The sequence below is a fragment of the Diadema setosum genome, chromosome 12 (assembly GCF_964275005.1).
Source record: "Diadema setosum chromosome 12, eeDiaSeto1, whole genome shotgun sequence".
Taxonomy (NCBI): Eukaryota; Metazoa; Echinodermata; class Echinoidea; order Diadematoida; family Diadematidae; genus Diadema; species Diadema setosum.
Window position 1 is genome coordinate 19,008,960 of NC_092696.1, and position 72,089 is coordinate 19,081,048.

The 72,089-nt window shown below is 37.2% G+C and overlaps 2 protein-coding genes across 2 annotated transcripts in view; both read left to right on the plus strand.

The window, feature by feature from the left end:
* Window positions 1–3,185, plus strand: part of LOC140236169 (arylsulfatase I-like) — a 16,096-nt gene extending 12,911 nt beyond the window's left edge. Inside the window, exons 9-10 of the mRNA XM_072316136.1 lie at window positions 941–1,114; window positions 2,976–3,185. Of these exons, the coding sequence (XP_072172237.1) occupies window positions 941–1,114; window positions 2,976–3,136 (335 nt within the window). The 3' untranslated portion in view covers window positions 3,137–3,185. The remainder of the gene's footprint in view (window positions 1–940; window positions 1,115–2,975) is intronic.
* Window positions 3,186–16,104: 12,919 nt separating this feature from the next.
* Window positions 16,105–56,806, plus strand: LOC140235779 (arylsulfatase B-like). Its single transcript, XM_072315786.1, has 12 exons — window positions 16,105–16,109; window positions 17,008–17,044; window positions 23,313–23,489; window positions 24,493–24,652; window positions 29,928–30,040; window positions 37,809–37,919; window positions 38,642–38,767; window positions 40,309–40,438; window positions 44,449–44,803; window positions 51,736–51,887; window positions 52,975–53,136; window positions 56,516–56,806. Exons 1-12 carry the CDS (start codon window positions 16,105–16,107, stop codon window positions 56,662–56,664), a joined length of 1,677 nt encoding a protein of 558 aa, XP_072171887.1. The 3' UTR covers window positions 56,665–56,806.
* Window positions 56,807–72,089: the final 15,283 nt, after the last annotated feature.

Here is a 72,089-nt window from a genome sequence, read left to right on the forward strand (position 1 = left end):
AAGCCCTATAATCTAGTGTACAAAGATGTCTAGGAGTGGATCTACAGGAGTGCATCAGTAGAAAATCCAAACGGGAGAAATATATGGATATATGTACACACATAAACACAAACAAACAAATACATGTATGCATGTGTGTATGTGGAAAAAGGGCTGTGACCTTGCATCACAAACACAACAAGAAGTCACCAGACAAGGATTTATACCCAAGGGCAGATTCAAAAAGAGCATATTCTAAGCTGGAAAGAAAGTACACACTCTGGAAAAGCATGAACTGAGAAAAAAGGCTCTGGAGTTCAGTCTATTCATGTGCTTAATCTCACCTAGCTGTGCTCTGTGCAATGAATGGAACAAAAAAAAAACAGGATGTAAAACTCTATGGCAACCACAATGAAGGAATTATTGGATTAAGCTGAAATTGTGCATACTCTATTTGATAGCACATTCTGTTAATGACTGGTACCAAAGTTCAAAGCAGCAGCACCATCCTTTCAAAGTTCATAGTGTTGATAATGAAGACTGAGTACAGGGTTTTTAAGAAATGAAAAGAGGCGTTTAGGACAACTTAAAACTGTAATCACACTATTTAAAAAAAAAAAATGTTCTTCAAAAGCTGCAAAAACCACAACTGTCCATTCTTTAGATGATCTCAAACTTAGGACTAGTGTAGAAGAATGATTGTTCTTTCAGAAAATATAAAAAAAACCCTGAAAAATGACAAGGTGGACCCATTTCTCCTATTTGAGTCCTCACATAAAATCAGGGTGTGGGACTTCTGTTGGTGTTGTGTTCCATTGTCAGATATAAAGTAACTCTGACAAGAGGAAGGAACAAACTGGGAATATGAAGGGTACATTAGGAAAATGTGTAAAGTAAATAAAGACAGACTCAAGAGCTCTTTCTTCCTTAATGATTTCGCATTTCCCTGTGTTTTATGCAGGTGAGGAATCTTCGGAGACAGAGAGCAAGCGGGTTCCCAACTCCTTTGTGGTGACGTGTCCCCCGCGGCCGGAAAATGCCTCCACGAATTGTAACTACACCGCTCACCAACCGTGCCTATACAATATCAGGGAGGACCCGTGTGAATTTTACAACATAGCTGAATGGAATCAAGGTGATTGAGGCAGCTCATATGCTTTTAAAGATAATAAAAAGTTTTGGTACCTCAAAAGTGTCCTTGAATTTCCTTGTCTTAGTTTGTGTGTCAGGTTAAAGTACCTTTCATATAACTAACACTGTGAGACTTACTCGCCCCAAAGTGCTCTCATGTCTTAGTAATCATGCAATTAACTGCGATCAGCAGCCCCATACGCATAGCGACCACCAGTCCCATACGCATAGCGTAATCGGGCTTCGCATTGTAGCATTCAGGATCATGACAGATTTAGTATCGCAGGGTAAATGTCAACTTCAAATCCCATAAATTCTTCAATTTGAAGACTTACCAATTAACTTGAAGTATTGGAAACAGGCTTCGGGCAACGTTTGGTTCTGCTTATAGTCCCTTTCTGTTCGAATTGATGACTGAATGTGACTCGGTCGACAGGACCTTAGGAGAGCTACATACAGTACACTGAATACTACAGCCAGTGCATGCGAACACATCACACGCACACAAATTTCAAATCCATGAACGGATAAGATGTTTGTTTGCACATGCGCTGGCCATGGTATCCAGTGTATGTAGCTCTCCCAAGGTCCTCTCGACCGAGTCACATTCAGTCATCAATTCGAACAGAAAGGGACTATTGGCAGAACCAAACGTTGTTCGAAGCCTGTTTTCAAGACTTCAACTTAATTGGTAAGTCTTCAAATCGAAGAAATTTTTGGATTTTAAGTTGACATTTACCCGCGATACTAATTCTGTCATGATCCTGAATGCTACAATGCGAAGCCCCATTACGCTATGCGTATGGGGCTGCTGGTCGCAGTTAGCTATGCGTACAATGGGCTGCACGCTGCTGGTCGCAGTCAGTGGTTTCGTACAATATTTATCGACGCTGGACAGCGTCGGCTCTGGTACCAAACCATTATTGCATGATTACTAAGACATGAGAGCACTTTGGGGCGAGTAATTCTCACAGACAACGTACTTTAACCTGAAACACAAACCAAGACAAGGAAATTCAGGGAAGCTTTTGAGGTACCAAAACTTTTTATTATCTTTAAGTTTGATGGTACAATGAACTGCTGTATTTTTTTTTTATACCACAGTCACAAATTTGTACTGTATGCTGTGTCAAATACATTTAAAAAGTAATGGACAAGAAAATCCAATTCATGGAAATGGCACAATGCAGGCTTGAAGTTAACATTTTTCATGAGGTTTATTAAAAAATAAGAATCTCCTTTCAGATGAGCCACATGCTGTTTGTGGCAGGGCATTCATAGCAGAGTTTGATCTACTTGCTATGCAGTATATGACATCTGCTTCAAAGTACATGTAGTTTATTTTAGGCAATTAAAAAAAAAAAAAAAAAAAAAAAACAAGTTCCCTTAACCTTATGGTGCAATTCCTTTTGCAAACATCACAATTTTGCATGGTTGGAAGATAATGTCTCCCAATATCATGTATAAACTCTTACGGTAATACACCTCAGAGTTTAAGAAGAAAAAAAAAAAATTAATTAATAAATTAATTAAAACTATAAACCTCATGTCTTTTGAGAATATACTTTCCTTTTTTTACCAAGAATAGCAATTGGAATTTTCTTGGGGCCTTAACAAATGCACTTATTATGTATTTTATTGTTCTTAGGAAAGGTCAGAATTACCTACCTCTGCAATATATCAGCTTGTGAAATGGATCTGATTTTCAGGGTTGCATAAGTGACATACAAGCTTAAATGGAAACCCAGTGTAGGTAGAATATCAACACCTCTCATAACATACATACTGTGTGTGTCTGAAAGGGCAAGTCCCTTGTGTCTCAATGCAGTGAAGAAACTCACACGCTGTCTTCATCTCCCTAACAGAACTCGTCGAGCTGATGACCGTGCGGCTGGAACAGTACCGAAGAACAGCAGTGCCGCCCAGGAACAAAGATGTTGATCCCAAGAGTAATCCCAAATATCATGACCACGCCTGGGTTCCCTGGGTGAAGCTCGATGACAATTTGATCGGCCCTGACTTATGATTTTAAGACGTCTTTGTTAAAGTCTAAAGAACATTGTGAGTCATTGAGTGGGAAGGCTGACCTGGTTTGGATATTTTGAGAATATCCGTAACAAATTGTGTACAGCTTCATCACTGTCTGTATGTATATTAAGTACACACGCAGTGAAACAGTCTCAACTAGAAGCGACCATTACCGATGAGTGCACACTTTGAAGCACATGCGGCTGCATTATGATGGGCATTATATGTGGTTACGAATTTACCCCGATGTACAGCAAAGGAAGACTAATTCAATCAGACCACCCATGCTACCAGGTCTTTCATATTAATTTCATTTCATTTATTTCATTTCCAACAAGAAAACGCATATTGCAGTGTTACGACACACAAAACCGTTCTCATTCTCTAGTGGCAGCAAATGGTCATAGCCCACTCATTTCATCCAGTGGTAAGAATGTACAGTATCTAGTAGATTTTCAGTAGGCCTACGCATGTTCACGATGTGACCATCGTGACTCAATGCCTCCCTCCTCCCACCATCCTGTACACCTGATGACTCATCCATCCGTGAATCAAGGAGGCTGTGAAATCTTTCATGCAAATGTTCTCAATTTTGGCACTAAACATGCCAGAGTACCTGGGGCATGCGAAATTTCTTCAAATGAGGTCCCCATTTTGCAGTCCATGTTCTGGACATGCAGTTGAAAAGCCCGTATTTATCTGTAAGCCTATATACATTGTATGTTCTATCAATAATTTGTTAACTCCCCTCTTGTTGATTATCTTCATTCGACAGTAACTCTTACATTTTCCCTACAGCATGTGTAACCCTACACAGTGTATACATATCTTCAGAGTATTTTCGTGTTTCCAAACTTTCTTTAATCACCCTACACATATGTCTCTATCCCTCTGTCTGTCTACATCTGTTTTTATGTTTTTTCTGTTATTCTGTGTGAACCTGTGTGCTTCCCACTCAGTTTTCCTATACTAGGTGCCTGTGAGTAATGGCACCTCCATATCATTGGCTGTGTGAGCCACAACTGACCATATGCATAGATTTTGTGTATTTTCTAAAACAGCTGCGAGCCTACTCTGTCAGTAATTTTACTATCTCATTTTAGCAAGAGGCTGAGATATAAGGCTCATGGAGCCCAGCTGAACAGTGTCGTGTGCTTGTATGCAATGCAAAGTCTATGAGGCAAAGACCTTTAGAAACTTTTGAAATGTGTAGAAAATGATTCATCTTTCAGAAAATATAGATTATGTAAAACTAAAGATTGACTAAGTGCACCTATTTCTAACTATGTCTGTGTTTTCAGACCTGGCATGAAATCAGGATGTGCAACTTTTTGTTTTGTGATGCACAGTCGCAATGATATGCATTGCCAATTCTCTGTGAGTTGAACGAATGTTCTACTTTAACCCGTTCCTTCCGCAATTCTCTGAGTGTCTTTAATGCCCCCAAACGAGACTCTTTTCGCCCGTCGACAGAGAACAAACAGGTAACCCATTGGTAATCTACCTGTGCGAAAGCAGTCAAGCGGCGCATGTACATGTGTCCCCTTTCCAGGGTCAACTACATGAATGTGCCTTCAAACAATGAAAATATTGATCGGTTGCGAAGTATGAATAGAGCGTGCTCTGATGGGCTCGCAGACTCTTTTGTTCTCCACAAAACCAAGCACCTGAATGGGATGAGTGGGGTCAGCAAACTCAGAAATCTACTGAGCTCAGCTTTGATGGCTATATACACGTTCATACGAGTTTTGTAGCACAACAAGCACAAACTAACTCAGAAAAAAGGTAAAATATTACTGTGATATATGCATTTTCCATCAATCCTAGTTTTCTTGGCATTATAATACAAAGAAACATAAATTTAGGCCACGAAAACAGGCACTCTTGCCTTCATCTTTGGAACCTGGTACATTGTATACCAGGTTCCCATATATCAGTTGCTCCCACGGGAACCTGGTATACCAGGTTCCCGTAAGGAACGGGTTAACAGTGAATAAAAAACTTGCTAATGGTTGACATTGATGTGCAGGCATATATACGCATGAAACTTCCCAGTGTGTTTCATGTATAACTACCTGTATTTATGTTGATTATATTTTGATGTATTGAATCATAATCATGTACATTGTATATAGACAGGTGTGCTGCATCTGTCATGACATTACAGCCACTTCTAACAGTATTGTGAAGTTTTGATATTACAGTAAGTATGACAACTTGAATGTAAAAATAAAACTTAATCAGGAGAAAGCTGCCCAAAAAAAGCCATTAGACATCAAGCCACATTGTTGGTTGACAAAAGCTTTGCTTTGCTACAAAGTGGCAAAGCCATAATGCTACATGCCAGTAGAAGTACTATATTAGAGGCTATCCATAGTATATATGTATATATATATATATATATATATATATGTTTTTTTTTTTTTTTTTTTTTTTTTTTTTATGGCAACATCTTGTCTCCGAAATACTGTTTGTTCTTTTTGCTTTAACTTGTTCTGAATGTTTTTCTATTTTGTTATTGTAAACCCCACTGAAATCATGATTGTGGGTCAAACTGTTCAATATTTGCTCAAGCTGCAGAAAAAAAAAGAAGGAAAAAAAACTGGGCTTGCAAGGAGATGAAAGAGAGTTGAGCGTGGTCATTTAAATGTCAGTGTGTTAGTTAAGGACGCGCTTGTTATATGCTTTGTGGGGGTTGAAGTCGTGCTATTTCTTTCCTCAGAGGTTTTGTGCTCTTTAACTGCATCCTTTTGCTCAACTTTCGAGTGAATTCCAGTCATGATTTTGTGGCTGGTTGTGCTTATTATCACAATATGTCATCCTTTGTTTTGTAGGCAATAATTGCACTGCGACTGCTCATTGATATATTTACACTATATACGATATACGAGCAATGAATTTAAAGAATATTGAAGAAGAGACATCAGAAAATGATGAAGAGATTACAGTGTCATATATTGGAATACTTTGTGTTTGTCATCAAATGGCATGTTTTGTATAAAAAAAAAATAAAATTCCATTTTGTGCTGTGTGTCAGCAGCATAAGGTGTACAATTTGTATGTTACATGGCATGTGTGTATGTACAGCGTGTGTGTGTCTGCAGGTCCTATGTGTGTACATGTTATGGTGCATATCATTGTGTGCATGCATGCTTGTGTGTATGAATGTGTATGTGTGTATCTACATGTAGGGCATGGCAACTTAAAGTATCAAGATGTGTAAAATATTGTATTTATAACACATTGTACAATGTATTTGTGTGGAATTGGAAGAGGAGAGTTTTGAGCAGACTGAAATGACAAGAGGAATATTAAACTTATTTTAAATGAATGGTCTAGTATTGGTTGAGGTGAGGGTTAAGCTTTTAACACTAACGTTTTGGGAGATACATTTAGAAACCATGAAATGTTAAGAGCATAGAATGATACAAGTCTAAGGGAATTGAAAGTTAATTTGCAGTTTTGAAGTGGCTGAGTTATCCAAAAACATGATAAAAGAAAGCAAGCTTAATAAGAGGTGAGTCCCACCTTTATCAAGATTGCTTTCTTTTAGATATCTCAGCCATTTCTAAACACAATTTTCATCAAATAAACTTTGAATTCCTCTGTGCTCTTTAACATTATCTCATTATCTCAAATTATCATCCTTATGCTTAAACCTTATGCTCCCTCTCAACCGAAACTGTTCCATCCTTTTAAAGCCATATGTTATACTTAAACTCTGCATGCGTTTTATATATATATATATATATATATATATATATATATAATGATGATAATCATAATAATAATAATAATGATAATAATACATGAATAGATAAATAAAAATCAAGATGTTGGCCACTCACAATATCATGAATAGTGCCCCGTCAAAACAAACAAACTTCATGATTGTAATCACACGATGTACTATGTTTTTGTTTCAGTCAAAGTTGAAAGTTATTTGACAAGGCGGCCTGAAACCCACTTGATTCAAAATAAATCATACGCGCTTAAACACTCGAGAGAAGGAAGCTTTTTTTGTCGTTTTTGTGCAAAGATTCCCTACCATATGATTTAAGTTTACACTTCATACTGTATTTACGGACAGAGTCGTAATTATGAAGATAATCTTCTGCATTACTGGCAATACGTTGTACCTTGACACTGTAGCTACATGCATTCTCTATTTATTTTTGGGGTTTCGAAATTTTTGTTTAAGTGTGATATTTCGTTCATCTAAAGTAAACACACACAAACACCAAGAACAATCTGTTTTTAGCTCTAAAAGTACCGTTAAATATTTGTCAAAAACAAACAAAAACAAAAACAAAGAAACACACAAACAAAAAAATATAACTTCTCTATATACTCTCTTTCTTTCTTTCTTCCTTTCTTTCTTGCTTTTTTTTTTCTTTTTTTCTTTTGGATAATGCGGTGATTGTCGATGCCAGATGAATATATCGTCAGAGGTAATGATTTAACGAGAAGTGAAAATGAAAGTGAAGTGAAAGTGAAGATGATAATGAGAAGGGAAAGTGTCAGAAGTTTTAGGGCTAAGAATATCATAGCTGAAAAATCAAACAGTGAAGTGATTCCACAAAGGCTATCCTCTTACAATATCCCTCTCTGAAATTTTGCGTGGGGCATTTTTATACCGAGCTATTAGCATGGTGGTAGACAGATTGCATTTTGAGGGATGATTGCGGGTCCTTTTATGGATAACAATATGCCGAGTTCATTATACATGTACATACCAGTCGATAAGACATGTGCTCAACGATATTTTCTTTATACACGTGTATCTATTCCATTATCTAAAGCAGAAATCAATTTAAACGCAGCGCTCCCGACAGCCGTATATGCACAAGGGGTATAGGGACTTGCCCGAATACAGCTCCCATCGCACTCGCAGTTTAAATCCATGTTCATGCTGGCTTCCATAACCAGCATAAGATAAAACAAAAAGATAGATTAATCTTAGTTTTGTTTAAAAATGAATAGACGCAAATATAAAGTACAATAACAAGAGAGGATGTTTCGCATCCATACATGCAACAGTGATTACCAATGACATGAATTGTCGGCCTATAAATTATGATGATGTACTCAGTACATTGCATCACTTTCGTGAAAGATGTGAGACGAATGACTTAAAAGGATTTTATCATACATCAACATGGAGGCTATACGTTATTCTGGCTCATGACGGCTACTTGACGTTCAACTGTTTTGATAGTTATAATTATTGTCAATACTGTATGATTATACTCAACAGTACATGTATAATACGGTGTATGCGCAATGAGCTTGATGTAGCTCTTCCTCAATAGCTGGCGCCCTACTTTTTTTCACAGTCATGTTTAGAGATTTTACAGGCAAGCAGCAGCGAGAACTGAGCAACTGAGGAGTGTGACAGAGAAAAAAAAAAAGTGAGTGGACTGTTTATAATTTTTTTTTCTTTAATAGAGTACATTTTAAAGCGTATAACTCTGTATAGATAAAAGACTTAATTCATTTTCAGATATAAGTGACGATCCTGAAGTTAGCTGTACTTCAATGGAGAGTTTGTTGTAATGAGTATGAAAGGATAGGGAGCAGCTATACGTTCTGTTCAATGACATTTTTTCCACTCGTATCTTGGCTGGGGAATTTATGTGCTATTTGAGAGTAAATTGTGTTTATAACAGGCAAAAAAAAAAAAAAGAAAAGAAAAGAAAAAGAAGAAGATTATGAAGCAATTTAGAGGGTCAATTATTATTACAGATCATAGGTACCTGCACAGTCATGAAGGATTTTAAAGGTCCAGTTTACCTTTGGGAACAATGATTTACAAAATTTTCAAGATACGACATTACATATAGGTCTGTTGTGCCACAAAACATCCTATCATAACATTTTCGCGATAAAGCCTAAAATGTAAAGAGATAACATTTTTCTCAATAAACCATAACTGTAGACGATTTAGTCTGGAAACATTTTTATTATAACTATTGTTCACGTTTTGTATGTTTAACAATATTTAACATCAATTTTACCGAGTCAAACTTTTACAGTGGTTGTTGTTTCTATCCCTGACCAACATTTTAGAACTATTTTAAACCACTAATTCTGGGTTTTTGTTTCATCTGCAAATGGTAAATTATGCATTTAAAAGTCAATGCTGTGTATAACTTCCTTCCTTATTGTATACAAATTGCCAATGCTGTAAGCATATAGTGGGAAGTAAGGTGGATTCCCAGCAAACACCTTAAAGCAGTCTTCTCTTGAGATTGAAGGAATCATGAGCAGTACACGAGAATAAATATTTGATGTCCTTCTCAGTTTTTCCTATAGATTAATAACATTGCAGATGGGTGCATTGTTAGCATTGGCGTATATTCTATCAGTGCCAGTGCCCCGTATTCATAGTTGGCTTAAAAATACCCCTGATAGGTCCCTTTGCCAAATTGTTGTGGTGAAATTCCTCCGGCATCACCCATCAGGGCGTTGGAAAAGGGTTCCTTTCAAATAGCTGTGAGATTATCCTTTTGAGTCATTGTATCTTTTTTGTTTGGCTCTTTACTGCTCTGGTATAGGAAGCTAATCTTAACTGAAGCGCTGAATAGCCACAAAGTCCAGACAGTCATTTTTAAAATTGCAGGTCCCTTCGACTAGGCCCCTATATTCCTTTAGAATCAGTCATTGAAAGAGAGTCAGGGAAGCAACTATAGGCAGACATCAGGACCTGTCAACCTTAATCTTTCAACAAGGACGGTCGCGGGGTTCGACTTCACATTATTTTCCAAAAGGCTTTGACCTGCTCATTGATTGATCGTTCCCCAAAAGTCGGGCAATCGTCATAGACTGTCATAATAAATCAGCAGTAAGTCAATCCGGGGCGTACATGGCGGCGAAAGCTTAAGACATACCAGTTGAGAGCTCGTAAACTTTCAGAGAGTTTACAATGCAATGCCAAGTGTAACATTTTAATCATAAAAGATATGAATTACCGGCGCAAGTTAAATCTGGATAGGTCCTGCATATATATTTCTGTATCTATATGTGTAAGAAATAACTCGAATTGCGAACTACACCAAAATCACGGGAAATAATGGTTTAGGCCTCCTTGATGATGTGTTTGCACATTAATCCCTCGCGTGACTTTTGATGGGAATGGTCAGATATCATGCAGAAGCGTTAAAAGTCGAATTTCATACGGATGTCAGGCGACTGCATGATCTTGAGCGAGAGCAGGTGATGTAATTGCGAAATAGTCCATCATGGAATCAAAACCACAATTCCAGCATTTAAATTCATTTCGGAGCAATCACACTAATTCCTTCGAGCAATCAATTACCACAATAGCTTTAAAGCCTATAATTTTGATTTCATACAATAATCATTGTGATCATGAATGTGTTTCCATTATTGTTTCAAGTAGGCCTACATGTATATATTGTTCTGTATTAATTCCTGTGTATATTCACGTATAGGTGCAATAGACATTATAAGGTCGTCATTAAAGATAATTCCCTAGCGGATTATTTTTTTTTTCCTTTGAGTAATTATTAACTCAAAATAAATAGCAAATTTGTATTTGATTCTGAATAGGCTGTTGGATATTGATCGTTGTCGTTTTTTTTTTTTTTTTTTTTTTTTTTTTTTGGGGGGGGGGATGAGCTCTTCGTTGGGATACTCCAATGATTCTTGCAATGAGTGCCGTTTTAAGTAGGCCTACTCATTATATTTTTTTCTGTATTCTTCCTGCGTATATGCACGAAGGTGCAATAGACATTATGAGGTCGTCATTAAATATAATTCCTTAGCGGATTATTTGTTTTCCTTTGAGTAATTCACCTATTGAAACAAAATAAATGCCAATTTTGTATTTGATTCTGAATAGGCTGTATTTAATTATGATGATGATGATGATTATTATTATTGTTATTATTATTATTATTATTATTATCATCATTATTATCATTATTATTATTATTATCATCATCATTATTATTGTTGTTATTATCATCACTATTTTTTTTATTATTTTGGTTGTTGTTTCTTTTTTTTGGGGGGGGGGGGGGGTTTGAGCTCTTGGTTGGGATACTCGATCTCCAACGATTCTTGCAAGGAGTATACCGTCTCTCTGAACCACCTCCCAAAAGGCATCTCATCCTACACTGTAAGAACATCGGTATTAGATTTAACACCATGGGTGTTAAATCTAACACCGATCAAACTTCAATAGAGGACCACACCCACAAGTGTAGAAAATGTATTGTTACGGTGTTAAAAAGTGTTCGCCTGGCACTTCGTGGTGTTAATTTGACACTGTGGCTGGTGATATTTTTTGACACTGCGCTAGAGTTCATTCAATAATGACACCGCATGGTGTTGATTTGATATTGGTGGTGTTAATTTCAATGGTATAACACCCGTCCAGCTTCAAGGGGACCACACCAACTGGTGTTACTGTGGAGTAAATGTATTTACAGATTTTTTTTTTTCAAAAATCATGTATTTTATCGGAAAATTCTTTATCGTCTTGTTGAAGTTCAAAATTAACAAGAAGTGCAGTAACTAAGAAACTATTCAAAAAAACAATTTTAAATTTTGAAATGACACCCGGAGGTGTTAATCTAACACCATGAATGAGCACCGGAAATTTAACACCAGCCCGGCGTTTCATACTTAACACCGGACTTTTTGCAGTGTAGGGAGACTGCACACTAGGCCCTACACCCTCTCCCTACATTGCCACCATGTCTTTCTAATATTATGCTGCAGTCATTCAATCCATTTTTTTTTTGGGGGGGGGGAGGGGGCTTCGATCTCTTTGACAAAGTATTTTGATTTTGTCATTATAACGATTTCATTCGTTCGATTAAATGGACAAAATTGAACAAACTGAACTTTGAAACTGAAACCACGAAGGTCAGTATTATGTATGTGTCATGGTCAACTCCTTTTTTATTTATTTTTTTTTTCAATGTGCGTGGACCCGCGTGCCAGTAATAACCCACACTGACCTCTACTATAGTATAGACAGGGAGGTGAGCGATGATGTAATTCATCGCCGGCGCCTCGTTTTCCAAAGTGGGGGGGGGGGGGGGCACTTCCGAGTTTCATGAGCTCATACTTCCGGGTTTCTTCAGCTGACTAGAATAAAAAAAAAGAAAGAAAGAAAACAGGTCTTCAGCTCAAAAACAAAGCCTTACCGCGCTCACACTTCAAGGTTTCTGTCTATTTCTTTCTTTCTGGTATCAATTACCAACTTACCCCCCCCCCCCCCCCCACCCCCGTTCCGCCGGCCATGTATTACTAGTAAAATAGTAACCTGCATTGGTGGGGGTACTAAAAAAGAATACAGTAATCAGATTGGACAGTACTGAGTGATACCTACCCATTTCCCATGGAGTGGCGTCGCTGCTCGAGGAGAGCAAATACTATGGAACGCCGAAAAGACACTCTTGAGTCGATTGCCTAAACGTTGTGATCTCGTGATGGCTGCTTTAAAATCATCGCATGTTGTTTGACTACCTATACTGTTAACCAACTACACAGGCAGGTCATATTTTTGATTTGATAACCATAACTTTTCACTTGATGGCTCTCTATCTTTTATCAAATATTTTCCCACGATTATTTATTTGACGACGATGCAAAGACAACCACCCGTCCCCGTTAGGTGTAACAGGGCCACACGTGCGATCCCGGCAATCCGATGATCATGAGGAGGTTGTGGACATTTCGAATTTGTGTGTGTTATAGGATGACTAATGTGATAGTAAGCTGACGAATTGACAGACTAAGCGAACCACCAAAATCAGAAATGATTATAAAGCAAGATTACCTGAAAAACGATTTCGTGACCAATTATCAAGTGACAAAAATGTGACGATAACACATAAGTGACAATCACGTTGACGATCAAACAGATTGTGGTACAACATGTGACGATCAAAGTATTATCCTGACTTGAATGTGACAATCATAGAAATTGAAAGTGACAGGCTTATCAAATTAATTAGTGACCGTTATCAGTAAAAGTGTCATCATGTAAACCAGATATTCTGAAAAATGGCTCTCATCAAATCAAAAGTGAACATAATCAAATAAAAATGTATCACCATCGTGAATAAAAAATTACCTGATAAGCGAACTTAATCAATACCTGGCAGCCCGTGTTCGCTTTTTTAGTGAACCTTGGAGCAGCATTATCAGTAGCAAATGCCATCTTTTTTCACATTGATGGACCAATTTTTAACATATTTCCCCCCAAGAATCGAGTGCTTTTTTGTAAACTGTTTCGTCGAAAGTCTTAAATTTTATTTTGAACTGGGTTGACCGTTATCAGTAAAAGTGTCATCATGAAATCCAGATATTCTGACAAATTGCTCTCATCATATCATAAGTGAACATAATCAAATAAAAAATGTTTCGCCATCGTGAATAACAAATTGCCCTCATCTTATCCAAAGTGAACATGATCATTAAGAACAAAAATACTGTAGGCCTACCATCATCATTACATTATCGAAATTCTTATATCATAATAATAATAAAAAAAAAACTAAAAGAGGCCGCAAAGAACGAGTGCAATGGAAGAGTTTGTTTGCAAAAACCGATAAGTCCATATTTGTCAAATGGAGATATTTGCGATTCGGGTCAAGAAAAATAAAGAGAATAATAAGAAAATTTTTGCTTCTTTTGACAATAACTTCAAAAATATTCCTTTATATGTAGTGACCAATATATCATTTAAAAGGTATCATTTTGTACTTTATGACAGAGACCGTACTTCAAAATCTTCAAAAATGGACTTATCGGTTTTTGCAAACAAACTCTTCAATGGTTGTCATCAGAATTGGCAAGCGAGAACTGAGTTGATTGTTGCATGAAAACTCATTTTTGAATGGTCTGTGATATTATAATAGCACAGACACAAATAAAAAGTGGCGGTGGACACTATTTTCTTTAGATCAGATACATTGTATATTATAGTCGGGATAAAACTAGCCTTTTGTCAAGGCCCTCTCGCTGTATGGTGAAGAGAGCCCAGCTGAGTGTGGTTGCTCGCGCTGGCGCGCTCGGCTGGGCTCGCTTCGCTCGCCCATTATAGCGAGAGGGCCTTGACAAAAGGCTAGGACAAAACCGAATATTAAAGCAATCTACTTATGGTTGAAAGGAATATTTTAAAGAAAAGCACAGGTTGCAGAAGTTGAACTCTGTGGATGCAAAGTTAGAACTTAGGAAGTTAGCAAAAACTTACAAACGTTTTATTAGGACAAAATCAAGGGCGTATAATAAAGAGTTTCATAAATCACTGCGAAATTTGAAAAATTCCAATCCCAAGAAATATTGGAAACTGTTAGATGATGCTTGTAAATCGCCAGAGAAAGGTAGTAACATTCCTTTAAATGCATTTATGACGCATTTTAAGAATTTGAGTACGAAACTAGAAGACTTGAATTCAGATGAAATTGATTTTGATCCTTCTGTTGTAGATCATTCCATAAATGAGGCTATCAATAAAGACTTTACTTATGAAGAGGTCATTCTTGTTATTAGAAAATTAAGGAATAATAAGGCTAGTGGGATTGATAATGTTATCAATGAACAACTGAAAAATTGTCCTGGTTCTTTCGTGAATTTGTTGGTTAGAGTTTTTAATATTGTGCTTTATTCAGGAGTTGTACCCTCTGTTTGGTGTCTAGGTATGATTAAGCCCCTATATAAAAAGAAAGGTTCTGCTGATGATCCGGACAATTATAGAGGAATCACCCTTTTGAGCTGTGTTGGTAAATTGTTTACAGCATGCATTAATGCTCGGCTTTCACTTTACCTAGAGTGTGCAGGTATTTTAGGAAGCGAACAGGCTGGTTTTAGAGAAGGACATAGTACACTTGATCATATCTTTATTTTGCATGGTCTAATTGAGTTGTATTTAAACCGTAGAAAAAGAATTTACTGTGCTTTTGTTGACTATAAGAAGGCCTTTGACCTTGTAGATAGGTCTAGTTTATGGTCATAATTGATATCATCAGGGATCAATGGGAAAATCATTAATGTTGTTTATAATATGTATAAGAATGCAAAATCCTGTGTAAAACTCGGTAATAACTTGTCTGAATTTTTTGTTTGTAACATCGGTGTACGCCAAGGAGAAAATTTATCTCCCCTTTTGTTTGCACTTTATCTTAATGATTTTGAATATTTTGTTAGTAGACATTATAAAGGGCTAGATATGTGCTCCTCTGCAATAAGGGAACATTTAAGTGATGAGGATGTTGAGGTCTTTTTGCGTCTGTATGTATTATTATACGCTGATGACACTGTAATATTTGCTGAGTCTGCTGAAGAGCTCCAGTGTGCTTTATCAGCTGTTCACCAATATTGTGATTTATGGAAACTCACTGTAAACACAAGTAAAACCAAAGTGGTTATTTTTTCCAGAGGTCGTGTTCGTAAGTTTCCTCAGTTTATGTTTGGGGAAAGTTCTCTTGACGTTGTATATGATTACACTTACCTTGGGGTTATCTTTGATTATAATGGCTCTTTCAATAAAGCAATGAAAAAACAGATTAATCAAGCACGTAGAGCTATGTTCCATTTGAAAAGCAAAGCCAGGAAACTATCTTTGCCAGTCGATGTGCAATGTGAGCTGTTTCATGTCCTTGTTGCTCCAATTTTACTGTATGGAAGTGAGGTTTGGGGTCATGAAAATTTAGAATGTATTGAAATGTTTTATAAGAAATTTCTTAAGAGTCTTTTAGGTTTGAAGCGTGGAACAGCTAACTGTATGGCGTTTGGTGAGCTCGGGAGGGTAAGCCTGACTTACAACATTGAGAAGCGCATGGTGAACTTTTGGCTTAGATTAAATGGAAATGTAAATGGGAGATCAAAACTGTCTTGTATTATTTATAACCTTTTACGTCAATTGCACGATAAAGAAATTTTTAGGTCTAAGAAGTGGATAGTAAAGGTGAAAGATATTCTCGACAAATGCGGTATGTCTAATATTTGGTCTGATCGAGCCATTATCCTCAATTTAAAATGGGTTGAATCAGCCGTCAGTCTTCGTTTAAATGATATTGGTCAGCAGAACTGGTGTGCGGAAGTTAATAGAAACCGCCTTTGCACTAACTATAGGATTTTTAAAGAAAGCTACATTTTTGAGAAATATTTGATTAAACTTGATTATTTGGAACGGTTAGCATTATGTAGATTTAGATGTGGAAATCACAGATTACCTGTTAGTGAAGGACGTTATCTCCCTAATCAACAAGTTAAATCCTGCACCCTGTGTAAAATGAATGATCCAGGTGACGAGTTTCATTTTTTGTTTAAATGTCCATTCTTTGAAACGGATCGCAAAGTTTTAATTAAGACCTATTATGCTCGCCGACCGAATGTCTTGAAAATGAAGCAGCTTTTTAATTCTAAGAACGTAAGAGTTTTAAAGAAATTGTCACGTTTCTGTCAGATCATAATGGCCAGATTTTGATGTCTCGTCATTACTTTTCTTTTACATTGTACATGTATATATTGTAAGATACTACTGCCACTGTTTGCCATTAAGTACCGATTGTCTTACTTATTCGATCGTTTTTTTTGTTAACCGTCGTTGTTTGCTTTTTGAAGTTCATTATATGTATATAGTATATATATGCTTTCTGTATTACATCTTTATTTATGGCTTTGTTTAGCCATAAAACATTTACTTGTTTGTTATTCTTCCATGCCCCCTGGCGGGGCCGTTCAAGAATAAAATTCATTGTCATTGTCATTGTCATTGTCATTGCCCTTTTGGCTTTCCATACAAGTTAATAACCACACCAACTTCAACTCACTGCATGCTAGATCGTAAGAGTTCTGTGATGCTAGATGCTGCACCCATTACCAAAGCCTCACATCACATGACGAAGTGGAGCGCTGGATTGAGGTAAAGTACGCTGCACTTTCGTTGTTGATATCCTTGTATGTAATGTGATCATAATCATTCGGGATTAGATTCCAGGCTTGTATGAGTTAGACAGTTTAACTAGTTGTTAAATTTGCCATCCAGAACCTCAAAGACTATTTACTACACTTCTACAGGTTCCAATTTTACTCCGTGCCCGCGGTATTGACCCCAATCGGCAATGATCGGGGACACCTGTACAGTGCTGCAGCTGCGTCGGGCCGGGTAGGTTTGGAGTTAAAACTGAGCGTTTTAGTATGGATAGAAGTACCAATAACAGTGGTTATCGTTTGATTGAACTTTGTAAGAATTTTGATGTTAAAATTGTTAATGGTAGGTTTGGGAGTGACAGTGGTGTTGGAGATTTTACCTGCCAGAATGCCAAGGGTAAAAGTGTGGTTGATTATGTGCTTGTGTCATCTAGTCTAATGCCTAAAATTTCTGATTTTCGTGTAAATGCCTTGGATAAATGTTTGTCTGATGCTCATGGGGCTGTTTCAGTTCAATTTTGTTTTAATACTAATGGAAGAAAAGTTGATATTGGAAGTCGGTCTCTTCATGATGACTTAGTCAGTATCCCATCTTGTGATATGCCAATGTATGTCCCTCTCAAGACCAAGTGGGATGATGACCTTAAAGCTGTTTATAAGAATGCATTTAATTTAGCCGATATTGAGAGTCTACATTTCAAACTTGACAGCTTGAACGTTGATCATATAACCCAGGCTGAATTAGATGGCATTGTTCAAGATGTGAATCAAATTTTTATTGCCCCTGCCAAGTCCCTTGCAATGTGTAAAGATGTTGTGTTTAAATCAAATAATTTAGCCAAAAGTGTTCGTGCTCGGAATAAGCCTTGGTTTGATAAGTCATGTGAAGTGCAGAGGAAACTGTATTTTAAAGAGAAACGTAGATTGAAAAGGGAGAATACCGATGTGGCTAGAGCTGAATTACAAAGTAAAGCTAAGTCATATAGGAGATTTATTCGGAAGGCTTTTAGAAGTTATAATAAAGATTTGTGTAATCGTATGCGAAATTTTAAAACTTGCAAACCAAAAGAGTACTGGAACATTTTAAATCAAGCAAGCAATTGTGGTGATCAGCTAGGTAAAATAACATTGGATATGTTTAAAGGGCACTTTGAAAAGTTAAGCACTAAGCCTTGTAGTCCAACTTCTGAGGCTGGTACAGATTTTGATCCCTCACTAATTACACACTCTAGTATTAATGAATATATTAATAGAGAATTTATAGAAGAGGAAGTTTTGAAAGTCATTACTAGTCTGCGGAATAATAAGGCTTGTGGAATTGATAACATTTTGAATGAATATTTGAAGAATTGTCCAAGTGCATTGGTTTCATTTATAGTTAAGTTGTTTAATATCATTTTGATGTCAGGTGTAGTTCCGTCAGTATGGTGTTTAGGGATGATTAAACCTTTGTACAAGAAGAAAGGTTCGCTAGACGACCCTGACAATTATAGGGGAATCACCCTTCTTAGTTGTTTAGGGAAGTTGTTTACTGCTTGTATTAATGTGAGGCTTACAGAATATTTAGATTGTGCTGGAGTGATAGGTGATGAGCAAGCTGGATTTAGGGGGAGCTACAGTACCTTGGATCATATACATGTATTTACATTACATGGGCTGATTGATCTGTATTTACAACGGGGAAAGAGGATTTACTGTGCCTTTATTGATTACAGGAAAGCTTTTGATTTAATTGACCGGTCTTGTTTGTGGTCAAAATTGATTTCAAGTGGTTTAAATGGAAATGTTATTCGTGTTGTTTTTAACATGTATGAAAATGCCAAATCTTGCGTTAAGCTTGGGCACAGCATTTCAAACTTTTTTCCATGTAATATTGGGGTGAGGCAAGGCGAAAATTTATCTCCTTTATTATTTGCAGTGTATTTAAATGATTTTGAATATTTTGTTAGCAGACATTATAAGGGTCTTGATATGTGTGCATCTGAGATAAGGAAACATCTCAGTGATGATGATGTGGAAATTTTTCTTCGCCTTTACGTGTTATTATATGCTGATGACACAATAGTCATGGCCGAGTCAGCTGATGAATTGCAATCTGCTTTGTCTGCTGTTCAGCAATATTGTGACCTTTGGAAACTATCAGTTAATACAAGTAAGACTAAAGTGGTTATTTTTTCAAGAGGTAAAGTTCGTAAATACCCTGTTTTTTCTTTTGGTGAAAGTCAGCTTGATGTTGTGGATGATTATGTTTATCTTGGAACAGTGTTCAACTATAATGGATCATTTAATAAGGCTATTAAAAGACAAGTGAATCAAGCTAGGCGGGCCATGTTTAATTTGATCTGTAAGGCTAAGAAGTTATGCTTACCCGTAGATATACAATGTGCTCTTTTTGACCAGCTTGTTGTTCCAATTTTATTGTATGGTTGTGAGATTTGGGGTTTTTGTAAGCTGGATTACATTGAAATGTTTCATAAGAAATTTTTAAAAAGTATCCTTAGGCTTCAGCGTGGTACTGCAAATTGTATGGTGTATGGGGAATTGGGCAGGTTCTCTTTAACAAGTACGGTAGAGAAGCGTTTGGTTAATTTTTGGGCGAGGATTAGTCAAGGAAAAAAGTCTAAGCTTTCATACATTATTTATAAATTGTTACGCCAGCTACATGATTGTGGTGAGATTGAATCAGAGTGGATCAAGAACGTTAGAGGTGTTTTAGACAAGTGTGGTATGTCAAATTTATGGTTAGAGGATGTCCCACTGAATCTAAAATGGGTGAAATCATCTTTGAATCTTAGGTTGGATGATATGGACAAGCAAAATTGGATTGCTGAAGTGAACAGAAACCGTTTATGTTTTAATTATAGAATTTTTAAACAGGAGGTTGGCTTAGAAAAGTACTTATTAAAGCTGGATGTTGTGGAAAGAATAACTCTATGTAAATTTCGTTGTGGGAACCACAAGCTGCCTATTGCTACTTGTCGATATTTACCTGATCAAGTATCCCAATTATGTACTCTATGTAACTTGCAAGTTCAAGGGGATGAATTTCATTACTTGATGGTTTGTCCTTTCTTCAGTGAAACACGTAAGAGATATTTCTCACGCCGTCCTAACGTTATTAAATTTCATCAATTATTTAGTAGTAAGAGTATTAAATCGTTGAAGAATTTGTCTAGATTTTGTAAGATAATTATGTTGAAGTTTGTCTAGAATCATTTTTAGTAGTGCCAAAACTGTGAGGTGTGCAAGTTGGCACAGTGTGCTCTATTTGTTGTTAAATCTTGCCGATATTATATTACATGTATTTATGTGTTGTGACTGCCAAAGATTTAATTTTTTTTTTATTGTGTGTTTTATACTCATTGTATTTCTTCCATGCCCCGGGAGGGGCCGTTTTAAGAAATAAAATTCATTGTCATTGTCATTGTCATTGTCATTGTCATTGTCATTGTCATTGTCATTGTCATTGTCATTGTCATTGCCCAGGCTACAGCGCGGCGCAGAGAGAGGCTCTCGCGCTGTGCGCAACCGGTAGTCGGGGGTTTATGTTCCGCGGAGACTTCCCACATCTGGCTTCACGTAAATCCCCTCTAAGAGTCTAACATTTACGGAGGAGAGCAGTAAAAATAAGGAAAAAAGATAAAAAAAAAAAATCCTCCGGAAAGACGGATTTTCTTTTTCTTGTTTATCTATTAATTCTGCCTCCTTCAACCCTGTCTATGCGCTACGTAGCCTGGCGCCTGCCTGGCCAAACAATCGGAGCATTGCCATTGATTGCCAAGACGACTAACGTTAGCATGGTTAGGCCATAGTATAGGGTCTAAGTAGGCCTACTCTAAGATACATTAGATCTAACGTTAGATCTAGCTGCTACTAGTAGGCACTAACCGTACGTTTAGTGCTACTGCCAGCCTGAGCACTCTGCTCTGCTGGCTGGCAGGAGGATGGGGTGGCGTGGATGGGGTGATTATGCCATGCATGGCAAGGCAAGTAGACGTTTGCCGATAGGCCTAGATGTAAATTTATTACGATAAAGGTTCTCATCATCATCAGTTCACCACTCATGCCACGGATACAGGAACAGAACGAATGTTCCAATTCCATGACGCTGTGGTCGGGTGCAGATGCGACTTATCATAATGTTTAATCATATGTGGCCTTGGATTTATCTGTAAGGATGGCATTGATACATTATATGTAATGCCAATGGCAAAGGGAAGATTACTGTATACGCAATAATTTTCGAGTACATAAATTTTCGCGAATTGCCGATGTCACATATTTTCGCGAGTGGTTAAATTCGCGATTGGGGGACCAGAGAAAATATGAAGTGGCAAAGAAAGTGTGAATTTTCAACTTACTAGCAACGAATGCTACCACAGCGACCGCGACTGGGCTGTATATACTAGAACTAGTAGTTAAACGTGGACATGATATATGTACGTAAACAAGCTTAGCGTTAGCCAGTATGGTCTGTTCGGTAAGCCGTAAAATGTTTGTATCGTCAAGCTAGGCAAGGGATTCATTTTGGAAGGTAATATTTTCGCGTGTTGTTAATTTCGCGAATAGCTCCCGACTCGCGAAATTCGCGAAAATAAAACCCACGCGAAATATATAGCGTATACAGTATTCCAGTCCCTGTCAATGGTTCTGGGCAGATAGAGTACAAATCATCTAATGTCTGTCGGTGCTGATGGACTCGTATACTGTTGTGGGCATACTGTTGTAAAATGCTGACTTGAGCTGTTGAGTGATTAGAATTTTTTTTTCTTTTTTTTTTTGGTGATTTTTTTTTTTGGTGATTTTTTTTTTTTGGTGATTTTTTTTTTTTTTTTTTTTTTTTTTAGATTATGAGAAACCTGTTACATGAAATATTAAAGAGCATATAATATTAAAAGTAAAGTTGATGAAAATTGGTTTTGAAATGGCTGAAATAGCCCAAACAAAGCGATCCTCATAATCATAGGTGGGACCCACCTATTATTTGGATAAATTTGCCTTTGTTTACTTTTTCTTGCTTTCATGAACTAAAGTTTGAATTCCTAATAGAATTGTACTATGCTTTTTAACATTTCATTAAGTTAAGTGGTTTCTTACTACTGTAGGGCCTAGCCTATCTTGCAAAAAGTTAAAAGCCGAATCCTCACCTCACCCAATACAAAACCATCTCTTTAACATACTTGTTAGCCCTTTTTTTGCTAAGGCAAATAAAAAGCAAAACAGGACGAAAAACAAAAACTGGGCAAAACACCCATCTCTAGTGTCTAACGTCAATGTCACCACTTGTATGTATTTCCTATGCACTCCCAGGTTGGTGAACTAACAATAGACACTGAATTAGTTCGCCGCCCATAGCGTGCCATGTATTATTAGCGCATGTGTTGTACACACACTTCAATGAAGGATGCATTGTGCATCATCGCGTTTGAAAAATCTGCCACCTGAAGTCCATTCGAAATCAAAAACATTTTCGCATTAAAAATGTTTTGTCAACTGTTACTTATATGGTAAAATACATTTTGAGTACAATTTGTGTTTTTATGGAGGAAAAAAGTGAATTAGGAATGTCTTTTAGAACGATGAAAATCCGTCGTCCAGCTGATCTCCGATCGCGGCGCGCGTTACATGCGATGTGAATGTCTGGCGACTTTAGGTAGTGGCGACTTGATGGTGATCGACATTAGACATGCGTGTAGCTGTTGGTAATCATGTAGAAATGCACACCATGCATACGTAGCTGTGAACACTGCCTATCCAATATTATATCAGTATTAAACGTTAAATTTTGCTGGTACTGTGTTTCGTAATACAGTGTCATCCAGTAGTTTGTGTTGTTCATTATTCAAGCCCCTTACCCATTAAAAATTTCAAATAAGTAGGTTGTAATGATTGCAAAACTTCTGGAATATACCACATAAACTAGTTAAAGTAGTTTATAGCATTGATTTTATTTATATTACCTCTTGTTTTAAAAAAAAAAAATATCTGGCATTTATGAGTGAAGTGAAGTAGTGTCTACACGTAATCCTTATGACATATATGCTTAAAAAAAAAAAAAAAAATTAAAGTGAATGCTGTGGAACCACGCTAGATACGCTATGAAATTCTGGAGCCTTTCAGTTGCATATGGATTGTCCTCTGACACAATACACTCTAGCGCGCCTCACTAACTTCATTTTAACCAGGACTCATAACCTTTTCTTTGTAACCCTCCGCCTTTAAATAGGGGTGTAAGAATGTGTGTTTTTCATTTTTCACAGGTGCTGATTCTTAACTTGTCTTCCATTGCCAAGGGTCTGGCACCCACAGCCATGGGGAACCACTATGCAGGGTTCAGGGCAGCACTCCCATCTCTTTTGTGTCTTCTTCTGGTCCCCATGCAAGACGTTCAGGCGGCCCAGCCCCCAAATATTATCTTCATTCTTGCCGACGACCTGGTAAATATTGTTGTTGTCATGACTGCTGTGACAGCATTGTTTGTACGGTTGCCCTTTTCTTTAGTTCTTTCTTTCTTTCTTTCTTTTTTTGGGGGGGAGGGAGGTTGCCTCATCTATATCTTATGATAAACAGATGTGACTCTCTGTAAGCATAAAGTTGGTTTCTGGTGTGCAAATTTGAGCAACTTTTGCTTTCTGCTGAACTGATGCGAAATTTTCAAACTCGCAAATATTTGTTTTAGAACTAATTATGTTTAGAACGTGTACAGAACTTATAAATCCTGTATGAACTTGGTCAACAAGTGGAGGTCATGAAATTTGCCAAGTGTGAAAATTCAGTTTACACTTTTACATATGTGCAGTGTTGTGTGTCGCTGCTATTGTTCGCCTGCAATATAACCAACTTACGGCGAGACATATTTTCTCATGATTTTATCCCTGGTGAACACTGCATCTTGTAAATTATACAATAGGAATATTATACAAATGTACCACCACAGAATTGGAAAAGAGTGCATTTTATTATTTAAAAAAATGTCCCATAATGCATTATTGATAAATGTTTGATATTTTGTAAAGATTAACTTACCTGGTATACTTCTTTTGCTCTTACATGTATGTAGTGTAATTCCATATTGTGTATCATTGCATTAAATGCACCTTTCATTTTGTGCTTACTGATACAAACAGGTACATGATGTATCTAGCAAGATCTGCTCTAATAGATAAATGCTTGATTTCTGACCGCATTAAATATAGAATTTCTCACTCTACTGCTTCCATTACTCATACTACTACTTTCCACTGTCACTAACTGCTGCTGCTGCTACTACTACTACTGGTACAGATAATTTTTATGTACCAGATAGTGCTACATCTACTGCTACAAGTACTTCCATTGGTAGAAGAGAGTGAGAAAAGTTTGATTAAGTAATGGGACCTTTTACCTTTGATTCCCTCCCTCCCACCCCCTCCCTTCCCCTCCCCCTTCCCCTACCTGCAGGGATGGAATGACGTGAGTTTCCATGGCTCCTCCCAGATCCCCACCCCAAACATAGACACCCTGGCCCAGGAAGGGGTGATGCTGACAAACTACTACGTCTCCCCAATCTGTACCCCGACGAGGAGTGCCATCATGACCGGACGACACCCCATCCACACAGGTATTGCGATAAGGAAGTGATGACGTAGAGGTCATATACCGTATGTCCCTCCAAAAAAAATCACAGTGGGACCCTCTGCAATTGAACTTTAATAGATAGTGAATCAATCCAAATACAATTTCAGGGTATACAAAATTACCCACAGCTTACGGAAAACCCCATCCGATTTGCTGCAGTGGTCAAAGAGAAATTAGGAATTTTGTAGAGTATGTCAGAAATCCCTTCCCTTCAAGTTCTGTCCATTGTGTTCACACATTATGCAGTTCCAAGAGCGTCAGAATTGTGCTAAACTTTAGAGTCAGACTCGCGATATGCTCTATACAACCATCCACATTTCTCTGTGACCACTGAACCAAATTGGATATGGTTTTCTGCAAAATATAACTAGGATGTTATATTCTAAGACTCTGAAGTAGCATTTAGACAATCATCAATCAATGCGAAAATCCGATAGTATGTGAGGTTTTTTTTTCGGAGGGGGGGGGGGGAGGGAGACATACCATACATCTAGTACGCATTGGCGAGGAAGCATAGCTAGATGCGTCTGCAGGAAGATAAAATGATATGGGCATACAACTGTAGATGAGCAGCTTGCTGGATTTATACTTACGATAGCATGAAATATGACTGCACTATAAAACTGAGCATGTACGTGTCCTGAGATTTGGCAGATAATGTGACTAGATTTTAAATGAGCAAAATGCACCTTTAATCAATGTTGAGCAATGCATTGCCGTGATTATCATTCTTTTTTTAATGAAAAAAAAAATATAAAAAAAGATACCTTTCTACTGCCGTGGAAGACAAGGTATTCTATGGAATTTGAAGCACTGGCAAGAAATACATGAATCTTTGTGTTTTCAGAAAATAATAACACAAAATACAATGGAGGTTTGGATTAAGAACTTGCCTCAGGAAGATAATGTTTTGCTTTATCTTTTTTTTCCCTCATGAACAGAAATAGATGTGACAGGGCCAAATTTGCAGCTAGTGTTGTGTCTTTGTTTTTGTTTTTGTCTAAATATCCATGAAAACCTACCAATCCGTCAAGCCCACTGCTTAGCTGTAAATTTTCATATGATGAAATATGCTTTAGTTTGCCTTGAAGTGGTGTGAATGCCATTAAATTGCTACAGTTTACCTATTGTGTGCATGATTTGTACTGTCCAATACACACTTGATGATGATTGTTGTTTTGTTGTTGTTATTGTCAGTATCACTACACTGCATACTAACTAAGCAAACATTTCTTGATTCAGAAGTCATAATTGCATGCATGCCTGCTATTTGTTTCCACAAGTTGCTGGATTTATTGAAGTTAATGATTGAATGAATGCAGATAATTACAGTGTACTAAACAAATTGATGGTTTCAAACTTTTGCTAATATGCACAAGTTTAAACTAAAATAAACTTTATGTATTAGAAGTATTTGTTGTCCTATTGTGGCAGGGAATCGCATGTGCACCTTCCAACCATCTGTGTGTTCCTTATGGGCTGTACACTTGCTAAACTCATTGCTGACACCTTCACTGACATTAGAAAAATTGTTGAAGTCACAATACATTTTATGAGAGAGACATCTCCTATGTTTTGTTATCTCTTCACTACTGATGGCCTTGCTAATCCACAGAGAACACAAAATAAAATAATGTATCCTACCTCAGGGCTTGTCATTTAACCCATTGAGGACAGACTAATTTTGCTATAACACGCATTTCCCATAGACCCCATACTTGCCAACTAGTAAGATTTTATCAGATTCAGTAAGATTTTTTACGTTAAAAATAGCAAAATCAGATTTTCTGTCAGAGAAATCAGATTTTTAAAAAATATTTAGATATACCTTTCATGTGTATTTTCTGAAGATTTGACCGAAAGTAAGATTTTTAACTTCAGTTTGCATAGAAAATAAGATTTTTTGCAATCCATGAGTAAGATATATTTCATCTTGAAATGTTGGCAGGTATGAGACCCCTGCCCGAGTATACTCTTGACTCGGCCTCAGTGGGTTAATAGCGGTGGCCCAGTGGCCCAGGGCCGCCAGAAATAGATTTTGGGCCACCACTTTTAACTCTTTGTGTGCCGCGGTGTAAACTGCCTGTGTGCCATATTACTCTGAGAATGCAACACATGAACACTTTGGGGAAACATTCTTTTTAGAAAAGCCATACATAGAGACGTTTCTGGTAGACATGCATTGAGCAAAGTTAGGGGAAAATTCCAAGCTTTGCTGCAATCTGAATTTTATGACCAAGCTATATGAATCCATTCCTCTCGCAAATAACCAGTACAGCAGTAGCTGTGCTATAATGTATGTTCTCTTCCAGGGGCCCATTTCAGATGTGACAAGCTACTGAAATCCTTGCATCTGATTGGCTGAGAGCAAATTTGTCATAGAAATGTGGCGGTTGTCACTGATGACAAGTTTTATGAAACGGGCCCCAGGTCTGGTATAGTCATGACTTTTGTAGGCACATCCGCGACAGGAAATTAGAATTTACTTGAAAAGTTCCCATGGAACACCACTACCTGATTCAAACGCCCTGCAACACAAGCCACATTTTTGAGGAATAGAAGATATTTCATGGGTGAAGCTTTCATTGTAATTTTAAGTTGATTGGCATTTGGAGATTTATTGATCGGCTTTGGCGGGATTGTGTGTTTTGAGCAAAATATATGCGAACTTTGGTGTTATTTGAGTCAGGCCTGCGCATGCGAACGTGGCACAAAAAGAGTTTAAATATAAAGAAAAGATACACATACATTTTGGTGACCCGATTGGGCCACCAAATTTCATTGTTGGGCCACTAAAAGAAAAAGCTAGTGTTGAGCCTTGTATGCTGTAAAAATGCATCTCTCTCCCTGTCTGTCTACATTGTATTTTTTTTTCTTTTACCTATATTTTTGCCTAACTACAGTGCATCTACATGTACCTGCCTAGATGTGTACAATGTCCACCTAACTTTCCATTTGTAAAGTCTTCTATTCTACTTTACCCATTGAGGACGGACTGATTTTGCTGCAACATGCATTTCCCATAGACACTTGCCCCAGTATACTCGGGACTTGTCCTCAGCGGGTTAATACAGGACTGGTGTACCTTGCTGTCTCTCTATCTACACACTATCCACCTATTCTTGTATCTGTCTACAATGTTATACCCACCCATGCTTCTCAATCAATTTTCAACCTGGGATCTACTTTAGTTCTTACAAACTTTTTGTAGGCCCATAAATAGATCGAGTATGAATCTTTTGTATTTCATTTTTTGGCCTACATCATAGCCCACCTGGGAGACCTTCGTTGCCCATGGGTTTAGAAACATGGTATTATGCATTGTAGCTAAGATACTGGCAGTATTCCTCGTACCGATATTCCTGTATTCCAAACTTCCTGTGCGCCTGTCTATCTGAATATCTATTTAGCTATCTTGATAGATATATTTGATATCTGACTTTCATAATGTAAATAGAATGATATCAGACAAATAAGAATGATAAGTCTCATTAAATCCGGACATAAAGTAACATTCTAACTTCTCACGCCATATATTTTGCTGAGTTGTTGTTATGTGAATTTTGCAAGTCAGGTGCTGTTCTGGATTTTAACAACACACTAATATAAAACATGGACTCTGATACCAACCTAAATGCATTGTGCAAACCTGGTATAACATGTACCTACATGCACATGCACTGGTATGCAGTTCACAGCATGTGAACAAGGTGCGTGGTATTAGATAGTAGGCCCTCTCTAAGTCTCAGAGCGCATAGTGTGTGAATGGATTCATGAATTTGACTGACTGCTCATAAAATTGTTGGGAAGTTTTGATTCAGAAAAAAAAAAAAATAAATATATACATGTATGTACATTGTATACTCGCACTCGCTATTAAATATGATGTATACAGTGCAAGCGAAATGAGATCCAATCAGACATATATAAATTAGAAGAGGTGTAATGTCATGACCGCACAGCCTGCCAATTTGTTTCTAATGTATACATGTTTGTTATTTTTTTGCAGTTTTTTTTTTTTTGACCGGGGCGTATTAACAATTGCAGCCCTTTATCCCCCTCCCCCCGATAGTCATAGTTGCTCGCTTATTGCAAGACTGCATTGAGACACTAGACAATGGAACCTTGTTATAACAAGGTCAGATGTGAATAGCGAGATACCTGGTATAACAACATACAATGTAAATTTGCCCATCCCATACCTTTCATATTCTTTACTTGTCATCCCTGATAGAAATAGACATACCTGAAACGAGAAAATTTGCAGTTGTCCCAAGCAGACCATTGTAGCAAGGTTTCTCTGGATTGGTTTACCTCAGATTCACAAAATACAAGCAAATATCTTCCGTTTGGTACCATATTCCATGAGGCCTGGGACACGCCCCCCCCCCCTCTTTTTTTTTTTTTTTTTACATCATTAACATCTAAAAGGACAAGTCCTCTTTTACAGACATTTGGATTGAGTGTATGCAACAATATTTATTAATAATAGAACACATTAGTTAGAGTTTGATGAAAATCGGACAATCCAATCAAAAGTTATGAATTTTTGAAGTTTCTGCTTGCAGTCACTGCTGGGTGAGAAGACTGCTACAGCTTGTGATGTCACATGTGTAGAACGATGTGAAGAACTTACACTGTATAAAGAAAATTCAACATATTTTTACTTTTCTCGCATAATAAAAGAAGACTTGACTTGCCTCTTTCAGAAGGCAGGGGGAATGATATTACCTTTAACCCGTTGAGGACGAGTTCCGAGTATACTCGGGCTGGGCTCTATGAGAAATGCGTGTTGTAGCAAAATCAGCCCGTCCACAACGGGTTAACACACATACAATGTATGTACGTCAAGTGACTTGTCGAGGAAATGTGCACTTTTTTCAAAAAATAAATATTTGTGAAATTCTCTGTATATTTTCCTTATATCGTTCTATGCATGTGACATCATACACTGTAGTGTAGTAATCTTCTCTTCCAGCAGTGACAGTGCAGATAATTTATAAATTCAACACTTTTGATGGGTTGTCTGATTTTCCCCAAACTTTCACTGATGTGTTCTACTAATATTGCTGCATTCACTCAATCCACACAGCCTATGAAGATTGACTTGTCCTTTAAACATATCATGGCTGTGCTCTTTAACTCCTTACAAGCACACTTGCACAAAATTTCCACTAACAAGTTTGTGCATATTTCATGTGATCGTTCCCATAAAGTGACAAGTACTTTTCTCGCTTGGATCGCTTTGCTACCGACAGGTCTTCTGCATGGAGTTATAGACTCTTCCAGACCATACGGGTTAGGGTTGGAAGAACAGATAATGCCTCAGTTTATGAAGGAGCAAGGGTACAGCACACACATGGTTGGAAAGGTACTTTTTTTTTTTTTTCAAATTGTCATATTTTGTTGTTCATGTTGCATTTCTTAAAGGGTGTGTACAGTTCTGGTCGAGGTGAAGATTTAGCTTTTAACGATTTGTGAGATATTCAGAAACCACCCTACGAGATGTCAAAAGCATGCGGTTCTAAGGGGTATCAAAAGTTTATTTGATAAAAATCGGTTTTGAAATGGCTGAGATATCCAAAAACAAGGTGAAACAAAGAGATACTAATAAAGTTGGGCCATGTCGCCTTTTATTATTAGCACTTTTTGGGATATCTCAGTCATTTGAAAACCAATTTTCATCAAATAAATGTTGAATCCTTCTTAAAATTACATGCTCTTTCATATTTCATAAGAGGCTTTTCATTATCTCACTTAGGAATGTTCAAAACATGAATCCCTACCTCAACTAGTACTGTACAGTCCCTTTAATATTCAACCCATTTTGGCTGTTTGTGTTTGTATTTATTTGATTTAAATATTTGTTTATTTCTGCTGTTCTTCCTTAGAACTCAAGTCAAAGGTTAAGATTGGTAATGGTTAGCCCACTTGAAATGCAAGAATCTCAACCATCATGATTTGATTTTTCAAATTATTGTCAAGGTGGGTAACCAGTGCCATTCTTTGCCTTTGATAGAGAAGTGTGGAGCAGTATAATGCAGGACTTACCTGTGCCATTATGTTATTATGCATGTTATGTCTAGGACTTCAAAGCAGTACTATTATAGCTGATGAACCTTATGGTCTCGGGCCCGATGAGACCACCATGCCACAATATCTTTGGCATCTCGGCTACCGGAGCCACATGGTGGGAAAAGTAAGTACAAACCTCATGCAACACCATGCAAAGTAAAATACTTGGTGTCCAATAGAGTACTGAAGTGTGATATCATACCCAGTCCTCACCAGGGTGCTGGTTCTTAACAAGCTTGTGTCTGTGAATACAGTGGTTGCTATTTTTAACCATGCTCTTTACAATTGTACCTGGTTCCATCCCACATGTGGCTGTGAATACAGTGGTTGCTACAGTATTTTAAGTATGTGCCATGGTGTAAAACTCCTGTGTGCCATATTATTCTGAGACAGCTCAACTTAGTCATGCTTTGGGAAAACATTCTGCTTTTCAAATCGATGTAGCTTTTGTAGATTTTTGTTACCCCGACCTCTAATGAACAAATATGAAGAGAGGATGCCCAGCTTTGCTTTGATATTACTAAACTGAATGACAAATCTATGATTATTTTTCTTTCAAATGACCAGTAGCTACATTATTGTTGAGGCATTACTTTTGCATGTAACAGTGACAAAAAGTTAAATTAACTCGCAAATCCAGTAAGGAACACCGCTTGATATTCATTCACAACATTAATGCCAGCTACGTGTGACAGGAATGGAACTGCAAGAAACGCTTTCATTGTACTGTGGCATTTGGCGATTTATCGATCGGTTTTGGGCGGGTTTGTGGATTTGAGCAGAATATATGCGAACTTGGCATGCCGTCGACCGAGTCAGACGTGTGAACGCGGCACATAAAGAGTTAAACCATGTTCATGAAACTACTTGGTTTCAACCAACTGCCCAGAGTCTTGTGCAAGAGTATTTTGTGTGGAACCTGCACTAAGTTATGAGAAAAGACTGACATCATCATTTTGACAATTGCCAAATTGGTGAATGAGGAGCTGTCATGGCTCAATGGAGAGCTTGCAGACCTCAAACCTAAGGTTCCTGGTTCTAGTCCCCCTGGCTCCAGGGGCCGTGCCCCAGGCAATTTAGGCACTTCATGCGAATTAACTACCAGTATTCAGTAGAGGTAGTTTTGATACCGGGTACATTAAAAGCGATCATGACTGCATCACAAAACTGCCAAAAATAATTTCATTTAAATAGGTGAAGATTTTAAAAAGTTTTACAATTACATTCAATTCAAATGCAAATGGACTTTCCTTAAAAGTAGGGGATACCTTTTACAGACCTCCCAAAATGCAGCAAAACATTAAATATGAACCTCAGGGGACTTGTTTAGGCCACTGCTGAGAAATTTGAAAGTCAACAGTTATCTACAAGTTGAATAATGCACAAAACTCAACTACTCAGTAGTTCTGTGTGTCAGCCACACTTAAGCCTTTTTGTTGCAGTCTTCTGTATTTTTTTTATCTATAAACACAAATCTAAAAGTATAAGAGCTGATGTAATAACATATAGAGTGTGTGGCAAGAATGTATATAGAAATGTTTGTAAGTTTTGATGAACTTTCTTCACAAAATATACATGATGGACACACATGCAGTGCATGGGTCTGCAAAGGTAGCCTAGTAAGGTACTGGAGTTTATGGAGAGCCCCGAAAAAAATTCAATTCACAATCTAACGGTCAATAAAAATGTACTAAATGTTACCTTCCACTTCCAATACTTTATGGGAGTTTCTAAAATGATACTCTCTTCAACATACCACTGTATTTGTACAACTCTTCATTTAAGGCATGCAAATGGGATTCCCTACCTTTAATCCACATAAAGAATGACAAAAATGTACACCCTATGGAAAAGTGTACCGAAAAGTGTGAGTTAATTTTCATGTATTCAAGTGTTCAATCGCACCCAGAGGTGCTCTGTGAAATCAATGGGACATAGCACTAAGATATAGAACTCGGCAGCAACCACTTCGAAGGGATTACAAGACTAGGCTACTTACTAAGACCAACTTTCAATACAATAGCATCATCCGCTCAGAAGTTATTAGAGTTGGAAGTGAAGAGTATGTATAAGAGAGTTCTTAACAAAGGGAAGAGGGCCTCTGAGACAAACTTAATCACACTATCTCATAAAAAGAACCAAAATAAAAAAAAAAACAAGCTCCTGTTCGTGTTGTTTGTGTAGTCATGCACCATCTTAATGGTTTTGTGATGCATGATCACAATCCCCAGTTGCTTACACACCAATTCAGTTCAATTCAATTTATTTCACATCTCTTAATGATGATAATAATAATAATGATAATAATAATGATAATGATGAGAATAATAATACTGATAATAATTGACATTTCTAGAGCGCCTTTTCCACTGGAAACAAAGTGCTATGAGATGTCATCCCTGGTCGCCATTGGAGATAAATTACCAGGCAGTGACAGTACAAGTCCAGTGCACATGGGATATCAAAATAATTAGGTCTTCAAGTTTTGTTTGAAGTGATCCAGTGGTGGTGATGATTTCAGAGGAGGAGGGAGCTTTTTTGAAATAAATACATTGCACAATTACCCCATACAATATTACAATAATATTATGAGAAATATGTTAAAATCATACTAGATTTTCAATGGCAATATATTTTATCAAATTATTCAGTACTCCCTTATTTTTTTGTATTTTAAAAGAATTATGATTGTTATGATCTTTCCAACTTAAACATTCATTGATAACACCCCAAAATGTAATTTACTATTAGCTCTTTTAATCTCAACATCAATAATTCTAATATTGATAAAATTTGCAACATTTACATTCCGAGACTTCAAAATCATATAATATATCTTTGTATAAATTTGGTAGTTTGTTGGCTAGAAACCATGGTTGCACTTTTTTCATTTTAGTACAGTATTGTCAAGCTGACTAATCATTGCAACATGTTTTCTAGGTAAAAACAGGCTGATGTCATCAGCAAATAAAATTACAGATAAAGTATCACTGGCTTACACATTACAAGTCATTTATAAACATTAAAGATAATAGTGGTCCAAGGTTTGATCCTTGGGGGCACACCAACTGAAATATATCCCTAAATTGTGAATTAACATGATCTATATGAACATATTGCTTTCTATCACTTGAATAATGCTGAAACCATTTCATTGCTGTATCCCATATACCATAAAAACTAAGCTTATCAAATAAAATAGAATGATCACTACAATCAAAAGCTTTCAATAATTCAAAAAACAACAACAACAAACAAACAAAACAAAACTACAATGTACTAGTAATTTATCTTCAAAAGCTTTGTCAAGTTTATTTACTAAATCAATTATTGTATATCTCGTATTGCATCCTTTTCTAAAATCAAATTGGCGTCAATATAGAATGTCATTTTTTTTTAATAGAACATTTTTTTTGTGTGTGATTTTTTTTTTCTAAATAAATATTTTACTAAAAATTGATAAAATAGAGACAGGTCTATAATTATTTACAGATGTTTTATTGCCTTTCTTAAAAATTGGTAACACTTTGGCGATCTTTAATGCATTTTGAAAATGCCCTATTCAATAGAAGCATTGAGATATTGCACAAAGAAAACACAATTGCAGCAATAGAATTTATTAACTACTTTTGTGGAAAATCCATCATACCTTGCTGATTTATTAACATCAAATTTTAAAACTACATTTAAAACATCTGAAAGTGTTGAGATAGGACTAAAACAAATAAAGAATTGCAGTAACTTTTCCATGCAAATATTTTTAAAAAGAATCATCTTCAGATCTGCTTAAAAGTGCGTTAAATCATGAATCTCTTTTCCAAGTTTATCAAAAAAAAAAATTAATTAAACACATCACTTATTTTTTTATTTTTTTTTTTATTTGTGATAGACCTTCCCTCAAACCTAATTTCATTTATTATTTCTCTTTTTTTTTCATATTTGATATTTCATTTATAACTCTCCAAGTGGTTTTTGCATCATTCATATCGTTGTTTTATTAAAATTTGATATCATAATTTTGTTTTGCTGTTCTTATATATCATATTGTTAATTTTACTTCTATGCTGTTCATATATTTTCTTTCTACTACAATGTATCTGTTTATGTTGTATCGGTTTCTTAAATATTTGTTAAACGAAGCATTTTTGTTTACACATTTTTTTTTTCAAATTTCTGAAGGTAACCAGGGCTTTTTATGTTTATTTTTCCTTTTTCTAACCTTTATTTCAGGAAAAAACTCCTTATATAATGTACAATTCAGAATAAATATCTATAAACCCTGTTTATATTTTTATTTGCATCATTTATATCCTTCAAAAATCTTGTATCCAATCGTATCAAAATCTTATCGTATACCTCAACAAAAATGCTTTCGTCGGCATCATTGCAAATATCTAAGGCTGTTCTTCTTTTGAATTTGATATCATTTTGAATAAAAATTCCAGCTCTTCCTCCTCCCTTTCCCTGTCGAGCATTACCAACAAATGTATACTGTGGGAGAGAAATGAGCCCTTCACCATCTTTCAACTGTGTTTCAGTCACCCCTATAATTGATATTGACATACATGTATATGTAACATTTCTACACATTGACAAAAATTATCGAAATTGCATTTTAAACTACAGCAGTTAAAATGAAACAAAGATGATATACAGTTGAACCTCTCTTATCCGGCCTCCCTTTATCCGGATATTATACGGACGCAATCTCGCCGTGATTTTTTTTTTTTTTAAATAATTACGGGAGGAAAGGGGGATTCCCAACTCCTTGAGAACTCGTACACTAACACACATGAATTACATATTACTTCCAACATTAACATACACCTCTATTTTGGGGTCTGTTACTGAGTGTAACAATGAAAAGGCTGCAGTATACACATTACTACATGTTGTACTACAATGGGCTACATCAGTACATGTGTATGTATATGTACATGTTTAAAGCATTGAGTCTCCCGTATCCGGCCAAATCCCTTATCCGGATGAGCCCCGGTCCCGACTTGTCCGGATACGAATGGTTCAACTGTATGTGGATTCTCAATTGATTTTAATCACAGAATTCACTGGGAGTATTTATGCATTATGAGTATTAACTTCACTATCAAATTCAGATGTATGTATGCATCATATTGTTGAATGTTTCCATTACAAAGAAAACAATTATTTGCAATTTATGTTAGAATTCTGCCTGTTACATAAAACACAAACACAAGAAATCAACATTTGATACTTAAACCAGGATATACATATACCTCCCCCCCCCCCCAAAAAAAAGAAGATAATCTTTAATTCAATACAAAAAAGGTAAGTTGTACACCAGGTGACTCTCAGTTATACTTTGTATAGGACACAGAACTTGGAAGTATGGCTCGAGGTAGGTTAGTTGCCAATGAACTAACATCAAAATGTGCCTTTGGAACTCTGAAAAGTTCTGTGACGTGTTGACGCAAAGCAGTGTTTCTGAAATAGTCACTCAAAATCCATCAATTATGAAATGTCCTGGTGCAACATACCTTCACAGGTGTTCTAATCCATTAAAAGAGCCTAGATACTTTTCAATGACATGTCAAGGCATATCTTTTTGCTCAATCATACACAATTGTGTGTGCTTTTTCTTCTTCTGTTAGGCGTTGTCATTGTATTGTATTACTTTGTATTGTATTGCACTGTATTGTAATGTACTATTTATTTGTACCTTTTCTATTTTCTTAAGAGAGAGCAGAAAGCGCTTTGAGTAGTTTGTAACTGGACATAGCGCTTTATAAGAAATTACTTATACATATGATATATATATATTATCACCTGGGTATCCCTGCTCAGATGATACATATTTACAATTTCAGAAAGTAGAGTTTGACAGCTCCTTACAACTCACACCTCACATGAGGTATGTTGCTTGCTTGTCTCAAAACAACCATAGCTTTCATTGCCTTCTTCTCTACATGGTAGATGACATTCTTTACTTCAGGTATAGATAACAGGAAATTTCTGCTTTTATTGCTTTTTGACAGTGATTGCTATGGACTTCAAACTATAACATTATACAAATAGTGAACGGTCACGAGTGCGATGGTACAAGATTTCGCATGAGGTGAAAGTTAGAGCCGCTCTATTTTCGCCTCGTTGAGTAGTTCGCCTCGTTGAGTAGTGCGCCTCATCTTTCACCGAGTACGGAATCTTGTTCCATTGCATGAGTAAAGACAATAAAAACATTGTTGATTTTATACAACACCTCGAACGTCAACAGATGTGGTTGTCACAGAATTCTTGAATTTAGCACAGAAATGACAACATTTTTCTGTGAAAGATGCATGAGTAGCTGCACAGTCACAGTCTCCGTGTGTACGTACACTCGCAAAACCGATCAGTTGAAGTTGTTTGCAAAAACGAGTGACAAAAGTATGCGCCTTAGCGCGCTTGTAATTGTTGAGTGCGTGCGAGAAATGTTTGTTTATTGTGACATCGGAGCCATGCGATGGAACAAAAACTCTGATTCAATCGTGAGTTTAACATTGGAGTCAATGGAAATGGTTGACGTCAGCCATGCGCTATCCATTTTGGCTAAAACAAAATTGCAACGTGCGATGGAACTTCAACTGAATGTCACGTGATGGGTAATCGACCAATCAGATAGCTACATTCTTTTTAGGTGTTGTTATAGTAAAGATCGGTTTCTAAAGGGCACTTGCAATAATTCAATAATACCCTTACCTTCATCAGACCACAACATTCAAAGAGTTCCTTTACAATTGGACAAAATCAAAATGATAAAATAACATATTTGTTTCCCCTCTGCCCTCCATCTCTTTATTTATTTTTTTCTGCCAAATTTTCTAGTGGCATCTTGGGTTCTTCATGGAGGATTACATCCCGAGCCGACGTGGCTTTAAGATTGGTTTCTAAAGGGCACTTGCAATAATTCAATAATACCCTTACCTTCATCAGACCACAACATTCAAAGAGTTCCTTTACAATTGGACAAAATCAAAATGATAAAATAACATATTTGTTTCCCTTCTGCCCTCCATCTTTTTATTTATTTTTTCTGCCAAATTTTCTAGTGGCATCTTGGGTTCTTCATGGAGGATTACATCCCGAGCCGACGTGGCTTTGATTCATTCTATGGTTACTATGGGGGAATGCAGGATTACTTCACTCATGAATCAACTGAGGTGAGAGGAAAGCACCTCTGTCTTGATACAAACAGAGATGCCAAGTGTGATCCTTTTTATTTTAATATTTTGTACAGGATTTTATTCTGGGATATTATATATATATATATATATATATATATATATATATATATATATATATGTATATATATATATTTTTTTTTTGTATAATATCATTCATGCATATACTTTCATATTGCGTTCGACAAACTTGTTTTTTTAATCAAATGAATGAAAAGTCAAATTGACAACTGGTACTTGAATTGAATTGAACTGAATTGAATTGAATTGAATTAAATATAGCTCCCAGACAATTTTCGAGTGGATGAGAAACCAGACAGAGCAATGGGTCACCGTATCAAATTAAATGTTGCTGACAGACCAGTTTACTGAAATTATAGTAAAAATGTATGAATGTTTTCCTGGGGAATCTAGCAATGACTGTCATTATGCATTTCAAATGTTTGTAATAGATGCATGAATTCAAATGCTTGGTATCTACTTTGCACATTAGATGTTGCATTGTTGGGCAGAATTTTTGCAACATTTTTGGATGTCAGAAACAACCAGAAACGTACAATGTATGCATGAAATATGGGAATGTTTGATGAACTCGCCAGTCTGTTTGTTCTTTAAATGTTAAAGGGATTCTCAAGAATGAAAAAGGTCATAGGTCACCCCTGTGCTACATGTTTGTATCATATCCACATTTCCCATTCTAGCATGATATGCTGGGATTTGATTTCCATGTCAATGGGTCCGTCTACAAGCAGGTGTTTGGCCAGTATTCCACCGAGCTCTACACTGCAAGGACCCAAGAGATCATTCGGAAACACAACCCAGAAGAGGTTAGTGGCATTAGCTGCAGATGATAATGAAGAAAGTGGAGATTAGTTATTATCATCACACTGTAATACCCATCTAGTTCCTATACCTCATTTCTGTGATAATAACCAGTTGTATTTTCGTATGTAAATTATGTACTGCTTTGATATTATTATACCAGTGTATACAATGTACGTAGATACAATCTTTACTCTGGAGCATGAATGATACCTTCTTGTTTTCTTTAATAGCAGAGTCCCCTCAGAAATGTGTGATTGAGTGTCACAAATGTCACGCCATTTTGTGTTTTCAACTACTTTTGCACAATCCGTGAGGTCTGCTATTGTACTACAGCTGTTCACTTTACTTTGAATGCTGCAATGCAGGCTGTCTGTGGCTGTAAATGAGTGCCCAGGCTCTATGTCTTTAGTAGCCTACCATGTGCAGCTGATTAACAAATTGCCGTACATCGACGTAAATAAGCACTGAATTGATCAGTGTTTTAGTCGTAGCCATGACAAAAGAAATCACGGGCATACATATTCGGCAGGATTCGAACCTACTTGTACAACCTCCTGATCTCTGGACAGGTGTCTTATTTACTAGACCACCAAGTTTCCGGCCGACAGCCAGAAGTACTGCATAAAACAAAACCTATAAAAATCTGGTTAGCATGCAATGTCCATAAAATAGATAAACAGAAAAGAATTGCATAATAATTTATGGACTCTCGGATTCTTTTGGCTTCTGATTGTTGTTTCAAGGTGTGTTCATTATAACTTCATCCATCATCCATCTCTGTGGCTTTTTCCAATGTTACCTCGACAGAATGTGAACCCTGTAAGACCCAGGATGTGTGTGGAAAAAAAGAAAAAATGTCTTACAATTGGCATAACTGTTAAAGCGGACATTTCCATGCATTCCAAGTAATTTTTCGCGCTTGGCCGGGTGAGAGGAGCTTTGGGTGTTTTCAATTCCACAGAATCAAGATGTATTTGCATTTTATTCAAACTGGAACATACGGCAAGCAACAATATTCACACGGTTTTTGGTTTGTTTTTATTTTGCGCTAGTTTCTAGTTGTGTGAAATACGCTAAAAATTTCAACACCGCAAAAAATATCTGCTTTTACAGTATCCCTGAAACTCATGCGGTTATCTATGTCCCAGTACTTCTCAAACTGGATTCTTTCACCTTTAAATTTAGCTTGATATAAAATATGTGATCACAACGTTAGTGTGCAGTTCATAAGAAATAAAAATATGCAGAAGTTTGACAGGTCCTCTAGAACATACCATGGTCAGTTTACTGATTTTGGATAGTCACCTACGTATTAGGTGACTATCCAAAATCAGATCATGGTTCACACTAGCGGTTTACTTTCTAGAGTCGGTTTGAGTCAAATTTAGAGATGAGACTTTTAGTCTATGGTCCGTAATATTGTATACCAGTTCCTAACAGGTGTATTCCTAGAGTGTCTATACTGTACATGATATGTGTGTATTTTTTGTTATTAATTGCAGTTTTTTCCTTCTTTTATCTCTTGTTTATTTCTCCCTGCCAGCCTCTCTTCATTTATCTAGCTCATCAAGCTGTGCATAGCGCCAATTATCTTGGGCAATACCTGCAAGCTCCTCATAAGTATTACACCCGATTTCCAAACATCACCGATGAAAATAGAAGGAAATATGCAGGTAAACGGTACAAAATATCTATCTGTACTTTAGTAGTACATTGTACAAAGTGTACGTGTTCCCTGGGGAAAAACAAAAACAAAAACAAAATAAAACACAAGAAAAAAGCACAATTAATCAGACCATGATATTAACTTGTATACAGGGAAAACTTGGAGAGGGACCGTTTTTACAAATAATTGATTACCCTCTACCAGATTAATTTCTCACAACACAAAATATGTCTATAGGACAGTTGCCTTTACTTTCTTCCTGTTGCAGAGATTTACCTTCGTGAATAACAGTAAAGAATAAAAACTCCTTATCGGCAGGTCTCAAAATGCTGATGATTATAGAGAGGTGCCTTTTGCAGTCAACAGAGCAGCAACACATGACAGAAAATAAAGATTAAGTAAGGAAATCCGTAGTACCCTTAGTGTATGATACTATAATAGGCATGTGGGCAATTCCACGGTATGTAGGACACAGATGCCGAAAATTCAAAATGATATTTGTTTCAAACACCATACATTTTCAGACAATACTTGAGTTGAAGTTTTAAGAATCATTATGTTTTTCAATAAAAGCGGCCATTTTGATTTTCAAAATGGCTGCCAAAATATGCCTATAACTCAGTGGTAAGAAAGAGTGTATTGTCATATAATTTACCCTCTGTATATCCACTTTACTAGTACTCTAAACAACAATCTTTTATATGCATGCAGTTACCAGACAAGTCTTTTACCACATGATAGAAGGAAAAAGCTGGTTGCTTTAAAGAATTTCATAAAACCTTTTAATTAGTTTGACGATGATGGATGTAACGTCAGTTACCAAAAACAAATTAGGAATTTTTAACTTTATTCATCAAAGAAAGTGAGCTGTATGAAGTAACTTAGGATTTCTAATGTATGCCCATATGCCTTCCTTTCAATACCAGAAAATAAGGATACTTGGCATACTGGAGAGTCAAATGAACACATCAAAATGTGTAACGTCAGTTACTGAAACGTCATATACCAGTATGTAACGTCAGTTACCATGACAGTAATTATAACTTAGGCAAATTTTTTTACTTTAGGCCATTTCAATACATCTGGGAAGTCAAAGGTTATCAACAAAGAGCAGCAATCCCTTTGATAGGGAATGATGTCATCACCATGGTACACTGTATGTCCACGGATACATTTTTTTTTTTGTTCACTTTATCTTATTTATTTATTTATCATATTTTTTCTTTGGTGGGGGGGGGGGGAGGGCTTGAGCTTTTGATTTTCGGCTCAGCACAAGTTTAAGGTGAAATCATCTGGAAGTTTAGGTTTACCACATGCAATATATATGCACTCAAATTACTATACAGTACTCACTGTCCTACGGGATGATAAAGCTACCAGATTTGTAGGCCTAATCAATGATGTGGTTGCATGATAACCACCTTTTTCTATTAAAAAGCTTGTGTACAGCTGTATACCAACAGTTTTATAATCTTTACTAACGACTACTTTTGCAAGCATTTTTCTTTTTTTCTGGAAGCTTAGTGGAGTTTCTACCTCAAGGCAAATGCAGGAACAGATATATTTCTTCGCTTGCACTTAAATGTGTGGTTTAGTTAATGTGGCACATCTTGAAATGGTAAATAAGCAGGCCTGACATAAGGCATGTACTGTCATTACTGTTTGAAACTAACACTGATACACAAATAATGCCCTTTTGACAAAAAAAAAAAACATGTTTCTTCTTCACAGAAAAAATATTAAAAGTGTAACACTATTCTCATTATTGATAATGGAGATCATTTTTTTTTTTTTTTTTTTTTTTGTGGCCCTAACAATGCCTTGAGGGAGAAGGAGTAAAATATAGAATAGAACCACAGTAGATTTCATACATATTTATGAATATTTTTATTTGTATGTGTTTTTTCCCCATGACCTGAAAGATATATATATATTTATATATATATTTTTTTTTTCACACACAAAAACATCTGTGTTTTGTGTAGTACTGCAGGGCATTATGGGTGGGGTACTCTAGATAAAAACTTTCCTGTTCATAAAAAAAAAACAACAACCAAAAAAAAAAAAAAAACAACCAAAAAAAAAACCCTTAGTTATGTCAATATTTATACTTGGAACTGGTGAATCTAAATGGCTCTGTGTAATCATAACTGTTGAATAAGCATTCAATCTTAAGACAAATGTCAAGAAATATCCTCTGGTGCATTTACATTATTTTTGCTCAACTGTGCTATGGCATGGGGGGGGGGGAGCTTGCCCTCTAAAGGGCCCCACCCCATTTTTGTCTTTAGATTTTGTTTTAATTTGTTAAAGTAAAAGCCTGGGATTGTTACTGGTATACTGCAGCAGTATAATAACCTGTTAAATAAATTAGTTCTTTGTAAACCCCATAGCAAAAGTATGTGTAACGTCAGTTACGTAACGTCAGTTACTGACATGTAAAACATAAAGAAAATGGACTTATGTTTCATTTCATTTGGGTATTTGTAGTTGATGAACCAAGGTATGATTCCATAACAAACAAATCACTCTGAAAGGTCAGAATTATAAAATATCACAAAACTATTCCTAATCATGATTTTCCATGTGTAGACCCTATGGCAAATGTAAGCGTAACGTCAGTTACGTAACATCAGTTACCGTCATGCCTTCACTGAAATTGGCATGGTGCTAAAAGGAAATATCTAAAGTGCACATTATTTTGCACACCTGTTCCTAAGAACCTAGGTATATTGCCATATTAAACACATAAAGTTTAGAAGTCAGGGACATGAGATATTTCCATTTAAATCCACACCATAATTTCCCATGTCCTTTTTCCGTAACGTCAGTTACCGACACATTTTCACTTGCTATGTGATATAAAGAAATGCAGTTTGAGAAAAAAACTTTCCACCTATTTCTTCATTCTCATGAACTCATTCATCAATGCTAATTACAAGCCCCGGGTGGTTTCATTCACAAAACTACAACATAAACAATTTTATGAAAATCCTTACGCGTAACGTCAGTTGCCGTGGAATTGCCCTTGTCAAAATTCATGTGATTTGGTAGATTTGAATTCATGTAGTATGTCTACACAAAGAACAGGTACAATTGTAGATCTCATGAAAATGTTGAAAGTGAAGCATATTTCATTAAAAGGAGAATGGCACCCAAATGTTTACATGGATTGTTTAAATGCAGCAATATTGGTAGAACACATCAGTTTAGTCTGAGGGAGATCGTACATTCTATTGAAGAGTATATATTTTTAAAATTCAAGTGAAGTCTGAGAAAGATTGGACATTCCGTTCAAGAGTTATACATTTTTAAAGTTTCAGTGAAGCCATTGTGAATGAGAACACTGCAACAATTTGCATCATCACTGGAGGATAGTTTATAGAGAAAATGTTAAGAGAATTAAACCCATTTTCTTCATTTTTCTAGCATAACATAGGAGCATTTGACTATAAAACATGTATTAGAAAGTTGGGAGACATAATATTACCCTGAACATATGTTCAATTCAATTCAATGTTTTATTTCATTTTCCGACAAAAAAGATATGAAAATCACTTTTTTGATAACAGAAATTAAGGTGCGTAAAGTATAACATGAAAGAATGTATATACAATGATTGTACCACCTTATAATAATTATACACTCTCATATAACTCAAGTGATTAGAAGTAATTATACAGTATGCAAAATTCGAAAAATGGAGGGACCCACTAAGAAGACAAAGCTTGTAGATTGTGGGCCCCTCGGAGGAAAAACATCAGTTGAGGAAAAAAGTAATAGTCTGTTGGTAACATGTCAAGGAAACATACTTTTTTATTGAGAGAGAGAGAGAGAAAAAAAAGAAGAAGATACTGTTTCGAACTGCAGATGTGTACAACATATTCTTGCATTCACTCACTGCACATATAGTTGTGTACTGTGGGCATGATATTCCTTTGAGTTAAATTGTAACAAAGGTAGAGTTCTGTTTGAAATGAGTGGAAAAGACAAATAGTGACTTTTTGATGCCTGCAGCTATGGTATCTGCACTGGACGACTCTGTGGGCAACATCACGCAGACTTTGAAGGATAGTGCCCTCTACAACAACACCGTTATAGTTTTTTCCACCGACAATGGCGGCCCAGCGCACGGCTTCGACAAGAACTACGCCAGCAACTGGCCACTCCGGGGGGTCAAGCACACGCTGTGGGAAGGAGGAGTCCGGGGCGCCGGACTGATCTGGGGGGCCCCCATCGAGAAGCCGGGCCGGAGGAGCGATGGTATGATGCATGTCTGTGACTGGCTGCCAACACTGTATGAGCTGGCAGGAGGGGATTCGAAGCAGCTTGATAACCTGGATGGGATGAGTGTGTGGGGAATGCTGTCCAGGTGAGAATGATTATGGCATAATACTGTAAAAGTGGAAATATTTTGCGGTTTTGAAATTTTCGGGCAACCAAAACCTAGCGCAAAAATAAAAGCATGTGAATATTTTTGCTTGCCTTATGTTCCCATGACGCAAATCTCTCGTTTGAAGAGGCTACACCCCAGTAAATAATGCCAGTGCATATCTTGGCAATCAATGACTTAAAGTCAAAGATATAAAACACCTGTTTCTTGACCCTGGCCTAATCTAAGCATCAGTCATCGCCACAGCGCCACAGGAGGGGGGGGGGGGGGGCACCGCGAGAGGAGGAGATTGTTTTGGTTTTGGCATGGGCCATGTAGCTCCATGGTGCGTGTGTGTGTGTACGTGTGTGTGTGTGTGAGTGTAGACATTCAGCGTATGCAGACAGAGCATGCCTGTACTGTAGTGACCGGAACTATTGTCATTCCATTTTGCTCTCACCTTCTCCCTCCCCCATCTCTCCCCCCTCTCCCTCCCTCTCTCCCCTCGCTCTCCCCCCCCCCCCCTCTCTCTCTCTCTCTCTCTTTCTCAATGATCCAGTCAGCAGGCTGATTGTAACCAGGGAGGTAGTCTCACCTCCCCGTTGTAACTCACTGCCAAATAGCACATTGTCAGCACCGGCAAACTGGCAATGCTCTCCTTCTTATTCCTGTATTTTCGTTATTTACGGGTCGATTTTTTTCGTTCGAAATGTAAAATGGATGACCATAGAATTTCTCAATAGAATATAAAATTGAAAACTTTAGAAAGGATAGAGAAAATTGAGTTCACTTTGAATGGTCTGCCACAGGCAGATATCCTTATCATGCTCTTACGTAATACGACAGCTGCTTTCTCAATGATCCAGTCAGCAGGCTGATTGTAACCAGGGAGTAATACCCCTTTCCCGCTGAAGAAAATCTTCCCCGGGGGCACCTGGGGGCACCCGGGGAACTCCGCAGTGTGAAAGGTCACTCGGTTGAAACCTAGGGGAAGCCTAGGTGAAACACCGATGAAATTTTGGGCGATTTTTACCCGAGAAGCGTCCTGGGTAAACACCCATAGTTCAACGGGAAATCACGCGGTGGTTCACCGAGAGCGCCCAGCGTGAAAGGTTGTCTCGGTGAAACACCGGGGAAAATATGCAGATTATGTCAAAGGTCATGTCTTGTTTCTGGTCATGCACACGTTTTCAGCTAGCTAGCGCGCACTCGACCTCCCAAATCCACACGTACAGGGTACTAGTAATTCGTGTTTGTAAACATACACACAACACTACATAGTATGTCGTTTCGTGTGGTGCAATGTGGCGTTCACAGTGCGACAGCATTGTTTTCCATCGTGCTGTGCAGTGTATTCAGTGTTTAATTAGCACGCCGTATATACAAAGCTGATATAGGTTTACAATGTACTTGATCGCTTTGATGCTTCCTCCTTCTTCGTCTTCTTCTAGTGTCTAGCTCTTAACTCTTCCAGTAAAGTCTGATAGTGATACAGTCCGCCTCTTGCTTGATTTTTTTTCGTATTTTGTGCTTTTCTCGTCAAGTGCTGGGTTTACAGTGTGCAGGAGAAATTCGTTGACGTTTTCTACTGTTGAAATTTGAGGGAATTTTGCAAATAGCTGGAGCGTGGACCAAAGACGAAGAGAGATTGTTACTTCAATTACGTAGCGAGGCAGCAGTGAACGAAGAACTGAGCGGGACGTCGGCTGACGCTGGCACTGCGTACGAGTCCCTCCTCCGAAAACTTGCTGAACATGGGATCGAAAAAACCAAATCGCAGATGCACAACAAACTCAAGTGCATAAGATCACCCACGTTGCGAGCAGAAAACCCGTCTAGGGGAAAGTTTCCCTGAGAGCAGTGTGAAACGACGGCACTGAAACTTTCACCGAGAGGTTCCCCGGTGAATTCACCGGGGAACCTCTCGGTGGTTCACCGAGACGGGCAGCGGGAAAGGGGTATAGTCTCACCTCCCCGTTGTAACTCACTGCCAAATAGCACATTGTCAGCACCGGCAAACTGGCAATGCTCTCCTTCTTATTCCTGTATTTTCGTTATTTACGGGTCAATTTTTTTCGTTCGAAATGTAAAATGGATGACCATAGAATTTCTCAATAGAATATAAAATTGAAAACTTTAGAAAGGATAGAGAAAATTGAGTTCACTTTGAATGGTCTGCCACAGGCAGATATCCTTATCATGCTCTTACGTAATACGACAGCTGCTGGAGTCATCAAACCCTGGCTTGGCCTCCAGGTTTGTCACGCCTGAGCAGAAAGTTTATTTGCAATGGACAAGTACTTCGACTCCCAACTCCCAAACGACAAATATACGCACCCCACTTTGGGTAACTGGGGTTGGGGACTCGCCTCAAACGAGGGATTGACGGCATGCCAGTAGTTGACGTCTTGATTCCGCTGTATTGAAAATGCACGAAACTCTTCTTACCCTGCCAAGTGCAAAAAATTAGTCGCGTGAAAATATCCACTTTTACAGTAATATGCAGGATGGGCGAGCCAATAAAGAATACCTGAGGAATATTCTACCCCCCACGGAAAAACGCAGTAACTGACATTTTTATGAATGTTTACTTTTTTGCAAAAATGAATAGTTTACCCAATGCTCTCCAATGTTAATAGGTCAGTTTTGCAAAAAAAAAAAAAAATGAAAATGACCAAAAATGCAATTTTTCACTTTTGCAAAAAGCAGTAACTGCATCCAGTTGATTCAACTTTGCAAGTTTCCCCACGGAAGAAAGCAGTAACTAACAAAGCCCACGGAAGAAAGCAGTAACGAACAATTTAGTCTAATCATTCAGACTCTGTATAGTCCTTCCTGTATATTTTTTTCCCCTAATACCATTTATTTTTTCTACTAATTTTTTTTTTTAACAATGTAAACAGCAATTTCTTCCATATAAAATGTAGGGGAGTAGATATAAAAAGATTGTTTCACCAGTAACTTGACTCTGCCCGCAGGGAATCATATGACAAGTTGTAGAAAAAGCTTCTTTCTGGAGACTAGCAGACCTGGCAGACTCAGCGCGCTCAGAGTGCAGAATACGCGTGCAGCTAGCTGCATGCGCGTAAAATCCTGCAACATAGAGTAACTAGCTAAACACTGCATCACATCACAGTCACACTGCACAGTATTGCAGGTCTGGTACAGTCTGAGTGATCATGCCAGTGCTAACCATGCTGTCACACAGTTTCTGCGGTCCAGGCATGCCTGTAAATCTATCATGAATTGCAGAGGAAAAGTCATGGTAGCCATGGCTTTGGCCAGAACCAGAAAATCTAGGTGAGCTGAAAATATGAAGAGTTTGTTTGCAAAAACCGATAAGTCCATATTTGCCAAGTGGAGATATTTGCGATTAAAGGTCAAGAAAAATAAAGAGAATAATAAGAACATTTTTGCTTCTTTTGACCATAACTTCAAAAATGTACCTTTATATGTAGTGACCAATATATCATTTAAAAGGTATTATTTTGTACTTTATGACAGAGATCGTACTTCAAAATCTTCAAAAATGGACTTATCGGTTTTTGCAAACAAACCCTTCATATACTGAAGGGAGATGAGCACTACCTAGTATTAATACACTAATGTTAGTCTAACGTTAGTAGGCCCTATAGGTCTACCGCGTATACCAGATCTAACGTTACAGAGTAGATCTATTGTTAACTGTTTAGTGTTAGACAAAATGTCAGTAGGCCTTATCTAACGTAATAGATCTAGGTCTAGCACTAACATTGGGCATAGATCTGTAGTCTAGCTTAAGTGTAACGTCAGAGTTCGACTAGGATCTAAGACGAAGAGACTTGATATTTTATTGTCTAGTCCAGGGTCATGTGTCAGGGGCCAGGCCGGGCACTTCAAAGTTCAATTAGGGTAGGCCTAGGCCTACATGTACCTTATTTTTACACAGAATGCCATTCAATCGACAAGACCTAGTCTAGGTCTAGCGTTAGGTCCTGGATCTTATAGATCTAGACTAACCAGAAAGTAGAAGAACTTTATAACCTGGTGGTGGTAACAATTCTCCTCCTATGGTCATGTGACATGTGCAGTTACTGCTTTTTTCCATGGGGAAAACAGCAGACTCCTGGCCGTCTGCAGTTACTGCTTTTTTCCGTGGGGAAACTACCCAGAATCAAGGGTGAGCCACCGCAGTAACTGCATTTTCCTAAATAACATTTAAAAAATAACGGAAACATATTTTTTTCCTAGGTATTGTCAGACAACTAGGTATGGTGCATAATCATACCACAAAATTATTTTTGAATGTTTCTGTGTTTTTAAAGAATCTGCAAAAAACACAAAATCGCATTTATCTCAGCTCAGCAGCTATGCAGTTACTGCTTTCTTCCGTGGGGGGGGGGGGGGGCAGAATTCATTGGGAAAAAACATTGTGTGACAGGGTTGAACTTCTGCAAATCTAGTTGTATTTGATCCACTAATTGAACCTATCACGTGTCAAGATTTTAATCTACATGTACAAGCTATGTATCACACAGGCCTATCTCGCGTCTTTTGTTGGATTTTTACCTTTGCCAAGGGAGGAAGTTATGTTTGCATTACTGTTGGTTTGTCTGTGCACAAAATAACTCAAAAAGTAGTTGGGAACAAATTTGGATGAAACTTGCAAGAAAGGTTGAGAATGACACAAGGAACAGTTGACTAAATTTTGGTTGTGATCTGGAAATTTTTGTGGATTTTATGAAGGATCTTCAATATTTTGGCAGGTGGGGTCAATGAACTGGGGAGTTCAAGCTGCGTATTTTTATGCCTCCGCCATGAAGTGGTGCCGGAGGCATTATGTTTTCGGGTTGTCCGTCCGTCCGTCCGTCCTTCCGTCCGTCCGTCCGTCCGTCCGTCCTTCCGTCCGTCCGTAATGAATTTTGTGGACAAGGTACCTGGTAACTATCAAAACCTGTTGAGGTATCCTAATGAAACTTGGCATGTATGTGTATTAGGGGGTGAAGTTGTGCCTATCAACTTTTGGGTGCACATGCTCAAGGTCAAAGGTCAAAAGGTCAAGGTCAAATACATAAAATTTCACTATTTCCACCATATCTATTGAATGCCTGAAGATATTTTCTTGAAACTTAGTGTATACATGTATTACCCAATTAAGATTCTCTGGTGAAAGTTTACGTCATGAGGTCAAAGGTCAAAGGTCAAAAGGTCAGGGTCAAATACATGAAATTTCACTATTTTCGCCATATCTATTGAATGCCTGAAGATATTTTCTTGAAACTTAGTGTATACATGTATTACCCAATTGAGATTCTCTGGTGAAAGTTTGGGTCATGAGGTCAAAGGTCAAAGGTCAAAAGGTCAAGTAAAAATATCAAAACTTCTTTTTTTTTCTCCGTGCCTTGGAAAATTGTTCAAGGTATCTTCATGGAACATAGTATATACATGTACTGACTGGAAGTGATTATCTAGAGAATGTAGGGTTCATGGTGTCAAAGATCAGGGGTCAAAGGTCAAGTGCAACACTTCAAAATTTTACTATTTCCCTCATATTTATGCAATGCCAGCAGGGTTATTATTTTTTTACACTTGGTGTATGCATGTGTAACCTAATAGAAATTCTCTGGAAAGTTTTTTTTTTCTTCTTTTTTTTGCCTCAAAGGTCAAAAGGTCAAAGATCAAGTGAAAGTGCTGAACTAACTTTTTCCTCCATATCTCGAAGTGGCTCAAGTTATCTTGAAACTTAGTACATATTATGCATGTTCTACCTGAAAGTGATTATCTTATGAATTTTAGGGTCAAGGGCCAGATGAAAATGGTAACAATTTACTATTCAATTCAGAAATTGCACTTTTTCTCCACACCTGTACCTTGAAAATTACTCAATGCCTAAATGTATGAATGGGTCAAAGTCAAGTTAAAGTCCTTAAATCCCTAGATACATGCTCTCCTATTCATCCAATTAAACCTAGGTCAAGGAAGGTGAACATTCAACACATTTGTGACAAACTTGTCATTTCAATATTTTGCCAATTTTGTGAAAATGTAATCACACATTGTCCACATGTACTATCTAGACCTATTGGGAAAATCATGCATTATGGCGGAGGCATACCAGTTGCCAAAGCGACATTTCTAGTTTAGGTTTTCATACGCGCACTAAAGTGCGTGCTCTAGTTTCTGCTCAAGCGAGGGTTGATGACATAACAAAAGGCTTCTATATTGGAAAATCAGGCGATTTTCAGCATGCATGCGTATGGGTTGAAATCACTGATCTCTATGGAAGAACAAGATCATGGGTGGAAAGTAGCTTCTTGGTGGAGGTCTGTACTCTCAGAGTGCTCTAGTTTGTTTTTGTTTTTTGTGCATACACCACAAAGTTATGCCGAAGGCAACATGCTTTCAGGTTGTTTGTCCGTCCATCCGGATGGATGAACAACCTTTTGAACTTGAACTTTGACCTTCAAAGGTGAAGTGAAATTGCTACAATTTTGCCTTTTACTCCGTATCTCGGAAGTGGCACAAGGTACAACTTTCATGCAACTTAAATAGTACATGTACTTGTACATATATACACCCCATGCACTGCCTGACACCGATGCTCTTGGGAATTTTGGGGGTCAAGGGTCAAAGTTCAGGTTAAATCTATTAAAACAAAGCATCTGAATAAAGGCCGTTCTGGAGGTATTTGCATATTGCTGTTTTTTTCTGAATTTGAAGGAATTTCTAGGTGCAGTGTGGTAGAGGTAAGCAGCAAAATGTGCACCAGAAAAAAAGTTGAATGTCCTTCCACTGTGATACCATGGAGGTCAACAAATGGCACAAACAAACAAAAATGGCCACACTGTGACAGTGAGGATGCTTATCTCATTATGTCAGATATCATCATGGAAAATGTGTGCAGACAATAAATATTGGTTTCTTGTCAAACTATTTCTTCCCTGCTTGCACAGGGGCGAGGAGTCGCCAAGAAATGAGATTCTGCACAACATCGACCCCGTTGGCAACTTCTCCGCTCTGAGGATTGGCAACTATAAGGTCATTCAGGGGATAAGCTACAAGGACAAGTGGTCAGATTGGTACCCACCAGAGGGCGTGTCAGCAGGTAAAAGTTTATGGCAACCAAGGAGACTCTTCTCACTACCCATAGAGGGCAACCAACTCAATAATGCCTGTCTGTGATTACAGTGGTGGTTCCACCTCCCCTTTGATATTTTTTTTTTTTCTTTTTTTCCCCTCTTTTTTTTTTTTTTTTGCTTGTCAGCTGATGAAAGCTGGAAGTGGTATGAGAAAATACCAGTTGAGGCCCCCCTCTTTTTTTTTTTTTTTTTTTGCTTGTCAGCGGACTAATTAAAATCCGGAAGTGGTAAATAAGCTGCTTTGCTCCCCCCCCCCCCCTTTACAAACTTCCTGTTTCCACCCCTGGATTACAATGAGGCACATGTTACCCAATTTTTAAGAGAAATTACAGATTTCCCTCTGTGCGTGTGCTATATGCACTCAAGTAACATTTTGACAGGGCGTACTTCAACTTTTTTGTCACCTTGGCCTTTTTTTTTTTTGGACGGAGACACATTGCTATTCCTGAGTGAGCTTCTTAATCTACAAATATGTCAAGTTTGAATGTATCACTGATTGCTAATTGAATAAACTTGGCAATTTTAGCTTAGTGCTTAAGGGCATAAAGGGTGAATGAGATTTGTAACATGATTGTAAATGATTCTTTTTTTTTTTTTTAAGGGGGGGGGGAGGCATTGGGCATAAGGAATGAGTAGGTATAGCATAACTTGTAATTGTCAGAACATGGTGTTTCAGTCACATTTGTTTGCATGTACATCCAAGTTTTCATGGGATATTAGTGGATTATGATTTTTTTTTTTTTGTATATTGTAGGCAAATAGAATACTATTTTTGTAAATCCTTGCCACAAACTCTCTTACCCAAGGTGAGATTAAATACTTTGATATAAATTTTATTCACAAACACCCACAAATTGTGATCCGTGTAACCATTTCAGAGCTTGGGAGCTAGCCATTACAGCAGTGCTAAGGGTGCCAAAGTTGGAAAAAAAAAAGGAAAAAAGAAAGGAAAAAAAAAGGAAAAAAAAAGGATTTGACGAGACATGCTTAAGGTTCTGATAGATGATTGTAAGGTGGTATTCATAATTCAATGCTCTTTCCTTCCCTGTGCAGAGGAGCTTGATTTCCAAGATCCTGTCCCAAACTCCTTCGTGGTCAGCTGTCCACCGAAGCCTTCCAATGCATCGAATAACTGCAAGCCGCTGGAAAAGCCGTGCTTATTCAACATACGTGATGACCCATGTGAATACTACAACATTGCAGACTGGAACCAAGGTATGTGGACAGTCCGATTTTATTTTGTATTTTTTTCCCCAGATCTGTATGTGCTTCAGAGACTTCCATGACTAATTCAAATACTGTAAAACGAGGAACATTCGTGGGCATTTTGATTTCGCGAATTTCGTGAGAGCCGAGATTTGAGAAATTAAGATGCCCATGAAAGTTCTTGTCTTCACTACATGTATATGCATTGAATGTTAGAGGCAACTTGCGAAAATTTCATGCCGCGAGGCTCCAATTCACGAAAAATTTCATGCCGCAAAAATATCGTGTTTTACAGTAAGACTTTTGCCTAAATATCATTTTAAACCCAGAAAGGTGTGGGGGAGGGGATAGAAATCAGCCCCTTATTGCTCTTTCTGTAATCATTTCTGAACCAAGAAAAATTGCGCCTCAGCCTTTCATGACTCTTGAGTGAAGAGTCTTGCACAGCTTCTGATACCAAATATAGAAAATTTGGAATAAAGTTGATTGTTGCAACTGATTGACAAATTGCCCTACATCAACGTAAATAGGCACTGAATTGATCAGTGTTTTCATGATTTTGAATAAAGTTGATTGTGCCATGGGACATTTTACAGGCACATGCATGCCAGAAATGAAATTTCTCATCTATGAAGCACATGCAGTGACATGAAATGAGAGGAACTATCCTTATATTCCTCCCCCACCCCCCCCCCCCCAAAAAAAAAAAACACAACCAAAAAATCACAGCCTGATTAGAGTGAACAACATCTGGCCAGTTGTTGTTGTTTCATTTTGTAGCAGAAGGAAAAGTCATTTCAATAGATAGATAAGCTTAAGAAAACTGTGGTAAAACAGTTAATTATACTTCTCCCATTTGTCTGTGGGGGCATACAAAATGTACAACTTTGTAAGTATAGAGTGACCCAACAGGCAGATGATATGGAAAAAGTGGTATTTAGAAAGCATAAAGTGGGCAGGACATATAATGTATGAAACAAGGACAGAATTCGAAAGATAATATCTACAGGAAATGTGTCTGTAATTCAAAAGGTAATATTTTTATGTTGAAGCAGTTTTAAATTATTCATCAATTACTTATGTAAGTTTATAATCTTCACACAGGAACAAAAAAAGTATAATTGTCTCCCCCCCCCCCCCCCCCATCAGTCATTCTTATACTCCTTATCTGTTGTTGGTGATTTTTATTCTTTTGGTTTAATTTGTTTGTGTGTTTGTTTGTTTTTTTATGCCTCCGCCACGAAGTGGTGCCGGAGGCATTATGTTTTCGGGTTGTCCATCCGTCCGTCCGTCCGTCCGTCCGTCCGTCTGTCCTTCCGTCCTTCCGTCCGCCCGTCCATAATGAATTTTGTGGACAGCGTAACTAAAAAACCTTTTGAGGTATCCTGATGAAACTTGGCATGTATGTGTATTAGGGGGTGAAGTTGTACCTATCAACTTTAGGGTGCACATGCTCAAGGTCAAAGGTCAAAAGGTCAAGGTCAAGGTATCTATGCAATGCCTCGAGATATTTTCTTGAAACTTAGTGTATACATGTATTACCCAATTAAGATTCTCTGGTGAAAGTTTGGGGTCATGAGGTCAAAGGTCAAAAGGTCAAGTAAAAATATTAAAACTTCACTTTTTTCTCTGTAACTTGGAAATTGTTCAAGGTATCTTCATGGAACATACATTTTGTAGTATATATACATGTACTGACTGGCAGTGATTATCTAGAGAATTTAGGGTTCATGGGGTCAAAGTTCAGGGGTCAAAGGTCAAGGGCAACACTTCAAAATTTTACTATTTCCCTCATATTTATGCAATGCCAGCAGGATTATTTTTTTTTTTACACTTGGTGTATGCATGTATAACCTAATAGAGATTCTCTGGAAGCTTTTTTTTCTTTTTTTGTTTTCCTCAAAGGTCAAAAGGTCAAAGATCAAGGGAAAGTGCTGAACTAATTTTTTCCTCCATATCTCGGAAGTGGCTCAAGTTATCTTGAAACTTTCTACATATTTATGCATGTTCTGCCTGACAGTGATTATCCTATGAATTTTAGAGTCAAAGGCCAGATGAAAATGGTAACAATGTACTTTTCAATACAGAAATTGCACTTTTTCTCCGTACCTTGAAAATTACTCAATGCATAAACGTATGAATGGGTCAAAGTCAAGTTAAAGTCCTTAAATCCCCAAATACATGCTCTCCTATTCATCCAATTAAACCTAGGTCAAGGAAGGTGAACATTCAACACATTTGTGACAAACTTATCATTTTAGTATTTTGCCAATTTTGTGAAGATGTAATCACACTTTGTCCACATGTACTATAGACCTATTAGGAGAATCATGCATTATGGCGGAGGCATACCAGTCGCCTTAGCGACATTTCTAGTTTCAAATTTGATGTACTACAATAGCTAGGTAAAATGTCACGACCAAACTACCCCTTTGTTGCTGGTTTTTGTCAATGTTCTTCACTGTTGATATATTATAATAGTCCTTGCATGTGTCATTTTGTTGTCCACCAATACAAGAACAACCACCCTTTAAGTGCTATTTAACCTGTTCCATACGGGAACCTGGTGGCCTGAGTATTAAGTCTGTGCGCATTTCAGAATTCAGTATTGAATGGGTCAATCGTCCACACACACAGGCTCTGGCAGTTCAGTGCTTGCTACGTTTTATAATGACCATAATATTTAATTATTGTAACGACTACTTTGTCAGAATGCCAGCAGTAATGAATGGTGGTGTCTGTACAATGGTATGTAGTAGTATGCACTCTTGGTGATTATTAATTTGTGATAATCATAATGACACATTAGTATAAATGAAGTAATGATTTTACTAAAGGTACCCTTATTCTTTCATTGTAACTATTACAGTGATAAGATATGATCTAAATCTTTATTAAAAGAGTAGTAGTTGTTGTAGTGGTAGTAGTAGTAGTAGTAGCAGGGGTCGCACTTAACTTTTTTTTTAACTAGCCAGGCGGACTACTTAGAATCAATTTTAACACTGAAGCAATATTTTGGCTAGCCAGATGGACTAGTAACTTCAGAATGTTATGATTTTTAGCTAGTCCGACGTGATTTTGGGTGGCCAATGGCCGGCGGACCATCGCCAATTTCGAACCCTGAGTAGTAGTAGTAGTAGTATAATGTGTAGTACACTGTAGTAGTAAAAAGGATACTTTTGATAGTTTATACTCAGAGTTGCCAACAAGTATAGGTTTGTTTGTTTTTTGGTCCATATAGTAATTAATGTTTATGATTGTGTGTGTGTGTGTGTGTGTGTGAAATTGGATTTATCATGCTTAATTTGTGCAAAGATTTATGGAAGAATTACCAGTGTCTAACCAAGCATTCCAGCATCATCACCCTTTCCTTTGCCACCCATTGCAGATATCCTAAAGGAGATGTTAGCCCGACTGGACGTTTACAAGACCACAATGGTTCCCCCGCGCAACAAACCTTCCGATCCCAAGAGCAATCCTAAATACCATGACAACTGCTGGGTCCCCTGGGTGAACACTTCAGGGACAGTACCTTGATGACGAAAGTGCGGATGGGATGTAAGGGATCCCCATTGTTGACACTTCAGTACTATATGACGTGGTCTAATTTTGGTCTGCGAAAATGACAACAAGCCAGTGAAAATTTTCTAACCTTTAAGACACCTAGGCCCGAATTCACAAAAGGTGGTACAAATGAAACCATGGTTTAAACCATGGACAAAAACCATGGAGCGCCAAGTGTCGCATGGAATATTTCTTTACAAAATCAGTCATTTCGTCGATGAAATGATTATTTCGTAAAGAAATGACAACATTTTGTAACTAAATGAACATTTCGTCCATGAAATGATAATTTTGTTTAAATGAAATGGTCATTTTGTCGACGAAATGACCAATTTTGTAAGGAAATATTCCGTGCGACACTTGGCGCTCCATGGTTTTTGTCCATGGTTTAAACCATGGTTTCATTTGTACCACCTTCGTGAATTCGGGCCCTAAAGATTATACCAGAGGTATGAAGGAAAATCTTAGTTCTAATATATGCCTACAAAACTGTTGATTTTTGTTATACAATGTACACACGTGAATGAGAAATGTGTTGAATGATACTGTAACAGGGACGGAATCCAGGGGAATTCTGTAAAGGGGGGGGGGGGGGCACAACTAACATTTCTGGGGGGTGTTTCATGAAGCTGTTCTTAAAGTTACAAACAACTTACGAGGGACTGGTGATCAGTTCTAGTGCTGAATTATGGAAATTCTGACAAGTATAGCACATCAGAATTGATCACCAGTTGCACGTAAGTTGTTCGTAACTTTACGAACAGCTTTATGAAACAGGCCCCTGGTGCCACTTCCGGGTTTCATTTCATTTTTTTCTTTTTGTTTTCTTTTGTTTTTAACGAAAATTAAAGGGGGGGGGGGGGTTCGTGCACCGGTTGCGCCCCCCTTTGGATCCGCCACTGCTGTAAAAACACAACTTCAATATCAAGGTAACGACAAAAAATCTGAAATATTAGCCAGAAAAAAAAAAAAAAATAGTGCAGTGTAAAAGCATGCATACCTGGTTGTAGTCGCTACATTTTTTTTTTTTCTTCAAATGATTGATTATTGATAATTGATAAATCAGGCCACAGCAGTAGACATCAATTTTCTGCGCTAGATTGAATCGCATGCAGCTTGTTGGAAAGTACAATGTACAAATCCTAGAACGTGATAGACCATCACATAACATTTAAACTACTGAATGGGGCGAGTGTTTAGGGTGTATAAGTCGTATGCATCCTATGAACATTATTTTACACTTTTGATCTCAAAATACTCCAAAACAACTCACTGTCCTAGCAAATTGCATCGGCCAGACATGTTTCTTGTCTTGGTAGACCCTTTTGCAATATTGCAATATTGCAAGCAAATTTAGGATGGTCGAAGATGAATTTTTAGCGTTTCTGAGAATAACATGGTTTTGGTTTGAACAACCATATTGCAACAAAAAATGTATTTTTCTGTTCTGTACATGGAAAATATGTTTTTCAGGGACAGTTATTTGAGACTTATATATATATGTAACTGTATTGTTGATAATTGCTAACGAATTAAGTAGAAAAAAAAGGCAAAGGTCAAAATGGTGGGAAAGAGATAATGAGAGAGAAAGGGAGAGAGAGAGAGAGAGAGGAAGGGGATATAAAACCGAGAGAAATTGTATAATTAGGATATGAATCTAGGTATGCTTTTGAAATCACATGTAACAGGTCTTACTTTGTTCATGTGCAGACAACCTTGATCTTTTGTGCTGATGTAAAAAGTTGAGTTTAATACTGCATTATTAAAGATACAATTTTATAATACATATGTGTACAGTAGTTCTATTTGCTGTTTTTTTTTTTTTTTTGTTTTGGCGCCCTGACATATGTCTTATGTATTTTGTCTGTGCCTTGTGTCTCCTGCTTATTCCAAGTGAGAGCCCATGCATTGTACACATGTACCTTTCATTGCTTCTTGTCGTAATAAAGTACATTGAACGGAAATGGCTTACGCTCTTAACCCGTTGAGGACAAGTCCCGAGTATACTCGGGCAGTTGTCCATGGGAAATGCGTGTTACAGCAAAATCAGTCCATCCTCAATGGGTTAAAGGGCTCGTATAGTTTTGGTTGAGACCTAACTTCAGGTTTTTAACATTTTTGGGTCGGGTGAGATAATGAGAAACCTCTTACGAAATGTGAAAGAGCATGTAATTATAAGAGGAATTCAATGTTTATTCGATGAAAATTGGTTATGAAATGGCTGAGATACCCAAAACAGAGCAATGCTAATAAAATGTGGGACCCCCATTTTATTACGATTGCTTTGCTTTACTTTGTTTTTGGATGTCTCAGCCATTCCAAAACCGATTTTCATCAAATAAACTTTGAATTCCTCTTAGAATGGCATGCTCTGTACCATTTCATAAGTGGTTTCTTGGTATCTTGCAAAAAGTTAAAAGCCAAATCCTCAGCTCCACCAATACTATACCATCCCTTTAACATACAAGTGTACATGTAAGGTGTCTTAAATCAATGTGACAACGACACTCAAAAGTTTTGACACCTCTCAGCACCTTCTCACTTATGGAGACTTCTCCATGACGTCTCCACATTGTCACCAGTAGGTTGCTGTGGGTCTCCACAAAATTACAGAACCATCACAGAAATGTTGAGGACAATATTCTTCTTTGCGACATGGCCCCATCTCATGGAGGTGTCGTAGAGACATCTCTAAAACCACCTGGAGACTGGAGAAGGTTTGAATGAAACATGTTTGATTCTCTTGCGACTGCTTGGAGACCTAGCCAGTCTCCGGTAGATATAGTGGAGACGTCTCTGCAGCCTCCAAAGACTCGAGAGTGATTGATTGAATGAGTGATTGATTGATTGAGTGATTGAGTGATTGTTTGAGTAATTGAGATGGTGATTGATTGATTGATTGATTGATTGAGTGAGTGAGTGAGTGATTGATTGATATTGATTGATTGATTGATTAAGTGAGTGAGTGAGTGATTGATTGATATTGATTGATTGAGTGAGTGAGTGATTGAGTGATTGATTGATATTGATTGAGTGATTGATTGATTGAACCAGTGATTGATTGATTGATTAAGTGATTATTTTGTATAATGGTCTATTGAAAAACATAAAAAAAAAATATTTGCCCAATGGCTTAATTCTAATGCATTACATTGTAAAACCTTACAATGAGAAACAACATACATAAAGATATGGAAATTTTTCAACTATAAAAAGTAACAACATGAACATAATAAATGGACAGTGTCGTAGCAATGCACACATTGAATAACAATTCAAAATAAATTAGTTTGTGACAATCTGCATAAATTTTTCACACTGTATAATGTGTATGGCAGGCGTAAAACGTCAGATTTCGAAGTCATTGTTGAAAAGTATGAAAAGTGTAATAATGTCTCAAAGCAATATACAACGTACATGTACATGTACAATGTAGTTCAAATGTAACAATTTTATTCAGAATAGAATTACATTAGCCATATTTTAACTGGGCTATTTGAGACCATGTTTTTTACTGAGGGGGGTCAATTTGACCCCCCCCCCCCCCTTCAGATCTCGGCCGGTGATGGCACGTTTGCTGCAAAATTTTGCCTGAACATAGAGCCGGGTGTCAACTATTATTTTTAGTAAATTTACTAATGCAAATTTATGCATGAAATCATATTTTCACCTGTAACTCCATTAAAAAGACTGAAGGATTGCCAAATTTTGGTGTCAGAATTCCTCAAGACACAACTTTCTGGTAAAAGAAAATAGCACAATCAAAATCAATTTCTTTTGTTTTTTATTGTTTTGTTAATTTCTTGTATATTTTGTTGTTTTTTCGACCTTTTGTTTTCTATTGTTTTTTTTTTCCAAAATTTGTTGCAGGCACTCTTTCAAGTTTATCTACAATAGAATTTATTAATTTCAATCATTTATAGTGGAAATAATCTAATTTATGTCAATTAAAAAAAACAACAACAATTTGCATTGGATTTGCACACGATGTCATGATTTTGAGCTGTTTTCGGATTGACATGCATACATGCAAAACATTACGTAACTTTAAAACAGTGTACCCGGAAGTCGCAAATTTGCTCTCAAAAATGTGGGAGACTTCAATGAAAAAAATCATGAAACGACGCGGCAAAGTCTTTGGGCGTTGTAGAATCGTGGCGCAGCGTTAGAATAGGGTTAAATGAAACCAGCAGGGAGAATTATTAACATTTATTAACATTTTTTTTTTATAAACTGTATTTAATATTCAAAAGTAAAGTAAAAAAAAAATACTAACAAAACAGAAATATATTACACATTGTATCAAGATTTAAAATGAAGGGGGGGGGGCAGTCACATTTTCCTGCCATGTAACAATGTAACCTGTTGAGGAGCTACATGTATGCAAGAAAAATAAAAGAAATAAAAACACTGCCACCACCAACAACAAAAAACAACAAAAAACAACTACAAGAAGAACCACAGGAACAACAACAACAAAAAAGAAACACCAGCTGTTTAGCGACATATAAGTATTGCCTTTGATATGGAATGAATGATGATAGATAGACTGAAGACTGTTCTTCATATTGATGTATGCTTCGGCTGCAGTGATTGAAATTTTTGTCTTCTGACACAAGACATGTAGTTGGTACCCGATGATGGCCAAAGACGCTTTCCGAAAAATTGCGTTTAAGGGCTGGCGTCATGCACTAGCACGACTAGGGCGCGTACAAGCCTAGGATGGGTAATTGCGGAAGCAAATTCTGTCATTTCGGCATCCTGCCCGCGTCAGACGCAGAAAAAGTGTGCGAATCGGCTTGTCTTTGGACATTCCTACAAAGCTCTGCAGACTGACTGCAGACATTCCTAGGATTGTCCTAGGAATCGCTCAGGAAGAGCGCGAAACACCCCGGAGTATGCTAATCGTAGCCGGACAGCGCGGACACAGCTGGGATTTTGTCCAGGAGTGGGAAAATCATGAATGAGGAAAATCAGCATGATTTGCGGACAACATAACTTAGATATGCGGACAGTATAGGAAATAGGGCAAGGTTATAAATTAGGAGCCGATTTTTCTCATTTGACTGCTAGCCGTCATGGAGTTCACACCAGCCGAAATTCACTTTGCCCTAATAACAATGATCCTTATGTGCAAAGATTCGTTAAAAAAAAGTTTTAGTGAGTATTGGTCTCTTTACAGCGTAGGTATATAGTTGCAATGTTAGACAATGTTTTAGTCTCGAATTTTTTATAGGGGTTTATTGGTGTACTATTATGACGTAAAGTTTGACACTCATAAGCGCGCAACATGCATTTCTTGTTATTATCTATTATTTTTTTGTTTTGGTTACGCTGATATTACGCGTGCTAGTAGGATATTAAAACCTCACTGTTTATATCACTGCGAAAATTCATTCGCACTGTCATCCCTGACGAAGGGGGAGGCCCCCGAAAATTCTGATTTTGAATAAGATCAAGACAATTGGCATTTAATGCATTCCTCTATTGTGACATTATTATTGCTATTTCTAGTACTGCCAATACGCGCAGCAACTACAATATAGGCCTATATTTATGTATATATAATATATATATATATATATATATATATATATATATATGAAGAGTTTGTTTGCAAAAACCGATAAGTCCATATTTGTCAAATGGAGATATTTGCGATTAAAGGTCAAGAAAAATAAAGGGAATAATAAGAAATTGTTTGCTTCTTTTGACCATAACTTCAAAAATGTACCTTTACATGTGGTGGCCAATATATAATTTTAAAGGTATTTTTTTTTTATACTTTTTTATAGAGACCCTACTTCAAAATCTTCAAAAATGGATTTATCGCTTTTTGCAAACAAACTCTTCATATATATATATATATATATATATATATATATATATATATATATATATATATAAGTACTATGTTCTAAGCTTGAAAAAATATTGAACTTGTTTGAAAATGACCATCCTAACTCATTCAAAGGGCAGGACCATTGCTATCTGCGCATCTCTCACATATGCGTGTGCGTGTGTGTGTGTGTGTGTGTGTGCGCGTGCGTGCGTGCATGTTTGTACGTGGGCCGGTGAAATATCTCCACCCCACTCTCCCATCCTTCTCCCCCCCCCCCAAGAAAAAAAAATGTACTATAATTTGGATAACGTCGTTTTTTTTTTTTGTGTGTTTTTTGTTTTTTTTTTTCGTGTTGGGTGGAATGCCAACACGAAAAAATTTCTCGATGTTTGTAATGCAAAGGTAGAGTAGTGTCTAATATGTTGTAGAGCCAAATCCTGGTTATTAAGGTAAAACATAATCTTGAAATGGCTCAACATTCATTTTCTACCTGTTGGAAATTGCTTCTAATACGAAATGATACTGATAACGATTAATTATGTACCGCTACATCCGCAAGTGCTCAAGGCGATTAGAAGTGAAAATGGAGAACGATACAAACATGAGACAATGCACAAGACACAATCAATATGAAAAATAAACCATCTACCTATATGCAAATCTAAGAAGGTGTTATTTTAGTTTGACTTGAAATACATCAATATTGTGAATTTCCCGAATGTCTGATGGCAATTTATTCAAAAGTGATGAACCCGCATAACAAAATAAATGATTGATCCCCGCATTTGGTATTAACATTTGGTACAACGTACAAAATGAAGTCGTAGTTGCCCAGCAGGGGTATATTGCTGAACAAGAGAAACGTTGTAGCGGCACAAATTGTCGCCCCCAGAAAAGGGCGACAACTTTGTGCTGCCAGAGAGCTGACGGCACAAATTGTCGCCTGCCCTCAAGGTACATTTAGGGTGTGTGTGTGTGTGTGTGTGTGTGTGTCTAGAGCGGGTGGCTGATGGGTGAGTATAAGGGAAATGTGTGTGTTTGTTTGTTTGTGTGTGTGTGTGTGTTTGTTTGTGTGTGTGTGTGTGTGTGTGTGTGTGTGTAATAAAAAATAAAAATGAAACCAAGTTCATGCTGTATTCACCAACAGGTTATTTCGGCCAACAAATTTTCCAACGATTCACTCTTTCTCAGGTGAAACAGCGAATCGCTCGAAAATTTGTGAGCCGAAATAAACTGTTATTGGTGAATGCAGCATTAACTTGGTTTCATTTTTATTTTGATGATACTATCACACCAACACGTGGAAAACTTAATTGTTATTAATTCAAGTTACAATCAAAAGTGTATTAAGCACCTTTTGGAAAAGAATTTTTCATATCTAAACACGATTATGATAAAAACAGTCTTTCGTCATCGTCTTGTACGGCTCATATAATATGTGACCGTGCATCACAAAACCTATTAAACAAAAAGTTGCGCCGATTTTTATTTACTACTTTTTTAATTAGGATTTGAAATAGGTAAATTGTGGTAACCTTGTCAATCCTCATGGTTATGTTTTGTTGTATTGTTTTTTTTTTGTTTTCTTTTTTACTTACTGGTAAAGCAGTTCTTCTGTATGATTCTAAATATCACATCATAAAACAAATCGGAGATTTTTTTTTTTTTTACATTAAATATTTGGGGCAGATTTTTAGGACACTCTCTTCCAGATCCTTTTTATTTCTTAAAAACCTTTACACACTCTTAACCCCGCAATTACTTATTTATTGTGGTTGCTATTAAAGAGTTTCACATCCTGTTTCTTTGTCACATTCATTTTAGAGAGCACAGGATGATGAGAAGAGCACCAAAATAGACCATAAACATCAATTAAAAGCCCCCTTTTCTCATCGAGCACTTTTCCTGAGAATGTGTCATTTTTCCATTATTTATATATGTTTAGAAAGTTCACATGTATGGATTTATACATGGTATTAGAACGTAGAGTCTGTTCTTTCTCTTTGTGGGAGCTTCTTGACAGAGGGTCATTATTATGACAACTCTTAAAGAAAAAACAACGAAACAAAAAGATTGAACTATAAAGGGAAGAGTTCAGTTTGTGATATGAGTCAAAGTAAGCACATATCATTTCTTAATTTTTCCTGGAATAGAAGTGAGTTCTATTTTTATTTTGTTTTTATTTGTATTCATGAGTGTACCTTCGCACAGAGAAACAGTTATTCATATAGTTAATTACAAGGATATGTTACGCGTGTTTACATGTAAGTTAACCAAGCACAAAAAACCCTTACACTTGCTTGGTTTCTACAAGCAATAAGCGGGTGAAATACTCATTGAGCCGTTGTCAAACGCGGCAGATACAGGCCTGTAGAAAGACCATACATTGTTTGTTTGTTTGTCTTTATTGTTCAATATTCCACGTTTCAACAAATAAACCATAAACAAGACAAAATGTATGGGTGAATTGTCAAGTACAGCATTTAAGACAATTAAACATGTGAAATATGAAGAATCTACATAAAAGCATAGCTTGTGTGGTGTAATTCCCAGATACTGCTTGATATGAGATAATATTCTTACTTGAATAATTGAAAGGAATATAAATTTATGAATTAGGGAAATATTCACGTCGAAGAATATAAAAAATATTAACAAAGAAAGAAAAAGAAAACAACGAATATGGTTAAGAATAACAAAAGACCAAAAATTATAAGGGAAGTATCATGCTATCAAATTACTGAGTAACAGGGTGTTTGAGGTTCCAGACAGGACCAAAGTTTGGGGTTCAGACAAGGACCGAAGTTGGGAAGCCAGCGATCAGAAAGGGGAGACGACCCGTTACTTCAGGCAAGGTATCGTCGACAGCCTAGAGCAACCAAGCAAGGGAGCTTCTAGGATTAACCACCGAGCAGAGCAACCAAGCTCAAGAACAAGTCGAATTGGAAATCTGTACTGAAGTTGGTACTATGTTATTGTTAAGCTTGTCAATTGCTTGTAAACCATCACAACTTTGTAACCAGTATAATTAATTGATTGTTATATTGTAATAATACAGTGTGATTGGCTACTTATTTCGAGGCACACGAGTTGCACAAATCGAAAGAGTTGATTGAATGAAAGGTCTGTTAACAATCTGCTGAATTTTGAGAAAGTCAGCCTTTGTGAATATATAGAAAAGATCCCAGTCGCAGGGAGGACTTTCGTTCCCCACATTCAGAGGAAAATCCCCTGTGACAGGTCCGTACAGGAGAAAAATGAAAAGAATCTTTTTTGTCTCGTAGGGTAAGAATGGACTCGAAAACATCGAAAAAACTTGTCGGAGAGACCACTATAGATTAACTGATACACAAATGAAGCAATGTTGAAATAATACAAATCCTGGATCTTGAGTGTTCTATACTGGGGGAAAAAGTATTACAGTGTTCTAAAAATGATGCGAAGTTGATTATCCGTATGGCTCTTTTCTGTGTCAATAATAAAGAATTAAGTCTTGTTGTACAGCAGTTTCCCATGCCAGGATTCGATAACTTATAATATAGGGCAATAAAAGATTAGAATATGTAAAATGCAGGACATGCTTGGGAATATACTGCTTTAACTTATACATAACACCTACATTTTTTGAAAATCAACATGAACTTTCCATGTTAACTTCCAGTCAATATAAAGATCAAAGAATTCTATGGTTTCAACCTGATTCTATTCCATACCATTTACAAACGATTTGCCCGGTAAAGTGTCGATTGTATTACTGAAAACAATATATTTTTTATTACTCAGATTCAATGACAATTTATTAGCCTGAACCCACTTGAATACTATCTTTAATGCAGCATTAATGGTATTAACTTAAACTTGGGGGTTTCGATTCGAGTAAAAGATGCTGATGTCGTCGGCAAAGAGTAGAAAATAGAACAGAGAGGACGAATTGCGAGAATCATTCATATAAAGAATAATTTGTATAAAAGAGATTGCTAATTTGATAACAGTAAGCCTATAATGGGTTAACTATCATGTAAGCGGTACCATGAACACACTATGTGCATAAACGCTTTTGTTTGTTTGTTTGTTTGTTGCTATTTGTCCGTTGATTTGTATTCCAGGTGGGCAGCTTGGTGGAAATCTTAGTATTAGTAACCTTAGTAGGCAGTCTTGTACAACGAAACTGACTTTTAAGGCATATCATGCCGTTACTATTAAAGATAGCATAATTAATTACATTCAAGTAATGAAGACAATAATAAACAATGTCATTGTTTATATTGCAAATCGGCTATTCTGCAGCATTTTCAAAATCTTTTTATCCTTTTTAGGGCGGCCCGGGTACAGTAGAGTCCTTACTTCTACTGCGTATATAAAGAGAGATCAATGACCTGGTGTCTGTTTTTAATTCTGTAACTAGGCAATGGTTAACAATAATTGTAACTTGCATTTTATGATTATATAGGGCAGATTTAGAGAAAATTAGCATTGGAAACATGACATGAAGACTTAACATAAAACTATAGATATCATATTTTTCTTTTTACGCTTCTTCCAGAAAGTGCTGTCAGTGCTGAATAAGTGTTAAGTATCCGTAATCGATTTTTGTGGAAGACGTGAGTTGACCCGTTTGAGGTATGCAACTGAAACTCGGCATTTGCATGAGTGTGTGGACTAATTGCTGCCCCTAATTATATACCAACTTGTGAACCCATGCGCTCAAGGCCAAAGGTCATAGGACAAGGTCAACTTCTAAAATATAGAATCTTTCTCCGTGACATGGCTCAAGGTACTGTATCTTCAAAAACCTTGGTACGTATATGTATTGCCTGGCAGTTTATATTCTCGAGGGAGGTTTTGGGTGCTGGGATAATGGGATGAAACGTAAGGTTAAGATAATAAATATATACTATTCATCGCAAGGGTCGGCACTACGTTTTCAAAAGTTTTTCTATTGGAAAACAGGGACCTCGATTCATTTTGAGAATGCAGGGAGAAAAATAAAATAAGCAAAAAACAAAAACAAAAAACCAAAACAAAAACCAAAACAAAAAAAATCCTCAGGGATTAACGCATCTTGGCTGACAAGCACGAAAAAAAAAAAAAAGTTCTGCCCCCACCCGTCCAATCCCCATCCTCCTCCCCCTTTTGTGCCTACCATGAGGGCAAGTTTAGGAACAAGGTATAACTTTAATATGACTTCATGCATTCTGCACTTACTATCGCACAGGCGCCTTTGTATATAGAATATGACAATCATAAACTGTGTGTAAATTGTCTGAAATAGGGCCGAGTTGTCCCTGAGATCGAGTTAACCTGGATCCTCCTGGAATGAAAGTCGATACGCAGACTTACACTTTTGATCTCAGATGTATTACCCGAAGAAAACTGCCATCGCTGCCCTACGTCTTTGAAAGCTTTATTTCAAACATTGAGACACTCATTGTTCTTTCATGATAACGCTCAAACTTGGAAAAAGTGCAACTTGTCAATATCGTCTTCAAAGTCAATGTGATCAGTCATGCATGACATTAAATTTCAACCTAATTAGGTATCAATGGAAAGAGGAAGAGTTCCACTTTCCTCGCAACCAACATTGCGCTTTCCACAGTTGTAGTTGACATTAATGAAACAGTAGCCCTAAAGTTGCATAACCCATTGTTTATATATGCGCACTGTAGAACCACCTGCACATTTATTTTATTTCAATTTCCAGCATGTGGCGTCCAATTAAAAAAAAAAAAAAATCAAGACAGCGCGGATACTCTACAGTACTGAATGAGTAAAAACTAAATCAAAAGTCCAAGATCCGATGGTAGGGCCATTGGTAGTTTTTAATATCTTTATCTATATGACTTGAGTTTGAAAAAGGAATTGTTACCTTATGAGCGTAGAGTTTATGCATCGCAAAATATCACTCTACGCCTATGAGATTAAGGTTTGTTATTCGAGGGTTAATAGTTTAGCATTTGGTTCTTAAATTCTTGACTTCGAGTTTTATCTTTATGGCGAATTAAAGTCTATTTCGAGAGGAATGAAATGAAATGAAATTTATTTGTTGTAAATCCGCATACAGGCTTTCATGTATCCATGTTTTCACAAAGGTACTGGGCTTGTGAACCTCGCTCTCCTGGTCATTGGGGTAGAATTAGGAGCTTAGCAGACCTCGTTATACCCTGTCAGAGAGGAAAAGCGTTGCTGTTGATGGCCTATTCACATAGTCAGGGCATCGCTTGGGCATCGCTGGGATTTTACATCCTGTTCGACTTCTCAAAAAAACCTCTGGACGATGCCTAAATTCCAGCGGCGACCGAGCAGGCTACAAAAAGGACAAGTAAACTCACACAAATGTGTGCATAACGCTCATAGTACTCATTTTGTATACATTAATGACAGGTGCTGGTAGAATGGTTAAAAAAAAACTACCTTAGCCCAAACGAATATGCATTAACGATTATGAAGTAGATTGTCTCACAGATACGTACAAGTGCCTGGAGTTACGTAAATCTGCAGAATGCTTTTCTTTTTCATTGGAAAACCAATCACGAAGCGCAAAGATTATTCATGCGTTTACTAAAGCAGATTTAAAAAGACGATAATTTAAACCCCTTCGAGCCAATAGTAATATGACTATATTCCATGGTGTATAGCAGTGATTTTACCTAATGAAGTAAGGGCATAACAATTAACAAGAAACCACAAAGTACCATCATCGTTCAGTCTGTTCATAGGTCTTGTCATATTCAAATGCTTCAAATCCATGAATATTTATTGTTTTGGTCATATTCATCTTCATTTTCAAACATCTTGCAAATGCATAATAAAATGAGCATGAAAGCGGTGCGGATTGATCTCTAAACTGATGGTTGTTCTCTTGGCAATTTCAAAACAGCTTGGCAGCTCTTACGCATAATAGCAAGGTGCAGGCCATACACTCAGTCAAACACATGTACCCAAAAGCGCGACGCGTACATACACACGCACATGCACGCACACACACATACACATACACACACACACACACACACACAAACACACACGCACACACACACACACACACACACACACACACACACACACACACACATGCACAATGATACGGACCGCTATTCATGCACTTTGGTAGCACTGTATCTCTCCGAGGTAAAACGTGTTAACGTTCGGTGACACTGCGTTATACATGTAGTGGAAATTTGTCGAATGTAGCGATAGTTAGCCGTCGTCGTAGTGATGCTCGTCTGAACACCGGCTTCTTCTTTGTTCTATCGGATTCACATTTGCAAAGTGAACCCCAAATGTCTAACATTGCTGTCTTTGAACATCCAAATCTGAGCGCGTTCTTCAAGTTATATTACCGGTCGTCATCAGCAAATATGGCAGGGGTTTTTCACAAGCTTATGATTCCTCTTCTTTTCTGCGGTAAGTTTCCATTCCATCGGTCATTCAAACCCAGGCATATTTTGTTTTTATTTTTATTTTCTGTTGCTGAGATATGGCGTTATACATTTATAATTTATTGCCGAGTTCGTGTAAAGTATTAAGCAACAAGTGTCTCACTACAGGCACGAACTACGGACAGCCAGTGTTTCGTTTTAATGTTTTGTTGCTTTTACCTTGCTTTACTACGTCCTAGTAAGTTTCTCATCAGCACCTTGACTGGCTTGCCATTTTTTTTTTCTCTTTGGATAGTCTAAAAATTTGACGGCATTCACGTCCTGTAACCTTTGCCCACCTCTAACACCCTGCGTTGTCGTTGTCTCATTTCCATCCAATTTTGTCCGCGGTGGCCTGAAACGTCGTTAATGCTGTGGCCACCGGGAACATGGTGTAGACCTTGCACTTATGTAAGAATTGTTTTTTAACGAGTAGAAAAAAAATAGGACAAAGGACACACGTTTCGTAAGTCCTTACTTCATAAGTGGCACATGTCGGATTCACTCACTCACTCACTCATTCATTCATTCATTCATTCATTCATTCATTCTAATACATTTTTCCCGCTTACGGAAGAAACGGGATGTTTTACAAAAGTTGAATTACATCACAATAGTAAAGGAAATGTATGGACTTGCAAAAAAAAAGTATACAAAAATGTTCGAAATGGAGAGGAATACTTCAAAGCAAAGCTTGTGGAGTGCGTTCCCCCGCTCGTAACACGACAAATCACACCATTGTTATACTGCTACACATAAAAAGTGGAATTACAAAATAAACTAAGACATGGAAACCTGACTATCAACATCAAACAAACCCCCTGGACAAATCCCTACACTAAAATCGGGTGCTGTTCGTTATTCCGAAGGCTCGTTATTCCGAAGGTTCGTTATTCCGAAGGTTCGTTATTCCGAAGGTTTGTTATTCTGAAGGTTCGTTAATCCGAAACACACAAATTCCCTATACCTATAGAGGTTCGTTAATCCGAAAATGAAAAAAGGTTCGTTAATCCGAACACTTGTGGCGTTATTCCGAAGGTTCGTTATTCCGAAGGATCGTTAATCCGAAACAATGAAATAGGGTTCGCTATTTCGAAGGTTCGTCAATCCGAAAATGAAATAGGGTTCGTTATTCTGAAGGTTCGTTGATCCGAAATGAAAAAGGGTCCGTAACGAACCTTCGGAGTAACGAGCTTTGTTTCGTTTTCCTATTAACAAACCTTCGGAATAACGACCCTTATTTCATTTTCGGATTAATAAACCTTCGGAATAACAAACCTTCGGACCAAAGAACCTTCGGAACAACGAACCTTCGGAATAACGAACTGTAACCCTAAAATCACTGTCATGCAATAGAGAAGGAAGAGAGAAAATAGAAATAAAGAGAGAAAGAAAGATAGAAAAAATGATGACGTGTTATGACGATAAAATAAAATAAACTGCTATAAGAGGACTAGAATTAATCGATGGGTGGAGCCGCTCGGTAATAACTGCTTGATTTTAAAAAAATATAAAGTTTGATAGTCCGGTTCAAAGGATCAGCACAATCTTATGATTTCATAATGCCATAAAATAGGAAGGATGATGTTAAAGGGGCATTCCAGACCATTTTCATAATTTCATATCATGCAGTATTATCGACAGCGCCATGCATAGATTTGTGGAATTTATTGTGGTATTTGAGCAGAGAAATAAATACTCTGAAAAATCTTTAACAAATTACACTGGACAGTGTTGATGACAGGAGTCTAACATTATTACGTAGCAGTGTAATTCCATTACATTACCTCTTGCTTAACAAGTTTACCTGTGTAGAATCTATGCATGCCTTATTCTTTTATTCTGTTTCCTTCAGCCCCAACTCATGCATTCTTCTGATAGCTGTCATGGATTGTCATCACCCTTGTTCATTGCTATTTGTTATAAATTTTGAAAAAAAAAAAATCTTTTTCCCCATCCCAATCACTATAAATTCTGAAATTCTGTACTCATAAAACTAATTCATAGTTGCTCAAATGAAAACGTCTGAAAATCATCCGGAGGTCTCCTTTAATCAGTATGTAAGCAACTACAGCATTAGATCTCTCTTTCAGTCTTGTTACTGACACTCCTGAAAGAAATAACTTTCTGTGTTTGCG

Coding starts and splice junctions, on each gene's coding strand:
- LOC140235779 (XM_072315786.1), top strand. Junction 23,490..24,492: donor TCATTCTTGCCGACGACCTG/GTAAATATTGTT, acceptor CCCTACCTGCAG/GGATGGAATGACGTGAGTTT. Junction 37,920..38,641: donor TCACTCATGAATCAACTGAG/GTGAGAGGAAAG, acceptor TTCCCATTCTAG/CATGATATGCTGGGATTTGA.